Consider the following 72,089-nt stretch of genomic DNA (forward strand, 5'->3'; position numbering starts at 1 on the left):
GAGACGTTGAATCTCACTCCTACGTATCTCTAGGTGCGATGGAGAACTCAAAGTTACCTAATTCTTAGGTAGAAAAAACTATGTATTTGTTGGTTGCTTTTATTTATGAAAATGATCTTAGACACACTTGGGTGACAAGACTCATTGTTTGAAAGAGATTCACATTTGGGTGAATGAAATGTGTGCTTCGGGGATAGATGGAAAAAGACCCGCATTTGAGTGAAATTTGATGAATTGATTTTTTTTCAATTGTATGAAAAAATCCATGAAGTATTGCTGATTAATTTTTTAAAAGGCTTGGTATTGACCAAGAGTTTATTTGCATTTGAATTTTTATTGTGAAAATGATTTGAAGGGATTATGATTTATTTATGAAAATGATGAATGATCGGTGAAATGATTATCGAGAAAAGTCACTTGATGTTGACCAAGCATTTTTTATGTGAAATTGATTTTGGTTTGAAAAAGAGACTTAATGTTGATCAAGTATTATGGTTTTTTTAATTGAAAACGGTTTGATTTGATTTGAGTTTGAAAAGGGACTTGATGTTGATCAAGTGTTTGATTCACATTTATTTGAAATTGGTTTTATTGAGTGAAAAGACTCGTTGTTGCCCAAGTATTGAGTTATTGTGAACGATTGATTTTAAAGATGGTTGATTTGTTAGAAAATTATAAAAATAGAGGGGTGTACTATACAAAAAAACAAATAAATAAAACATAAAAAATAAAGGGAGGGGAGAATATTAATTAATTAATTATTTGAACTAAAATTAAAACAAAAATATTTTTGGGTGAGTAAATGAAATTTAATAGGTGCGTGAAAAAATAAAATCAAAATATAAAATAAAATGACAAAGCATTTAAGAAAAACAAGAAGAAAAAAAGTTGGGTCAAATAGGGTGCAAAAAGCACAAGAAAATGATGACATAAGCTCAAACGGACACTGGGCCCACCAGCCACCAAACAAAAAAAAGCTAGGAAAAAGACAAAAATAAAACATGATGAAACGGATGTCCAGGATTTAATATGAGTTTGTCTTCAAGAACAACAACAATATTCATCCTTATTTTGGTCATAACTTGCTCAATTTTTCATGAAATTAAGCAAATAAATAATGAAAATTCATCTACTCGATTTCACAAACATCATAGAATGCTTAGAATTAAAAATAAGTCACAAAAAAAATGAAATTTATTTCAAATTTAATCACTTTTTCTTAGGGTGGTTCATGAACACTTTAAAATAGGGATGACAAAACGGGTCCGACCCTTTGCGCATGCTGTTTTGCCCGCACTTTAGTGCGGAGAGTGCCAAGAATTTAGGCCCTCACCCTCTAATGTGACCGTCCCGCCCTGCTCTATTTTTTATGCAGGCTTTTGCGGACACATGCATTTACATGAATTTTTGTATTTTCGGGGCTAAAAAGAGCAATGTATGGGGCCCACCCCCCTCACTTTTAGCACAGGGAGGGTCAAGGTTTTGTGAGTGATTCTTGGTGTCATTAATGTATAAATTAATAAAAAGGAGGTGAGAAAGGTGTGAATGTATTTTAGAAGCTTATTTAATTAAATAGTGAGTATAATGGTTGATTTGGCAAGAGGAGAATAATGGTGAGTATAGTGTGAAATCGGGTTATAAGCTTTGGAAAGGGATACAAAGGTGCAACCAGTCTTATGGTGTGGAGGGTAATTGGAAAAGTATTTGGAGTATTTATGCCCCACCTAGAGCTAAACACCTTTTATGGAGGATTTGTAGGGGGTGCCTCCCGACGCGATCACAACTTCAACTACGACATGTCCAATGTCCGGCGGTTTGTCCTTGGTGTGAGTTAGAGGTCGAGGACGAGTGGCATGCTTTTTTCGGATGCGTTTCCATCATTCGTAGTTGGCGGGCAGCAGGTTTGTCATCTATTATAGACCCTCGATTGCATTCTTTCCACGATGCTAAGTCCCTTATTTTTGATGTTTGTAGTCACGAGGATCGTAGAGATGCGGGTCGTTTTGCAGTCTTGCTTGACACTCTTTGGAGAAGTAGGAATAATGTGGTATGGGAAGATACCCAGGATGATACTTTAAAGATCGGGTTACAAGCTTATCACAATTGGTATGACTGGTTTATAGCTAGAGAGGATCATAATCCGGTAGTAGTTAATAATCATTCAGTTCGCTGGTTTCCACCTTCGGGTAATCATCTGAAATGTAATGTTGACGCAGGTTTCAATAAGGTGTGTGGAACAACAAACAGAGGGTGGTGTTTTAGGGACCATTTGGGAGGTTTTATTTCAGCCGGTGTGTCTTGGGATGTGGGTCTTCTTTCGGTCATCGAAGCTGAAGCTACCGCCTTAAAGGAAGCAATTCAGAACGCGATTTCTCTCCAGTTATCCCACGTCATTTTTGAAAGTGATTGTCAATATGTTACTAAGGCTATCCATATGTTTCATGTTGGTAATTCATAATTTATTGTTATTATTAAAACTATTTAGAATATGTTACTTATGTTTCCGAACTTTGAGGTAAAGTTCATTAAGCGCCAAGCGATTTCGGTTGCCCATACGTTAGCTAAGGCGGCGAATTCTTTGTCCAGGCGTAGTCTCTTCAGTAATGTACCTCCTTGTATTGAATTTTGCTTGAGTAATGATATCAGTTAAGTTTGTTCTTGTCAAAAAAAATTAAATAGTGAATAATTATGCCATAAATCTATGAAATAATGATGTAATAAATGAAAAATATTTTGGGTCTTCTAGAAACTTGATTTTTGTTTTATGATGCATGAAAATGATTAATAAAATTCAAATGAATATAATGATGATAAATCAAATGATCATGAATTTATTTCCCAAAATGCATAATCAAATAATGCAGTTTTAGTCAATTTATTTCAACATGTAAAAATATTGACTTTTCTTTAACTTTTTATTATGATGTATAATATGATTAATAAATATTTCTAATGGAATAGTGTGCTAATTTAAATAATTTTTCAACAATGACCAACGATGCAATTCTTAGTCAAATTTTACAATGCATGAAATGTTGACTTTTGATTTTTAAATGAAATGAAATAAATATATGTGTGTATAATTATGATGACTTTATTTGATGATAAAAAATGCGCATGGCTAAAAAAAGAAAAACTTTGACAAATGAACATGTATCAAATAAACTTAGACACATGTTGGACAAAATTGGGGTATGACAGTGACCGCTCGTCCACAAGTTCTTGAGGGTGGGCTATTATTGGTCCACCCTGATAAAAGATAACATAGAATTAGTAAAAAATGTGAGAAGTGCCAGAGACAATTCATCCTACATAAAACGAAAGCTGAGACTCTTCACTCTGCCACATTACCATGTTCATTTTACGAGTGGGGCATGGACATCATGGGTCTTTTCCTGCTGGCGCTAGTGCAACTAAAGTTTTTAGTCGTCGAAGTTTACAAATTGGATTGAGGTGGAGGTCATCTCTAAAATTAACATATGGAGGATTCGACACTTTTATTGGAAACAAATGATATGTATGTTTGGCCTACCCAAAATCATCATCTGGGACAATAGTATAAAATTTTTCTAGTTTCGTTGTGGTGGATTTTTTCCATCACCTTAGATACAAACGAAGTTTATCTCAATCGTCCATCCGCAGACCAATGGACAAGACAAGTTAGTAAATAAGGTGATACAAAGTGAGACAAAGAAAAAAATTATACAACATCAAAAGCCTATTGACTGAACAACTTCAAGAGGTTGTGTGGTCATATCTTGCTACACCTCATTCCACCATTAAGGAAATGCTTTTTACAATGGTCTACGACGCTTACACCATGTTTCCAGTTGAAATTGACACGCCCACTTGGACGTGCGCCCAGTTTAATAAAGAGGAAAATGAGACAGAACTTTGGTGTGCAACTAACTTAATCGACAAAACTAGAGAAATCACTCATATCAGATAATTCACTGCCAAACAGAAGGCCCCTGAAAGATACATTTCAAAGGTGGTGTTGAGGAAAATGCAAGAATGTGACCTCGTGCATAGACAAGTGCTCAAACCTACTCAAATGGGAAAGTTTCTACCTGATTGGGATGGTCTATATCGAACGTATTATAAGCTACTGCATGACACCTTCAAGCTTGAGGAACTAGAGGAAAGACTTATCCCAAGAACCTGAAACTCACTTAATATCATATACTATTTTAGTTGATAAATTAATGTTTCATGTTTAATAAGGTGGAGGCCTTAGCCCTCTAATGTATGAATCATGTCAAAGATTGAATTTTTAAGCATCAAACGTAGGGCCACACTATTTTTTTCCTTACAAAGTTATGGTTTTTAATTAGGAGTCATGTATTTAACTATATGATGTTATAGTAAATTGTATAGTGCACCTCCAATGAAGGATTTGTACCGCATATAAAAATAATTGTATGTTGGACCTTTAATGAAGGGTCCTTTCCGCTGGTCCTTTCCGCTTATAAGGCAGTTGTTGGACCTTCATTGAAAGATTATTGCCTTCTATAAAGCAACTGTATATTGGACCTTAAATAAAGTATCCTTGTCATCTATAAGAAAATTGTATGTTGGACCTTCAATGAAGGATCCTTGCCGCCTATAAGACAAAAGTATGTTGGACCTTAAATGAAAGATCATTGTCGTCTATAAAGCAATTGTAAGATGGACCTTCAATGAAGAATCCATGTCACCTATGAGGTATCTTACTATTAGGGTCCTCAATGTTGATGGGCATACCCCCCGAGCAAACTAATTATGAAAAAAGAAATCCAAAATAAGATTAGTTGCCACAAGGCCCGAGCACTTTCATCAATAAACCCTGAAGGGCCTACAAAAGGTCTATAGAAAAGGATTCACATAGAGCCTCATCCAAGGAAAATTAACATAAATATTGCAATAACAAAAGCTTATGAGTTATATGGAAGGAATCGATTATCTAAGTTTCACTTAAAGGACTCAGTTGTCCAAGTCTCGCTTGAGAGAATCAATTGTCTAAGTCTCATCTGAGAGACTTAATTGTCTAATTCTTGTTTGGGATACTTTAATCTCTAATTATCATCTAAGAGACTTAACTGTCTAAGTCTTGTTTGGAGACTCAACTGTCTTGTAAGAAAAAAGACTTAGACAATTGTCCTAGTCAATTGTCTAGATTAAATCACTTCGTTCTTTACAAGGCCCCCGTGCTTGAGGGACAATTGACTAGGACAATTTTATTGAGCCTAAAATGGGACGGTCTATGATAAAAAAATATGAACTAAGTGCAATAATATTAGGTGAGCTCCCGAAGCATGATTGTTCGTCCAAAGCGCATTATGGGTCGCCCGATTAGGCTTGGTTCGTCCCATCCAAATTAAATTTCTTGACCAGTTTAGTTTATCACACATTGCCTATGAGGTGTTCAAAGAGTAAAGGTTAAGAGATATTAGCCAAATGGATAAAATCCTCTCCCTCTGTGATTTGAGAAAAATCTAGCCTTCCTTCATTCCCATATTTCTGATTAGGAAACTAAGCAAATCATTTATTTTGATTTCTATCCCGACCCAAGGGGTCTTCTATAAATATCTCAATATCAAAATTGGGAAGGAGATCATTCACTAATCCTACAAACTAAAATGCTAATTCTCTCACAATCCCTGAGCGGTCACATTCTCTCTCACTATTATACTTTTGGAAAGTGCATAACAATTGATAAATACAAAGCTCGCCTTATAGGAAAAGGTTTTAGGTAAAAATAAAATATATATTTATTCGATAATTTCCCTTCAATCACAAGAATCACATCTATTAAGGTACTTATTTCAATTGCTACTATTTATAACTTAATAGTACACCAAATGGATGTTAAAACAACTTTTTTTTTAATTGTGACTTAGAAGAAGAAATCTATATGGACCAACTAGAATGGTTTGTGATTCATGGGAAAGAAAACAAGTTTTATAAGTTAGATAAGTCTGTGTACGGTATAAAACAAACATCAAAGCAATGAGATGAAAAGTTTGATGACTTAATATCAAATGGGTACAAAGTGAATGAAAGAGACAAATACGTATATTACAAATCTAAAAATATCATTTGCAATATCATATGTCTCTATATAGACGACTTAATTATATTTGAATCAAACATTCATATTGTAAATGTTGTAAAATCACTATTGTGCATCAACTTTGATATGAAAGACCTCGGGGAAGGCAATGTGCTTTTCGGAATCAAGATCACTAGATCTAAGAAGGAAATATATTTTAATGAATCTCATTTTGGGAAGAATATCTTAAAGAAATATAATTACGTTTACTCTAAATCTGATTGTACATCATATGATCCAAGTGTAAAATTATTCAAGAGCATTAGTGGAAGTATTAGACAAACTGAATATGTGAATATCGTTGACAGTCTTAGGTATGCCACTAATTATGCTAGACCCAAAATTGCTTATGTCGTGAGATTTTTGTACTTGAAGGATACAATGATGGAGATTGGAACGCCTTATCAGATGATTCTAAAGCAACAGGTGGTTATATATTCAATATAGATTGAGAGGTTGTATCTTGAAAATCAAAGAAACACACTACTGTGCAACAACTTTGATATGAAAGACCTCAAAGAAGGCAGTGTGCTTTTTGGAATGAAGATCACTAGATCCAGGAAGGAAATATCTTTGTATCAATCTCATTTTGGGAAGAAGATCTTAAATAAAAATAATTACTTTAACTCTAAACTTGCTTGCACGTCATACGATCCAAGTTTAAAACTATTTAAGAGCATTAGTGACAATGTTAGGAAAACTGAATATGTGAATATCATTGACAGTCTTATGTATACCACTAGTTATGCTAGACCCTAAATTGCATATGTCGTGAGATTTTTGTACTTGAATGATATAATGATGCAGATTGGAACGCCTTATCAGATGATTCTAAAGTAACTAGTGGTTATATATTCAATATAGATTGAGAAGTTGTATATTAGAAATCAAGGAAATATATTATCTTGGCTCAGTCCATGATGGATTCTGAAATGATAGCATTAACAACGACTAGTGAGAAGCATGTTAGTTAAGATGTTTGCTAGTCGAGATCCCTCTGATGGAAAAACATATATCAATTATGTTAATCCATTGCAATTATATTATGATTATAACAAAAATTCAGAACAACTATTATAATGGTTAGAGAAGTCAAATAAGAAGAAATCACAACATTGTTAGAGAGTGTATCTCTAAAGACGTTATAAGACTAGATCATGTGTGTACTGATGAAATCTTGACAGACATAAGGACTAGTTATAAAGAAAGTTTATAATACACCCAATAGGACAGGACTAATGCTTATAGATAACTGAGTTTCTTGATGGTAATTAAACCTAAAATATAAGAGATACTAAGAATTAGATTCAATGGGTAATAACAAGTTGTGAGCAATATGAGATGGTCATGCTAGTATAAATAAGAGAAGCACGAATCCTAAAGAGATAAGAGGATGAGATAATAGAAACTTTTAATGAGATATATACTATGTATGAGTTGAGTACTAAGGTATGACATTACTCTTGATAGACTCGCCGTTGTGCTTTTGGAACTTAGATCAGTTCATATTGAATTTTGTAGTAGAATTCCAAGAGCTTTCAATAAATTAGAATAGACGTGCAAAGCCATTAAATAACGGACTTATATAATACACCCTAAGAAAATGTTGTATGCGGGTTTGGTGTTGGAGATAAAGTTCAAGACAATGAGTCACTCTTGTTGAATCATAATCTTACTTGTCATACAAACTTCAAGTTGTAGATAACTCTATTTATACACAATATTAGAAATGTTTGACGTTACTTCTAAAATACTTTTTTAAAATTCAAGTAGGGATTGTTTGAACATGTCAAAATTCTAATATAAGGATGAATTTGAAAAAATCTCTTAAGTACCACATTGTTAGAAAACTATGTGTATTTGTGTGTTCATTGAGAAAATTTTTATGTCTCACATTGCTAGCTTATACACGAAAGTTTGTTTTCAACATTATATAAGAGAAAGAAAAATTCCATGTTGTGATATATATATATATATATATATATATATATATATATATATATATATATATATATATATATATATATATATAAAGAATGTACATATTCCATTCCAAAATACACCAATTACTATGAGTTTTTCCTTCCTCAATCTCTTTACTCAACATTTCTGAATTGTTGAAGCGTCAATTTCTTCCATTTTCTTTATATTCGTTAAATCCTCGTATTTCTTGGTCTCTGTTTAGAAAATCATTTAAATTTTTCCTCGTTAGAAAAATTATTTGGGATGGTTAAACGACAATTATTGAATTCTCTTTAAAGATAATTTAAATTTCTCCTCTTTCGAGAAATTATTTAGGACGATCAAACGACCATCATTGAATTCCTGAGAAATTACTTATGATGGTCGATTGTCTGGCTTGCACAACCTTAGCATTATCGTGAAACTCTTTCAAGGCTCCATCTTCAATCAGTGCGGAACTTGGGATTTTCTCAATACACCCGCTCACGCCCAACACTTTTTTGAGCTTAATGTGTGGATTTAAATGGTGAAGTGATACTATATTAGAGTTTGACATAATTCATTTTTACAAAATTTGCTTAATAAGTGAGAAGTGTCATTTTATATAAACTATTTCAATATTTTATCTCCGGTTAATGTAAAACTTATGATTTTTTAATATATTTTATGCACCAGATAATTTTTTTATAAATAATTTTATGTCACAATTATAACAAAATCCTAAAAGCTCGTTAATTAGCATCAGGGCCGGCCCTGGGCCAGGGCAAGCAGGCCCACAACCCAGGGCCTCACAAAAATGAGGGCCTCAATTTTGGGGGGGTGTGGTTAAAATTTATAATACTGATATATTAGAATATATCTATGCCAGCGAAACAATTTGACAACTCAATTGCTGTAGCTTAGCGGGTGAGCCACATTTACACTAGCTTCAGTTAGCCAGTTCGATTCTTGGTGGTGATTTTTATTTTCAATTGTTATCATTTTTCAATAATATTTCCATCTTTCTCTAAATTTCAATTACTATTATTTTACAATAATAATAATTTTCAATTGTTATCATTTTACAATAATATTTCCATCTTTCTCTAAATTTCAATTACTATTATTTCAAATAATAATAATTTTCAATTGTTATCATTTTACAATAACATTTCCATCTTTTTCTAAATTTTAATAACATTTCAATCTTTCTCTAAATTTTAATTACTATTATTTTACAATAACACTTCAAATTTTAATTACTTTTATCTTTCTCTAAATTTTATTAAATTTTAATTATAAAATAATTTGTATGTAATCAATTAAAATTTATAATGACAATTAAAATCATATCTTATTCTCGATTATTTATTATGACTCTTATAATTTTATTTTAATTTATTTTGAATTTAATTGCTATGTATTTTTAGTGTAAATTTTTTTGCACTTTCAATACATCACAATCACTCAATTATATTACTTTAAAATAACTTAAAATAAAAGTCAAACATTTCTAACAAATTAACAGTTGTGATTAATTGACGGTGTAAAATTTCTGTACTGTCAGCGAGTAAAACTTATTTTTTTGTTAGGGGTCTTTTTTTATTTTTTGCCCTGGACCTCTAAAAAGTCGGGACCGGCCCTGATTAGCATGTATTACTATTGGAACTTTGGTTTTTTTTTTAAGCTGAAGAAGATTGTTTTTTTTAATAAAATATACTGTAATTAGTCTTGAATCAGATAAGATTATGCACAATACATGTCAACTCCATTAAATCAAACAAATACATGAAAAGTCATGGAAATATTCATTTTTGTATTTCTGCAAGTCCGTGATAAAATGAAAGATATGAAAGGATAATACATGTTCTCAAATTTTCCCCAATAATTCAAGTAGATTATAGGCGGTAATAATTGAAAAGACTTCTGGTTTAATGGATGATGAATTGATGATGTTGAAATGAGACATTAAAATATAATAATAAATAAAAACATGCAACAATTGAATTTGCAATGCATGACCCATGCAAAATATAGTACTACTAGTATATGATTGTTGCGACCATGTATACAAGATACGTATAACCATGCATATCCACACACTTTTTAATATTCTTTAATAATAACAATAATGTTATGAAATTCAACAAATCAATATAGAGATGAATGATACATGAAGGAGAGAAAGAGAAGAGAGAAAGCAATATTGTATTATCTTCATCCAAAAGTACCATTTACATTGTAATATGATCCATATTTATAGTACATGACCAATAACAACCATTAACTCAAGGAATACACAAAGGTTAGGAACTTAAATTATAGGAGTTAAGGAATATAGAAAGATTGGGGAAAATGAACATCCACATCTATTTACTATTATTCATAACACTCCCCCTTGGATGTTCATTGAGGATATGCCTCGTTAAAACCTTACTAGAGAAAACCCAGTGGGAAAAATTCTAGTGAAGGAAAAAGAGTACAATATCCTTTAAATGTGAATTGCCTCGTTAAAAACCTTACCAGGAAAACCCAGTGGGACAAAACCATGGTGAAGGGAAAAAGAGTGCAAAACATATGTATTTCTCCCCCTCATGCAGACATTTACATGTGAGACGATATTCTTTGTAGTCGTTGCTTAAAATGTCTTCTTCGAAGTGACTTCATGTAGTGTTAATAGTAATGCGGGATTTTATGAAGTTGTTGCCATGATTTATTTCATAGATCTCCATGAAATGGTTGTACCATCACATGTAAACAAATAACCTGTTTCTGATCTACCATTGTGAGAATCTGACAAGTAACCAGCATATCTAAGATAACAAAGTATATGTTTGACTCCGTTCAAATGTCTTCATGTAGGCTAACAATTGTATCTTGGTAATAGATTGACCACAAACGATATATCGAGACGTGTATAATTAGCAAGGTACATTAGTGCTCCAATTGCACTAAGATATGGTACTTCAGGACCAAAGAATTTTTGTAATCATTTTCTTGAGGCCTAAAAGGATCTTTCTCTACATCTAATGATCTAACAACCATTAGAGTAGACAATAGATGATATTTGTCCATATAGAATCATTTCAACACTTTCCTATATAGCCTTCTTGATGTACAAATATTCTTTTGTCCACATGCTCAATTTGCAAACTTAGACATATTTTATCTTTTCTAGGTCCTTCATCTCAAACTCTTTATTTAAGAAATTTATAGCTTTTGGAAGCTCTTCAGGAGTTCCAATAATATTTATGTCATCCACATAGACAACTATTATTGCAAATACTTGTCCACATCATTTTATGAAAATACAAGGACAAATTGAGTTATTTGTATATCCGTCCTTTAGTAAATATTCATTGTGGTGATTATACCACATGCGTCCAGATTGTTTTAACCCATATAGAAATTTGTTCAATTTGATGGATTAGTTTTCTCGAGATCCAAAATTACGTGTCTCTGGTATATTGAACCCTTCAGGAAGTTTCATGTAAATATCACTATTAAGTGAACAATATAAATAAGATGTCATTACATCCATCATGTTCAAATTAAGCCCTTCATGTGTTACAAGGCTAATTAATTATCAAAAATCAATTGAATCCACTACAGGTGAATATGTTTTATCAAAATCAATCTTAGGTCTTTGTGAAAATCATTGAGCAATAAATCAAACTTTATATCATTCTTATTTTTCTTTTTCACAAAAACTCATTTATATCCAATTAGTTTCACACCATGAGGTGTTCGGACTACAGGTCCAAAAGTGAGTCACGTGTAAAGTGAGTTTAATTCTTATTCAATTGAATATATTTATTTTGGCCAATTCTCACTTAGTCTCTAATCTTTAATAGACTTTGACTCATGATCCTCGTTATCATTGATCACTTTTAGCGCTATATTGTATACAAAGACATTGTCAATATTGACTTTATTTAGTTATCTCAATTTCGGTTCCATTCCATTTCATCCATGACATAATTGATCGAGATCTCTTTATTTCATATTTCAAGTACTTGATTTGTTCTTCTGGAACTGAAAAATAAATTAGATCAAAGTGCTCTTAGCATTTTCATATCCTCACTTGGGTCATCTTTAGTTTCTTTTCTTAGTAGAGGACTTTTAACATTGGAACCGACTTTCATACCACGCTTCAGGCGCAGCAACAACTCAGTTGCAATATTATATTATCCAATAGGAGAATCCGCTTTGAGTGGAGTATTATCAGCTGATAATTTATTTCATTTACTTTGCAAATGAATAATATTTTGAACTTCTAGTTCATATTGATTTGTACGAGGATCAAGACAACAATTTATTTTAAATTGTTCATTTGAACTTCTTGTTCATAATTTCAACTGCTTATTCTCTCCCCCCAATATTGAGAAAATTAATTTATCAAGTGATAATCAGCCTACTGGGCTGTAATCAAGTATTTGATTATTTTCTCAAATTATATCCTCAAATTGAGATTCATATTAATTATATTTTTCCAATATTCTTTCAAGACTCATCTTAATGTATTATATTGGAGCAATTGGAATATACACAACACATCCAAATATTCACTTAGATGAGAAGTATTATAATAAATTAGGGAGGAGTAAGATATAGTATCTTGTTGGCTTAATGCGAATAAATATCTTAATATCATATTTTGGGTGTTTCAAATATATAATTTAGAATTAATGATCTCATAAGTATCAACCATTTAATTAACTTTAGACGTCTAAAGAATGGATCTTCGGGTCCATTTTCTTTTTATGAACATATATTACATGATATTCAATATCAATTTTAATAATATATGTGATACTTATATAGGAATTTCTAAAAAAATCCAGAAAACAAGATCTTAGTCTAATTAGTTGAGAAAATAATTTCACAAACTTCTGGTTGTGAATAGAGACATATGCATGATATTTTAGTCGATGCAACAGTTAATGTCATAAAAACGCAATTTCTCAAATTTTTATTTTCTTTTAGAAACACACAAAAATTTAATGGATTGAAGAAACTTCTGGTTCTTCAATACAAATTATTCGCATCATATTATATCCGAGATGACCCAACCGGTTTTACCAACGACACATTTAAGTGTAATTTGTAAACTACTGGTTTACAATGACATGTGCTTAAATTGTACTAATATAAGTGTAGTACAAGCCCAAGGAAAAAAAGACGGTAGCTTTTCTATTATACATTTTATGTCCAAATTCATTTGTGTAATACAAAGATATTCAATACCTCCAGTATAATTTAAAACCAATATAATAATAGTATCTCATTATTAAACACTTTAATCAAACACATTCATATGAACATATTATCATATAATTATCAAACAATTACCCCTTATAAAATTAAACATATTTAATCAAACAATATTATATCACTAAAATTATATCGTCATATAATTAATTTGATTTACTATCCTTCAGGGATGGATAAGTTCTTCAAAAGCTATAAAAATAATTTATTTTTCTATCCTTCAGGGATGCTTGATAAGTTCTTCAGGAACTATAAAAATAATTTGTTATATACAATAATCTAAAAAATATATATAACCATCCTTCTGGGATGCGTTAAAATTATTTGTGTCATTTTTCTAGAATGACAATATTTTAATGAGCATATTACAAGTTATGAATTTTTAGATCGATACAAAAAAAAATTATGAAATCCTTCTGGGATTCAATAATATTATAGATGCGACCTTTTAAAGATTATCGAACTTTGAATTCTTCTGAAATTCATCAATTATTGATAAACACAATACTCGATTAAACTCAATCTTTGAATAATAATTTGGAGATAGTTTAATTATAATAATCTTTAGTTCTACAAATATCACATCACAAATTATTTCCATAAACAACAGTCAAAAAAAATTATTCTTTGGGCAATCCTTCAGGGATGCTTGAATATTAAATTAACACTTTTATGTGTTAAAATTCAATTTCGGACAAACATATAGAAATGCTTTAATGTTAAATTCTTCTGGAATTTAACAAGAATTATCAAAGAAATCTAATATTATTGTACAAGGTAAATAAATTTCTCTATAAAATATATAAAAAATAAACATATTTATATGAAGAAAAAAATAGTAACAAAATCATGAATTATATTAAGATTAGAAAAATAACGTAGAACCTGGCTATATCATCACTCGCGTTATAGAGTATCGTGTTGATAACGTGTTATGAAATTCAACAAATCAATATAGAGATGAATGATACATGAAGGAGAGAAAGAGAAGAGAGAAAGCAATATTGTATTATCTTCATCCAAAAGTACCATTTACATTGTAATATGATCCATATTTATAGTACATGACCAATAACAACCATTAACTCAAGGAATACACAAAGGTTAGGAACTTAAATTATAGGAGTTAAGGAATATAGAAAGATTGGGGAAAATGAACATCCACATCTATTTACTATTATTCATAACAAATAACAATAACAATAACAATAATAATAATAATAATAATAATAATAATAATAATAATAATAATAATAATAAGATTGATACCACTTTTTTACATCAAATACTTTAAAAAAAATTATTTTATAACATAAATGTTGCATCATTCGTATAATTATATTAACTATAAAAATTTACGTGATTAACCAACTATTTTTCTTATAATTTATTAATTACTTTCACTACTTTATTAACTAATAAAATACGTATTATCAACTATGTTTTGACACAAAATTATAAATGTATTAACTAACTTTTATACTCTATTAACCAACTTTATTTTACTATTTAATTTTTTTATGTTTGAGAACTCATTAAATAAATTATAAACTGTATTAACCAACTTTATGCATAATATTAACCAAAGTTTATATATATATATATATATATATATATATATATATATATATATATATATATATATATATATATATATATATATATATATATATATATATATATATATATATATAAAAACTTTTTTATATTAGAATATGTATTAACCAAAGCTTAAACTGTATTAACTAAATTTTAATATTTTATTAACTAAAATAATTTTAAAGAAAATATATTAAAAAATCAAAATAATATAAAAATATTGTTCGTGTATTTATAAACACTATATACGGTATAGTGTATTAATTTAGTGTATGAATAACATGTTTTTAATAAATAATAATAAGTATCCTTGCTGAAGTTATACAATATTAATACTAAATAAAATACATACAAGCAGATGAATTACGAGAATAAATTATTTTTAAAAAAATACTTTAGCATATAACTTAATGTTTTTAGAATATATATATATATATATATATATATATATATATATATATATATATATATATATATATATATATATATATATATATATATATAAGTCGGTCAAATGTCCAAATAATTAAGACTCAATTCATTTGAAGTCCACTCCACTTGACCCAACATGTAAAAATCATGTCACACGAGAAATAAGGTACATTATCAAATCTCCATTTTTCCCTACACTCATCTTGAATATTAAATTGACTTTAGCATTAGAGTGTTAGTCTTACAGGTTCATCCCGTGTCGCCGTACTAGAGATCATCATCACTTGTTCCAGATTCCTCTTTAATCGATTACATTCAATTATAGTTTCATAACAGAATAATGGTGTCGTCTGTAGGAACCAACTTTTGATTCCTACGATTTTCATAATTTCGAGTCCGCTCTTCAATTTGCCAATTCATAACCTTATCAGGTCACTGAATCAATATTGCTCGTGATTGATCACAAAGATCTGTTGCTTTCAATCCAATTAAGTTCTGGTTCAACTCTGACTCCCTGGATTTCATGATCTTTGAATCCTAATCCTACTATTTGTGGCACTTATTGACTTTATTCTTTTGGTTTTTATAGTAAAACTCCAACTTTTGTGTGAATAATAATATAATATGTTTTTGTGTCGATTGTGTATCGTTTGATAGTTTTTCAACTATTTTGTAGGTATTGCAGCATCTAACAATAAGTACTAGGGGCTAAGCTCCATGATGCAATTTTGATCAAATAAAAGAATAATGGCCAAAGGAATGAGGCATAGCAAAGAGTGCCAAAGAATAAAGAACTTTAGTCTTGGAAAATTCGTCGTGCAAAGTTGGGGCGAGCAAGGAGCGAAATCCTCGCTCAGAGGTTGCTAGGCGAGCGAGAAGCAAGCTATTTCGCTGGGCGAGCGTGAAGGCAGGGGCGAAGAGAAAATATCAAATTCCAGTGGCTACTGACTTGGTCTCGCACCAAGGTCGTCGGCGAGCAGGTGGCGAAAGCGAATTTTCCGGGCGAATCTTCTGTTTGCCGGGCGAAAGTAGATATTTTGGGAATAATTTTGGCATTTCGTCGGGTGAATTCTTTCTCGCCGGGCGAAATTGTCGATTCAAAACTTGTATATTATGTTGTAAAACAGATTGTTAGGGTTATGTTTTAGGGTATTTTTGTTCCTAATTCATCAACCAACATTCTCTGACAAGGTTAGCTTAGAAAACAACATTGGCTCTTGCATGTAGATGATTGAAGGTGGATTTCTCATCAATCAGAGCCGACAACCTGCGAGATGTTTGGTTTCCTATATTCCCCTATGTGTATTTCTCTTTTGTTGGGTTTGTTTATATATTTACTTTGAACCTATGTATATTTGTTGACTATGGTGTTGTATAATATATGCTTTACAAATTATTATTGTTGTCTTCCTTGATCTTTTTGCATTTATGTTTGGATTTGTGTTATTATAGACATATACCTCACAAATCTTGATTGAGGATGAATATTTGTTAGTTTCTATATTTTAGAGATAAATTTAGAGCTAACAATCACTTGTGTATTGAAGCTTAATGCTTTGGTGTTTGAGTTTTGCGCGAGACATTGCCGACGCGAGAATACGGTTGTTCTCGCAACTTTGCATTAGACATAACCTTGGATGTGATATATCTCTCGTAGGTGTTTCAGAAATTGACATTGATATGAGAGATACATGATGATTTTGACGAGTATTATAGGTTGAGTACAACTGATCGATATGTTTAAGTTTGTGACGGGTAGTGTATATTCATACATGATAAGTTATTCTCTCCAAAAACTGTATTTATTTTCCTATTTATACTTTTTACGTTTAAAACATTTTAACACAAGCTCAAAAACGAGGAAATTGTTTAATGTCGTTCTTTCCCTCACACTGTTCTCTGTGAACATGATAAATCCCGAAATACTTCCAATCGTTTGCTTGTCGCTTTACTACATAAAAAAATAGTGTCGTTGTCAGGGAATGGTGTTTTGATATTGAATTGTATCACAATAGTTTCTATGTTTTTTAGCTTTGTGTGTATATATATATATTGTATATTTTTATCTGTATATGTTTATATATTAGTATAGGTAGTGTGGTGAACGTTGGCTAAATAAGTTTAAATTGGACCAGTTCTGAAATTCAAATCTTTACTTTTCAATTTGTTTTTCCAAATTCATTTAACTTCAATTATTTTCTACTTTCTCCCCGAAGGATATTATCTTGATAAGGCTTCGCTCCCTTGGTTTATTATTCTCCAATAAGATTCACCTGAGCAACTTGATTCGCTCATGATTGGTTATACTTGCATGTACCTTAGTATTTGTTTTGGCAGCATATGCATCACATCATGCATAAATATCTTGGTTGTTCATACATTATGCATAGCCGATTTAACTTTTGCATCCATTCTCTGGTCTTGTCAATGTACATCTTTCCGTTAGAGAGTGTCTTTAAGCAGAGACAAACCCTTTCTTTTTCAACTCCCTACTGAGTACGTTCCTCGTGGAACAATCATATTTTAGTGTTCGTGTGGAGTACATTTATCTAAACGGGACAACTCTAGTGAGTTATTTCCTCACCAGATGGAGTCTTGATAGACTGTTTCTCTTTAATTCGTTCTTGAATTGAACTTTGGTCCCCAGCTGTGGCTACAAATTTATGTAAGATTATGCATTTATTTTGCACCCTTTTCCAAAGCAATTATTCTCCGGTAGAGGAGTTGACACCTCTTCAACCAATGATCTTGAGCCAAGTGTTTTAATCTGATTGGAATGACTTTTGTGGCCACGGTATGCGCGATTTGACTAATGTCCGCCATACATCTGTGTCTCTGAACCATCCAGATAGTCACATCAATTAATGAAGGGAGATCCAACGCCTCTAATATTTTTCATTTTTATTTCTTTTTCTATTTTTGGTTTTTAATTCATTTAACTTTAGAAATTAATATCTCCTTCATTTTAATTCCGAAAATTATGAAAAAAATATCAAAAATACTTTGAATTATTTCTAATTTTATGAATATTTTTTCATATTTTTATTTTGTAATTTGATTTTTTTAAATATTTTCTCTCATTTTCTTTATGTTTTAAATGCTTTAAAAATGTTATTAAGTGTCTACAAATTCTGAAAAAAATTGGAGATGATCCAATGATGGTCTTTGGTTTGAATTTATTTTATGTTTAGATGTGTGATTTGAATTTTGACTCTTGTTTTCATTTAAAACTCGTCTTAAATTTGTTTTAATCACTTTTTTTGGTTTATTGCTTTGTGATCCACTTTGGTGAAGGCCTTTTGATTTGTTTGTCCCTCTCTTCATCTCCTTTCTTTTGTCTCATGAGTGCAAGCTTTGATGAATTCATTGTGTGGAGGTTTTGATTTTACCATTCCTCTAATGAATCATCAAGGTGAAGTCTCATAATGATTAAGAGTAATTCCTCTTGATTTGTGGTTTTTATGGTTGAGTATTTTCCCTCCACCTTCGTCTCAATTCTCCTCTTCTTTTGCTTTTGATCAATTGGACTTAAGGATTCATCTTTGTTCAATTAAGGCTAGATTGGTATTGATGAACTTTCATCATTTCAAGTCTACTTTAAGGTGATAATGAGATCACTTTGAGTACTTTGAATTGATAATAAGTTTGTCCTAAGTACTATGAAGGCTTTGATTGATGTAATGATCTTATAAGCTCCTTGACTTTGTCTTGATCATCTTGTTTGTTCTTTTGCATGTGTTGCAAGTTTTAGGAGAATGATCTTCTATATCATTTATCTAACTTGTTCTTAAACACATAAATTGCTATTGACCGACCTCATATAGGTGCAAATTCTGCAAAAGTTCATTTACGGTTGCATAACATAGTGCTAAATCAGTCCCGAATTGAATTACTAACTTTAATACTAATATTTGACCATATAATTCTACTAAATTTTACTTTAATGCAATCTATTATCCCGCACTTTATTTTTCTGCTCTTTATTTTATTGCTATTTACTATTCATTGCATTTTTTATGCCTTTTTCCTTTTGCTCACTTGAGCACTTATATTCTCTTTGCTCATTTGAGTCTTTATTTTGTTTTGCTTGTGAAAAGACACTTAATAAAGAGAAAACCTTGAAAAACTTAATTGTGAACTCTGGTCATTTGTTTAATTGCTTTTCATTGCTATGATTTAAGGTTTAATCCAAAGGAAAATAATGCTTATGTTGACTTCATGTCAAGTGTTGGCTTCTTTGTTGGTTATATTGTTCTTGTCCTTAGCTTTTACTTTATGCTATAGGACAGTTCCTTCATCTCCTGCCCATCTTCTTAGATTTTCAAAATCTTCTCCCTCCTTTTAAAAATCTTACTTGTTTTCAAACTTAAACTCTCTTTGCAATAAACCTTGACTTCTGTCTAGTGATCACGCTTTTATTTAAAACCTTTGCAATTTGGCTTTTTCTTTCAAAATATTTTTCAAAAGATTAGGCATGAGTAATTATCATAGTTGAGGTGTAATTCTCCTATCCTCGTGATATTGATTGATATGATGTTAATTATTTTCCACTTGACAGAGCTAGTGACATACTTGTTGAATTCTATCCAAGTTGGAGCCTTTCTTTCACTTGTGATGAAAAGATCCATTTGTTATCATGTTCATGACTGATGGTTGAGTTTTCTCATAAGATGACAAAGTGTCTCTTAATTTTAAAACAAACCGTCATGTTTTCTTTGTGAGCAGAACTATAAATGCTCTAACTTCTCCATTGCACTGAGGAGGTATGTAGGCACAAGATGCGACGTCTAGCATAACTAAAAGACCAAAAACTTTTTCTCTCTTTTCATCTTTTGCACACAACTCTTTTGTTTAACACCAATTTTCAAAAAGGTTCATGTGGAGTACCACAAATGTCAAAGGTGCTAATACCTTCCACTTGTATAACCAACCCCCGTACCCTTTTCTCTTTGTTTTAAAAATTATGTGGGTTTTATTTGCTCTTTTCCCATTCCTTTGGAAACAATAGAGATTGGTGGCGACTCTTGCTTTTTTCTGAGTAAAGTTAATCAATAGCTTAATTTAAAATTTTCCCGCCGCAACTTGTAACACCCTAAATTCCCCAACGGTAATTTAATAAAATCAGAGTAAATTATTTTTCAAGATAAAATACAACAATTAGGATGCTACACTTCGCAACTGATAAAAACCTGTTCAAACATGCATACATAGATACATAACACATCATGTGGATGAACCGACAATAAATCAACATGTGTTCTCAACTTTAACTTCATTAACACAGCAGAAATAAACACATCATTCTTTTAAAAAATTCTCAACAATATAATAATAACATTTATTCAATAAAAAGGGAGTTCTTAATACTTCAACAAATCAACAAGATTAAAAATGTTAACATATAAAAAAACAGGCAAGTGTTCATCCCCCGGTGTTAAGTATCAGAGCTTAGATGCGGACTCATAAAATAAGAAGAGCGACCTCTTTTGGACTTCGCAACCTCGGACTACTCCTCGTTATTTACACGTTACACATGTAGAGGCAACATTCAAACAACAAGGGTGATATATCACAACAATATAAAAAGTTATATAATGGTAATTATGCAACATATATCTCATGCATGCTATCATAATTCAGACTTCACGATTCTATACCATCAGTAAAAATTCAAGTAAATAATAATCATACAGGCATACGTGATTCATCATTTATATTAGCATATAATTCATGCTTCGATCATACAACTCAACATCATACAAATCATTCATCTTCATGTTATGGGACTGAACCGACTCGATGCATGTGATACAAACAGAGCATAAGCTCTCTCCATAGTGTCAATTTGGGCAACAACAGAGCATAAACCCTCAACACTTTGCCAATTAAGGCCAACAACAAGGAATAACCCTTCAACAATGAATGCATGCAACGTTAATATGCGACAACATAATTATGCAATTCCAGAGTGTAAGCTCTTAACATTATGCCATTTTAGGACAACAACAACATCATTATGCATGATATTTTACAATTTATTCAATCATCATCTCTGCAATATAATCGTTAATCACAACAAAATTCATCGCATTTTGTAAGACACTGACACGCGAGGCATAAGTCTCCAACAGAAAAATGTAATTTTCAAATACCAAAATTATGATCATGTTAAAGAGGATATTCTCAACTTTCCAACGATCCAAACGGACACCCGAGTCAAAAGATATGAATTTTCAAAATTTAGAAAAATGGTTTTCGTCATAGAGTAACCGGTTACTTCATTTCAGTTAACCAGTTACTTCAACCTTGTTACGCCTCAGTTAGACAAATTTTGGCTCAGGTAACCAGTTACTTCATTTCAAGTAATCAATTACTTTAACTTACAATAGCCACTGTTTTTAAAATCTGAGACAGGTAACCGGTTATTTCATTTCAAGTATCCGGTTACTTCACTGTATCAGTGGAAAAATCTGCTATTTTTTCAGGTTTTGATTTTCAAACCCTTCGACCCAAAAACTCCCAAAATTTGCATCAAAACAAGTACTCATTGTTCAGAACTTATCACTATACATTACACATTCAAATTTAACCATACCATGACATCGATTATACATAAATTTCATTAACTAGAATCAACTATGGAAATCAAACTATGAACAACATACACCACAAACCTAACATTCAACAATCTCCACGTACCCACAATTATACCACCTATTATAGAGTTAGAACCCCACCCTTACCTTGGTAAAGATTCTTTAAGCCCTCTCAATGGAGGTTCTCTTAGCCTTAGCTCTGCTTCTCTCTTTCTCCTGACACGATCATTTCAACAATTCTTTCCCCTCTTTAACCCTTTGACCCTTAATGTGATAAATCCATATTACCCTCACTAACCTCCTCTTACTCCAATTTAAAACATTCTTAGGATAAGGTTCTAGTATCAATTGACCTCTAGTTTCAGTGATGAATGTTATAATTTTTGGAAAATTTGAATTCATGTGATACTTGAATCACAAGGTGTAAGAGTTTAGAAAGTTGCCAAATATGGTCCCTCATTCCTAATACAATTGTTTTGGATGATTATTCATTTTAAATCACATTCACCCAATCATCTGATCTAATCCACTTTTAAGTCAATTTGGCCGATTTATTGAGTTTATCCAACCCATATACACCATAATTTTCTTAATCCTCACATTATCCATTAAGTCAAGAAACACTTAAATTTTAAGCGTTATTTACCTTGTAGCCATCTTATAAAAAAATCTATCAAATTCATCTTCAATTTGAGAAAAGGAATTCTGATCTCTCATAAACTTTGTCTAAAAATAATATATTAAATATTATCTCATGTGAATATGTGGTGCATGTTTACTTTTTCGATTACAAAGACTCGTGTTAGTCAAAGCTATTAGAAAGCTTGAGCCTCAAAATCAAGCATGACCTTCGTAAAGGTCCAGTATAACTCGTATTCGTGATTTACTAATTTCGGCTCCCTATCTAAGGAGACACGACTTCAGACTTGAACAAAGGGGAATCAAACTCTCTAAAAATGATAAGATTATCTTCTATGAGAAATTACTTACAAGCGATCCTGCATCTCCGCCTAGTTACTTCGTTTCGCCTTGTGAATATGTGGTTTGTGTAGTTTCTATTTTAATTATTTTAAATATTATATATTTCAATAAATAAAAGCAAATTATTGGAACAAAATAGTAAATATTATCTAAATATTTTAATCTAATAAATAATAATTTGAAATAAATAAACAATATAAAAACACATGCTTATTTTTATAATAAAATAGAGAATGATACTCATGGGATCTCGTGTTAAACTTTATACTAATAAAGGAAAAAGTCTTAAGAAATGCCACTTTATAGTTTTAATGTAGTTTTAATTAATTCTAATTTTATTATCATATCAATAATATAGCATATACATCACTATCCAACTAATTATTAATTATACTTTATTAATTCATCACAATGATTAACCTTCAATAACTAAAAAAAATCAATAAAAAAACTAACAAAAACATTTACTAATAAATTTATATTATACTCCATGATTTATGCATTATATATAAATTTTTCAATTTCCAATTCATATTCATATGATAAAAAAATCAAAAATCATGAGATGGAAAGAGCAATATAATAGCATTATTACGAAACGTGGGATAGGCAGTGTTTGTGTGGCAATACCGGAGTATATCGTTTGTACTTTAGCATTATTCCGATTTAACAACTTAATTTAATAATTTACTTGCTTTTTCATTTTCGTTTTCAATTTCTCTCTCTGAATCGATCTTCACGGCCTCGCTTCTTTTCGATCTCTCCCTCCACGAAATTAGGGTTTACAGCAGCACCTCCTTCAGCTTGACCTAGATTTCCCAGATCCACCTACCTTCGTCTTCTTCTACCTCCCACATGTTTTGGAAACTCGCATCTCTTTCTGCTTCCTCTCCCGTGCGTTTTTCCTTCCTCTTTGCGCTTTTTTCACTTTAATTCCGCTACTTCAGTTACTTTCCCGTTTTGAATCTATCTCATTTATTTTTCCATTGCTTTCTATGTTTTATTCCTAATTACCAATTTATGCGGTGTTGTTTTTGATTAATTATGCTAATTATGCCTATTGCGTTATGTGATTATCATAATTTCTGTTGTTTGGATCGATTTTACGTGTTTTAGGTTTATTAAACTGTGTTATACAACTGATAGGCGAATTTGTGATGATAAGAGGGATCTCAATTAGGAAATATTGATCCATTTTAGTTAATTAATTGATTTTGTTTTTGCTTCTGCAATTTAGTTATTTTGTATTGGTTTTTCAGCTATGTAGCACCGACGAAAAAAAGGTGTGTCCGTGTGAGTGTTTGTCAGAAACGGTTAATTTATAATTTTTTAAAATTATTACCGATGTTGATGTGTCGGTGTCAGGGTTATGTTTCCGGTGTCTGAGCTTTATAGTTTTTTGGTAACGAATACTGTAACATGGCATATTTAATTGGGTATTACAATTGTAATGTGCATATTGAGCAATGAAAAGCCCTTGAGAATTAAGTGGTTTGGGCGGAAGCTGGTGTCGTGTAGTTCTTGGCCAAATTTGGATTTATGATAACAGATTGATTCAATTTTATGATTTCAGTATTTGTTTTTTACACTTCTCATTAAAGATGTAAGTTAGGAATGGAATTTTATGATTGAACGCGGTGAAACTAATGTCGGAAAATTTATGAGGGTAGCTTAATTGAGAATCAATGTCTTAACTCTGAATTACCTCAAAACTTGCATAGCTTATTTTCTTATTTCACTGTTTCCTCTTTTTGTTGCGGTTAAGTGTATTTTTTTTTACGTTGCTTGTGTTGTGCAGGTGGAGGCTATATTAGACAAGGATAATTTCACTTTAGAAGAGCTTCTAGATGAGGAGGAAGTAATCCAAGAATGCAAGGCCTTGAACAGTCGTCTTATCAATTTGTATGTTTCCATTTAATTTCAATGAATTGAGTTTTATTCATTTTCCTAGCAAGTCTCGTAGTTTTGTGCATTTTCTTGAGTAAATCAACATTTTAGTCCTAGAAATTGTATGTGTCGGTTTATATAGTTCCTCAAATTTCTGAAATAGCAGTTTTGTCTCATAAATTGAATGTCAGTCAATTTAGTCCCTGTTCCAAATTTAACATCATTGTTTTGAAGGTTCTATGTTTGTCTTGATGCACCAAGTGATGATTCAAGTCAATATGTTAAGTCTTTCCTTGATTTCAATGGATGTTTACTAAAGAAATATTTCGGGGAGAAGGACTAAATTGACTGGCTTTCTTTAATTTAAAGAATTAATTTACCATTTAGTAAATTTGAGGAACTAAATTGCTCTGCTCTTATAATTTCGAGGACCATATGTTTGGTGATAGCTGGAGTTAAATAAATACTCAAAGCACTAAATGGATAAGCAATCATAAAGACGATTCACCAAAAAGTAATTGATAATATGCTATTTTTTCCCTTTAAGTTTGAGAGATCCAGCTCAGGTTGAGCAATTGCTACGCTACATTATCGAAGAACCACCTCAGGATGCCGAAAGCAAACGGACCTTCAAGTATGCAGTTGTAACATTATTCATTTTTTTCCGTGATAGAACTTTAATTAATTATTTAATTTTTTGTTACCATCTGATTATTTGATTGTAATCTAGGTTTCCATTCATTGCCTGCGAGATTTTTACATGTGAAATTGATGTCATCTTGAAGACTTTGGTGGATGAAGAAGAGGTTTATACTTCAGTCTCCGACTCTTTTTTGTGATTGAGGATGTATACTTATGCCTTGCTTGTTTTGATTTCCTTTTTTATCCTTGTACTTTCAGCTGATGAACTTATTATTCTCCTTTTTGGAGCCGAATCGTTCCCATAGTGCCTTATTGGCTGGCTACTTTAGCAAGGTATATGTTGGATAAACTGGAGCTTTAGTTTGCATGTAATTTTTTTCTATGTTGCTTATCTGATTATATTAATACCATCTACTTGATGCTGTTTTCTATATCATTTACAGGTTGTTGTCTGCCTAATGATTCGAAAGACAGTGTCACTTATGAATTATGTTCAGGCAAGTAAATAATTGTCCTCATACAGTTCAGTTCTATATTGCTTATTCTATTACAGTTTTATGGAGAAAGAAAAACTCATCCATTAAAATGTGTGTTACTTTTTGCAGGCCCATCAGAATGTTTTTCGCCAATTGGTTGATTTGATTGGAATCACATCCATTATGGAGGTAAACTTTTACCTTTCCGTTCTTAATTATAACAGTACCTTGGATTGGTAATAATTGATTCTGAGATTTGTTCATTGCACAGGTTTTGGTTCGATTAGTAGGTGCCGATGACCATGTGTATCCCAATTTTATTGATGTGATGCAATGGTTGGCCGAGAGCAACCTGCTCGAAATGATTGTTGATAAATTAAGTCCATCTGTAAGTGAAGAATATATCCAGATATATGTTTTCTGAGCCAGCTTTTACATGTTAGCTATATGATAATAATGCATTTGCACTTAGCTTGATACCATACGGACATATTTTAGCTGCATGATGCATACACCCTTTGTTTAAATGTGTTATATAGGCTCTTTACTGCCTTGTTTTTTCTTCCCTGCAAATTATCTTACAACTTTCTTCTTCCCTATTTAAACCAGTGTCCCGCTGAAGTTAATGCCAATGCAGCTGAAACATTATGCACAATAACACGAAATGCTTCATCTACTCTGGCAATTAAATTATCAAGCCCAAGGTTTGCATCGGGAAACTTCATGGTTTTTCTTTTGATATGTATCTGTTAAATAATTGTTATATTTATACCTTTTCTAAACATGCAGTTTTGTCGCAAGAATTTTGGGTTATGCATTGGAAGATTCACAATCAAAGTCTACCCTTGTGAACTCACTTTCTGTGTGTATTTCTTTGTTGGACCCGAAAAGATCTAATGTACCATCTCCCCTTTTTCATTCATTCCGAAGTCAACACATGTATGAGCCACATATTCCTGTAAATCCAGAGACTATTAGTGCAATGCTCCCTAAACTCAGTAAGACGGAATTAATGTTTTTTTTTTTAAATTTTTGTTGTCAATAGTTTATATGCTCATCATCCAAGCTTTCAATTTAGTCATAAAACCAATTATTTCACATGTTATGGTACATAATCTTTCAATTTCGTTATCCATATCACATCTTCATGGCTTTACTTTCTACAGGTGACTTGCTAATGCTTTTGAATGTGTCGTCCGATGAGAAAGTATTGCCTACAACATATGGAGAATTGAGACCTCCACTTGGGAAGCATAGATTAAAGGTTAGTTTTAATGGTTTTCCCCTTCAATTGTAGGGTGGTTGCTATGACACCCACCTGGCGTAGTCCGTGGTTTCAAACATCTTTTTGTGATATATCATTTTTGTTTGCAAATTCAATAAAAATCGTTAGATGATAAGAATATCTTTTGTAACATCTTAATATTATGTAGAATTTTTTGGATTATTTCTTAGGATTAGTTTCTTTTCTTGGAGTAGATTAGTTTCTATATTTCTTAGTTATTACTTCGAATAGTTTGCCTCTTATTTCTGAGCTGTGCAATTTTTTTCTTCCAGATTGTCGAGTTCATTGCAGTCCTCTTAAAAACCGGAAATGAGGCTGCAGAAAAAGAAATGGTCAACTCAGGAACCATTCAACGAGTTATTGATCTTTTTTTCGAGTAAGCAAATATATATATTTTTATTTTATTTGACAGACTTGTGGATATTCCAAGAAAACCTTGATGGCTTCTGGATATTGCTTATTTTTACTGATAACATGCTACTTTTTTTAAAACTATTCTGTGTGTTCTGCTTCTGCAGGTATCCATATAATAATTCATTACACCATCATGTTGAAAGTATTGTATTATCATGTTTGGAGAGTAAAACTGATGCCATTGTTAATCATCTTCTGCGAGATTGTGATTTAATTGGAAGGGTTATCCAAGCAGATAAACATTCTGTTCTCTCTTCCGAAAGAAATCTGGTACATGGATGCTTCAAACTGATAAATTGGATGTTGTCATGGTCATTAGATTTTCCTATATTTTTATTAATGATATGTATAGTTCACAATGTTTCATTTATACTCTGCCATTAAGTATACTGGAACAAAATTCAATCAACTGGTGTTATTTTTCAGCCAACTGTACCTGCTACTGGAAAACAGGCACCACGGGCAGGAAACATTGGCCATATTACTCGAATTGTTAACAAACTTGTTCACTTGACACACAGCCGAAGCAACATACTGACATGTCTTCAGGTTAGCTGTGCATTAGCATATATGATTCAGTTATTTTGAACTATCGACATGAATTTATTAAAAAATATGTAAATTATACCTTGAATTGCTATCCTCGACCATTCTGCTTAGAAATTTTTAAATTTGCATAAATACTTGTTTGAAATAAGATGGCGGTGTCTCTTGTTATTGACATCCTTCCTGATATGCATAACCCACTATGGTAATTTTTTAATTAAAAATGACATTAACATCATAGTTCTCGCATTACACCTTCTCGTGTTAACTTTCTTCGCATGCTGTTTTTTATCTCTTAATTTTATTTCATATATTGAATTTTGGACAAGCAAACATCTAATAAAAAACAAATGAGTTAACCTTGTATTGCATTCAGGAAATTAAGACCATGAGGCCGAACTTACATGTTGAGTTTATTGGGACGGATTTTGCCTTATATATTTCAATTTGTTGTTCTTAACATCTGCAGGAGAATAGTGAATGGAATGAATGGCAAGCTACTGTGCTTCAGAACCGTAATGTGGTTGAGAATGTTAACCGTTGGGCTTGTGGGTAAGCTCTGATCTCATTTATCTTGATCTAAATCCTTAGCAACAGTCAACAAAGAGGATGGAGTTTTTATTTTCTCATGCGTGAAGTCTTTGTTTGAAGTGTTAAATTGGTTGCAGTACTATGATTGTAAAAGCTAGACTATACTTTACATGTTTGCTCTTGTGACCAGGTTATCTTGACCAGTAAGGGTTGGGGACTTGATATTCAGTAATTAATATTGGAGATATAGAGGAGTAGATTTAATTGTAATGTTATTTTTTGTTGATTAAATTGATGTGAGGCCATTAGGTATGAGTATGATAAAGATGTAATAACTATAAACATGGATCATAAACTTTTTCATTTTACAAGTGAAGCCACAATCTTCTGTTGAGCCATTTACATTTTTTGTTTTGTGATCTCTTTGTTGTGAGCTCTGTCTCATTTTATTCTCTTCATTTTTCCTGTTCCTGTGCAGACGCCCGACTGCTTTACAAGATAGGATGAGGGATAGTGATGACGACGACATTCATGACAGGGACTATGATGTTGCAGCTTTAGCTAATAATTTGAGTCAGGCCTTTAGATATAAACTTTATGGGAACGAAGATAATGAAGAGGTTTGTAGTTGGCCTCCTCTTCCCCTCTGTGCAATGCATGCATATTACTAATATTGTATGTGCATTTTTTAAAGTCTGTACTTTTTAAAGTTTTAGCTTCTGTGATTTTCCTTTTGGGCTGAGCACTGCAACTTATATGTTGATTAATTTTGTTGCAGGAACGTGGAAGCCATGATCGAGATGATGAGGTACTAGTTTTGGTTTATTCTTGGTAGCTGTTCTAAACTCATTTAGTTGATTTTAAGAATTTGCATCACCAAGTCATAGTCACAAGTTATCTCACAAAGAAATCACCTAGCAATCACTTGCTTTTTCTTAACTAATTTGATAGCAAATTTATCCGTTGTATGAAATCCAGGATGTCTACTTTGATGACGATTCTGCCCAAGTAGTCATATCGTCTCTGAGACTCGGTGACGAACAAGGGAGGTGAGTCTGTTTATTTTGTCACATAACTTGTAAATTTGTTAGAATGAGTACGTCATGTCATGCAGATTAATCAGTCAGTTCAATATTAATTAATTTTAAGAGAAATTGTAAACTGGTGCTTGGGTTTGATAAAAAAGTAAAATAATATAAGATTGCTACACACTGTAAGTAACATTCGTTTCAACACTTATCTTATTGGGTGAAATTGATGTGGGTCCCATCATATTGAAAACCACTAAGTGGGTCCATTAAGTGGGTCCATTAAGTGGTAAAACCCACACGATTTTCACCTGATAAGAGAGTGGGTGCTGGAAATAGTGTTGTTAACACTACTCATAATATAATCTTATTAGTATGCTGTACCGTGACAGTCAAATATTTTTCGGGTTTTCTATAATGCTCCGTCTTCCACATGATATCCATTGTTTCATTAATTTTTTAGGGAAACTTCAAGATGACTACATTGCAGTAGGTTCTGTAGATTAGTTACCAATTAGAGATAAATATCCTTCAAATACAGCCATATAAGAATGGGTTTTGTACTAGATATTGAATAGAAAAAGTAGTAATCTAGTAGATCATTCGTTTACTCACAAATTACTTATAGATCCTCTAATGGCCAAATCATATTACCACTTTTCCAGTATAGCTGTCAGGAAAGCAATAGTTTTTTTAAATGTTGACATCCGGTTATAGAACTAAAATTCGATCTTAAGTTTCTTTAAGCACTGAAGATATTCTGGCTTCTGTTTTCTACTTCATGTTGTCACTTTGCTAACTTTTTCCTTCCTGCTCTATTCTTATTCATCATATGCAAAAATTAATTTCATGGGTAGGCTATGCAATAAAAATGGATATGATAAGGGCATGATGAGTCTCTGTTTGGAAGATAGATTTAGTCACTGGAGTATAATTTTCAATTACCGCTTAGATATACATGTGAATTTGATAGGTGTACTTAGTTTAGAAATATAATTATTGTTGATGAAGTTTTAACAAGAAGCACATAAATGTTGCTTAAACCAATAATAATGATGTAGCTGTTTTCCGTGCTATCTCCATGTGGATATGTTTATTTGTTATTTGGATGTTACAAAAAATTCATGGAAATCTGTTGGTGTTTAGTATTTAACTGATCATTTGGTTCTCAATGTAAGAAAATAACACTTTTTTTCTTCAGTAGCCTGTTTACAAACTCCAACTGGTTTGCATTCCAAGACGACAGAATTGGTGATGCCAATGGAGGCACAACATCATCTGATATGATGGATGAGATAAACTTGAATGGTGCTGCTAATGGTGGTAACAACAGTGACGATGAGGTAGTTGTTGGAGAGGATGAAGAATTGGATGAAAGCAAAAATACTATGAATGACACATCTAGCTCTAGCACAAACTTCTTCGGTGGATTACCAGGTAGCAATTCCGGGAATGGAGGTGCTTCAAATGATACGGGTTTCTTCAGATTTGAGGCATCAGACAAGGAAGAGTGTTTTGGTGACAGGCCTTTGCCAGATTGGGTGGGATGGGGAGAACCTTCAGATATGCAAGTTACCGGCGCAAGCATGAATCCATTTGTGGACCATGATGAGTCTGGTAGCAATCCTTCTACTAAGCCTCAAATAGGTAGCCCTAATTCTAATTCTCCAAAGTCAGAATCTGTTTCTTCGAATGGTTCACCAAATAGTTCGCCAAATAGTAAAGATTTGATTGATGGGGTTGGCGACTCAACTCAAAGATCCGCAGCAGTGCCCTCACTATTTGAGGAGGATGTTGAATTTGTAGGTGTAGAATTAGAAGGTACTGAGAAGGCTATGGAACAGGCTCTTAAAGAGGGGATAGTTGGGGAAGCAGGACCGTTGAAAAGAAACATGTCCCCAAAAGCGGCAGAAAAGGAAAATTCCGAGGATGGTAATCCTGGAATGAAGGAATTCAACGATGCCAATTACTGGAGGGTTGATCAAGAGGTTGCTGTTCTGGAGTGATGACTGATAAGCATTACGGTAAATCATGCTTTTAGCTGTATGGAAAGTTGGGTGGGCGTCAACACCAATGGACCTGATTCTTGGTTTGCAGGGGCAGATGCAGCAAACTGATGTACAGTATAATTTTGTTTCAATTATGTCCTATTTCTTTTCACTCTTACTAGATATTCAGCTTGTTATTCTAAGTTTTGCTTTTATCCTGTGAGTGATTTAATTTTATGGGGGTCTCCCACATTTATCGAATTGGCTCTGCTCTACGTTCTGGGCTTATTTCCACGTTGATGCCAAATGTTCGATGGAACGTAGGGTTTATCTCTACCTGTTTTATATGACTTGTATGTTTTGTATGGTTAAACTGAATTCAGCATAACTTTGGTAACTATACAATGCGTCAGGGATAATTTACCAACATAATTTTAAGCTTTTCATTTCATGCCATGGTTGTACTTCCATTTTTATTTTATACTTTTGTAGTTTTGCATTGAATTTCTTACTTGTTAATGTGATTGTTAATAGTGGTAACCCTTTGGCTGAGAACATATTAGCACAAATTAACAAATAAGAAATTTGAAGGCATTTAAATTTATTTTAAGGATTTGTTTACTCGTGTTCTATTAGCACAAATTAAGAAATTTAAAAGAGAATTTATCATTTAATTATATTATATTTTGATTTTTTGAGAAATAATCACAACTTTAAAGATAAATTGTAGTAAAAACCGAGCAAGATTGCAACCTACTATTTGAAGATAAAAATCTTCATTTCACGATGGTACTCCCATTCTCGTGTTCTTGCTGTGCTACTACTGTGTTGTTGACTTTTGGTAGCTAGGAATTTTAATCTTCATTTAGCCACACACTGAACACAATCACAACACAAGAACATAAGATGAAAACTTTAAATTCGAAGAAAAATCCACAACCGTTGTCAAATGACAATTAGAGAATAACACTATGTAAAAATTGTTACAACACATAATATATCCTCAACACTCCCCAAAGACAAGTACTTAACTACATCTCACAACACTTTAACACAAAAGCATAAGAAAAAAGAAAATTCAAATATAAATTTAAAGTGTTTTTGACTGGTGTACCTTGTAATGAAGAACTTGAATATTTTATATAACCTTGGATTTCTGTTCCTTTACAAAACTAAGCGATGTGAGACTTTTTGAACATGTATATTTTAAACCAACCTCAACAATCTCCACCTTGATTGAAAATAATATACTTATTTCATTGTCTTCACCAACAATCATACCCCCCATGAAAAATATAGTCATTTCAAGCTACCACCCTCCTAGAATTTTCACATTGACTTCATCGTCAATCATAGTTTAAAAAACTATCATACTACACCTAAAAAAATAATATTCCACTTGAAGCTAAACCATTTCAAGAATTTTCACATGTCGAAAGCAAGTTGAAAACTTATGGTGCAACTTCCCTGTTGGTAGGAAGCTCTTCAACCATCGACATAATCTCATAGTACACATTGCTTCAATATCATTCTATGGTCATGTACTGACCATGAACCAACACCTTGTGCAATTCTGATTATATAAACGTATATTTGGCTTGAAATTTACACATGTCAAAAACAATTCTTCAATCAATTTTCTCTAGTCCAAACTACACATCAGAATTTGTGACGGAAACTCAACAACTATTTCACAACATCACCCTTCTTTTTTGATGTGCAAGATCAGACAAATCTGCAACCATAGAGCATACTAAGAATTTTTATTTCCGAATCGAATCAAAAACTCTGATACCAGTTGTTGGGAAAAACAATTCAAAGAGAAAAATTTAAAAATAATCACAACACAAGAACATAACATGGAAACTCCAAAATCGAAAAAAAAAAATCACAACCGTTGTCAAATGACAATCAACACTATGTGAAAATTGTTACAACACATAATATATCCTTAACTACCCCACAACCCCAGTACACCCACACTCTCCAAAACAAATATTTAACTACATTTCACAACATTGTAACACAAGAGCATAAGAGAAAATAAAAAGTAAAATACAAATTTATGGTGCATTTTGTAATGAAAAACTTGAATCTTTAGACTCCCTCTACCTTTACAAAATTAAGCGATGTGAGATTTTTTTAACATGTATATTTTCAACCAACTTTAATAAACATTGTTGTGAATTCAATTTGAAATCACTAACAAATACAATACTCACAAGTTTTAAATTGCTCATTTTAATCTATGTAACACCTTTCAGTATAATTGTGTTAAGACAACCAGACTTTATCCTTTTTTTCTACGAGAAATTCTGATGCCAATGATTTATTGTAGAAACCCATGTCCGTTTTCACAAAAGATTTGCTTAACATTTATTTTTTGTTTTGAATATTTTAAGTGTCATGACAAACAACATGTCATCATCACTATATCACAAGAGAATAATAAAATCATTTTTTACACACACACATATAATGGTCAACAATACTTTTACCATAACCAATAATTTTTCTTTTCAATACTTTTACCATAACCAATAAGTTGCGAGCGAATAACCTGGACGCCTGGGCGAAGCGCCTCCAGTTGGTCGCCCACTAGCTTGAAAGAACCACACACAATTTAAGGGTTTGGTCAATTGTCTCATTAAACTTCTTCTTCAAGTTGGCCAGTTGTCACTCGTAGATCTCCTGCTCATTTTCTTGAGACTCCTCCTTTTTAAGAGCCTACACATCCTTATTGGTGAAAGATGTCAGCGCCACAGCAACAGCAGTTGCCTCTTCGCGAGACTTGTTCTAAGCCTCTAAGGAAGATTGAAGCTCAACGTTTCTGGCAGCAAGGAAAGTAAGGGTCCCATGACCTTTCACTTTTTTTTTTTTGAAGAGAATTCAACTTGTCTACTTCTACTTGAAGAGCCATAAATTTCTTCTAGAGTTAGGATCTATCGTCATTAACCACCTCACATTTACCCTTCCAGGTATCCCTCTCCTTGGAAGGGTTGCCCATGGCTAGAACATCGTCTGACTAACAACAACCAAGAAAAATAGAGAAGTCTTTCGGTAGGCATAAAAAGTCACCTAAAAAAGAGTTATATCCTCTCCGCTTCAAGAAGATTATGGAGATATGCAAGATCTTCCTTAAAGATGGAAGCAAGTTCGTCTTGAGAGGTGCGAGGAATCCTGGACGGTAGAATGACCGACAATTAAAGCATAGGACAAAATGATGCGATGTAGGCTAGCGCAAGCCCGAGAACATCTGGACAGTCGAGCCCAATTGTCCAAAGTTTCCTCTTGAGAAGGGTTGTGATCTTGATCCCAGTCCCTTTTATTATCAACATGAGGATACATAAGCAGGTCTTTAACTCTTACGACATCAGTCCCAACAGAAGACCCGACTCAATTTAAAAAGACTTCCTGGCTAATAAAACACCCGACAAATCTTAGGGGCAACTATTCTGGATCGACCAAAGACCCAATACAGACAGAATCTAAGAGTTAAATCCAATGATGCAAAGCCCATTAAAATTATCCATCATTTATAATTGACACGCATGTTCCATAAGGTATATTTTCGGATCTGTGAACTTTCACCTCACTCGTTTTGGATTCTTTAATTGACCTAGGCATTAAAATGTTAATCTTACAGATCTACACATGCGTTGGCGTATCTATTAGAGTTTGATCTACCTCATCCTTACAAAACCGACTTGTAAGGTGAGGGGTGCCACTCTGTATAAACTATTTTGAATCTCCATCTCTAACCAATGTAGAACATAAAATCTTTTGAATACAACCCCTTACGCCCAACACTCTTTTGAGCATGGTGCGTGAATTTAAATGGTGGGCGGTCCATGGTCTGATTAATAGACTCACATACCATATTAGAGTTTGACCTGACTCATCCTTACAAAATTTACTTTTAAGGTGAGAATTACCTCCACTTATAAAATGATGTTCAAATTATATATTGTCTAATGTGACACTTTAACAATATCGAAAATCTGTACCGCCGCATCATGAGTTCATCATCACTTATTCATTACAGTTTTGAGTTGAGAATTGAGCTTATCTAAAAATCACTAACACTAGTACTTAAATAATTTTAACTTATAATTTTTTTGAATCAAGTAAATATTATTAATTCAAAAAACCCTTTAAAACAATGGTGATCTAAAAGATCCAACCAGCCAAAAGACAAAAAAAACTATAACATCAACTTTGCAAGGTGACTTCTATATTTCCTATGTTGCCACCCCCTATATACAATGATGTTTTTAATACTATCTTCTATCCCATGTGTAATAGCTATATTCTCAAAACATACTCTATTTCTTAAGGACCAAATGCTATAAATTGTCTCTGCAATAGCAATTTTAAGGAGGCCAATACGCCATCCTTTCTTACGCATAGTCTCTGTAATCCAAACAATTTCAGTCTCCCATTTCTGGGGCACATGCTTTATTTCCAGCCACTCTAAAATATTTCTCCAAATAGGCAAAGTTACTGGGCATTGAAAGAAGACATGGTCAATATCTTCCTCTCGACTCTTGCACAGGCAGCACTTCAAATCCTGAGTTTGCAACAAGTTAAGTCTTTCTAATCGAACCTTAGTTGCCAGCCGTTTATGGCACGCCAGCCCAAGGCAACAGACTGCACGGGGACGGGCTTTGTTACCCCTAATAAGGTTGTTCCACGGAACTCGATTACCATCATCAATCAAAGCCTGGTAAAACACATTCAGTGGAAATTTCTGTTGTTGGAATGTTTTATCCCACTGTTGCTGCAGTGTGGGAATAATCAATCTTTGATTAAGAATGCTCTTAGCAATCCAACTGTTTTGATTCTTCACCACATAGCTCATAACATCTATTTTATGGAAGTAATAACTATGCATCCATTTTATCCATAAATTTTCAGCCTTTCTACACAGATTCCACAAACACTTAAGCATGAGAACTTGGTTCCAAACCTGGATATTGAGGATCTGCAGACCTCCTTGGGCATAAGGTTTACACACAGTGCTCCAAGCCACTGGACTTTTTTTTACTATTATCAGTACCTGTCCATATGAAACTTCGACATATCCGATCAATCTTTGCAAGGACCATTTTGGGGATAGGGAAACAACTCATCCAGTATTGAGCAATAGCAGAAATTATACTTTTTACCAGTTGAATCCTGCCAGCATAAGACAATAGCTTTGCCGACCAATGATGAACTCTAGCTAGGATCTTATCAATCAGAGGAAGATAATGGTGTATAGTCAGTCTCTTGCACGTGAGGGGAACTCCAAGGTACTTCACAGGGAACACACCTTCTTTATAACCAATTATATCATATAGTCTTGTACGCATGTCATCATCAATACCTCCACAAAACATTGTGCTTTTTGAAGGGTTGGCAATAAGGCCTGTAGACTTGGTAAAATTGCTGAAAGCCTACTGCATAAGCTCAACAGAATGCTGATCACCTCTGCAAAAAAGTAATACATCGTCAGCAAATATTAGATTAGTCAGATTTAGCTTGGCACATTTGGGGTGGTGACTGAACTTAGGATTAAGTTGCATTTTCTGTATAACCCTATGCATATACTCCATAATGATAACAAATAAGAGGGGAGAGATAGGGTCCCCCTGTCTAATCCCCCTCTTGGCTTGCATAAACTCAGTCAGTCTACCATTCACATTGAACCTATAGGATACAGTTGTCATGCTTGCCATAATCCACTCTATGAACCTCTTAGGTATACCAATCTCTTTCAAAATGGCTTCCATTGCTCTCCAATTAACCATATCATATGCTTTTTGAAGATCAATTTGCATCATAACCCTAGGAGGTCCTCCTTTCCTGCTATAACCTTTCAAAATCTCATATTCCAGCAAGATGTGGTTGTGAATATTCTGCCCTGGGACAAAAGCAGCCTGGCATTTACTAACTATACTAGGCAGCACCCTTCCTAGTCTCTGAGTTAGTATCCTTGAAAGAATTTTGTAAAAAGTCGTGCATCCAGCTATGGGCCTATAATCCTTTATGCCTTTTGGACTATCCCCTTTAGGGATAAGAGTAACAGTAGTGCTATTGAAAGGTTTGTAAATCTGCCCTGTAGAGAAGTACACTTGTACAACATCTATGATATCCTGTTTTATTAAATGCCAGCAGACCTTAAAAAACTTGGAACCATACCCATCCATTCCAGGGGATTTCAAGTCACCTATGCCAAGCAAAGCTTTGTGAATCTCCTCCTCAGTGATAGGCCTCACTAGTGTCTCTCTCTGCATCATGTCCCGTTGAGGTCCCATTCTCATAGCCTCTATATCTATGTGCTGCAAAACAGTGTCATCCTTGCCCATAAGATTCCCATAGAAAGCCAGGATCTCCTGCTCAAGAGCTTCCTGAGAATGAATCAGTGTACCATCAGTAGTTTCCAGCCCTGCCATATTTTTTGCCTTATGCTTAGCTTTGATAGAAGCATGAAAAAAGGAGTTATTCCCATCACCTAATCTGATCCAATCGATTTTTGATCTCTGCTGCAGAATACTCTCCTCGAGCTCATTAAGCCTAATCACCTCCTCTGTATACTTTTTAACCTTCTCAATTAAATTTGTATCCATTCTGTTATGATTAAGATCAGTTTAGGCTAAAGTCAGGTTCTCTCTTGCTTTACATAAATCCTGCTTGAGGTGAGATAGGGGGTGGCTGAACTTCCTCAGACTAACTTGTAATCTTTTAAGCTTGATCCAAAGTCTCTTCATGGGACTGCCAAGCACATTCTGATTCCAACTACCAGCAACAACATCTTCAAAACCAGGCATATCAGTCATACAATTTGTAAATCTGAATTGCCTTACAGGTTTTCTCTTCCCCACATTGTTCTCCACATACAACATTGCATGATTGGATACACTAGGAGACATAATATTGAGGTGTGCATCACTGTACTTTTGAAACCAATCCACATTTCCCAGCAGCCTGTCAATTCTGGAGTAAATTGGTCCAATGGTGTGTTTATTGAACCAAGTGAAGTAGTCCCCAGAGCTATCCATCTCACTCAAACCTGTACTCATCATCATATTCTGCAGATCCTCATATTCCCTCTCAGTAACAATATTACCCCCAATACGATATTGAGCTTTAGCAACATTATTAAAGTCCTCTATCACACCAAGGTCCCACAGTGTGTCTATGTATTTGTTCAATATCCTTCCATAAAGTCTTCCTCTTATCCAACTCATTATGGGCATAGATTGCTGTAATCCAATATTGAAACACACCATTGCAGTCTGCCACCCTGCAGTGTACAAACTGACTGGAACTGCTCATCTTGTGCACTATCACTCCACTAGTATTCCACCCAACCCATATCCTACCATTATCATGGTCACCATAATTGTCAATATAACTATCAGTTATATGCATTTTATCCCTGATCCTAGCTACCTTATTATTCTTCACTCTAGTTTCAAGTAAAATCATAATAGTAGGTTTTATAGCAAGGAGACGGGAGCTAATCTCCTTGATTTTGCCTACTTTATTTAGCCCCCTGATGTTCCAGGCTACAATCATCCCCCTGAGCTTGTGGCTACTAGGAGATCATTCAAAATCCCTAGTGCCCCAAAGCCATTCACACTTTCAATACCAGACGGAGACTCTATCTGAATAACAACCTTACCTTTGTTATTCTTCGCAACTGTCCATGGTTCTGCAGGTGCTCCAATTACTCCCTGTTCAGGTGCCTCATCACTCTTTGTTGGAATCTGTTCCTTATGCTCTTCTTGGGGCTTCTTCTTAGGCTGCCATTGCTGTACCTGGCGAGGTTGGCAATGGTGTCCCAATTTTTGACATTTTTCACAGAAAGCAGGCTTCCATTCATACACAACTTCCTGAGTTAGCGTTCTCCCCTCAACATCTTTGATAGAAATCTCTGAAATAAGAGGTTGTGTAATATCTACTTCTACCAAAATTCGGGCATATGACACACGCAATTTACTTGCTGTGCACTCATCCGTTACCAGTGGAGTTCCCAGGGCACTGCCAATCTTATTCAGACTTCTCACACCCCACAAATGCAGTGGTAACTGCGGTAGTTTGATCCAGATAGGGATTGCGCGCATCAAATCTCGCTTCAAGTTGAAATCCTGGTGCCATTCCTTCAACATCATAGGCATGTTTTTGATAGTATATGGCCCCTTCATCATCACAGCTTCCCGTTCATCAGAGGTCTTGAATCGAGCCAAGAAATAACCCTCCACATTGTAGTACAAATCCGGAGTCTGCACAAAATTCCACATCTTGGTCATGTAGTTCTTAATCGCATTCATGCTCAGATTCTCACCCATCACATAGAGGATCAATGCATTCTCCCAGAATTGGATTTCAGTCACGATGTCATCTCTCTCAATCTCAATTTCGACTTTTCCATTCACAACTTTGGGTGCAACATACTCCATGGTTATCCCCTTAGCAGGATTCCGATTGTCACTAATCACATCCACCCACAATTTGCGACCAATAATTGCTTCGTTTCCATCATCTTTCACAATTAGGGTTTCTGCAGCAGATTTTCCACCCGCATCTTTCTCTTGTTCCGTCACATTTGATTCCGTTTGTTCTTTCGTTAGTATCTCTTCCGTCTGTATTACAGTCACCACCTTCGGTTGAGTCTCCGGTAAGGGGTGGTTCGGCGGTGACGGTGGCACCGTAGCTCTCGGTCGCCCTCGTCCCCGTTTCGTCATCAGAGGAGGTGATTTTTTTTTCAATTTTAACTTATAATTGAAAACAAATAAGGTATGAGACGGTTTAAATTCACATAAAGTTATTTATAAAACTTAGGAAAATAGTTTATTATATTATTTATAAGTGGTTATTAAATTAATTTCATAAAATTTTAAAGATACGCTTTGGAAACAACTTATGTCTTATATAAAAATAATTTTAATTTAGTATTTTATAATATCAATTTTATACTAATAGACATGTCATCTTTCTTTAGATGAAAGTACTTAGTTGTAGAGTAAATGAAAAATATGGTAAAATGGGAAGATGCCTCCCTATTCCAATGCAAGGAAGATAAATCTCCATAAACTATGGATTTATAACTGAAAACAAGAAAATTCAACTTCTTGGAACAAGTACTCTTTGTCTTTATACATTGTGAATTGGGCATGCCTCCATAATTTGGACACACTTCCAATGCTTTGCCTCTTTGACCCATTGACTCCTATCTAATTTTTCATGCTTATCTAATTTTTCATGCATAAATTTCCACAATGGTACTTTGATTATGGTCAAACTTGCAATTAATTAATAATAAAAAAATGATCCCAATGCCTTAGAAAAACATAGTGATCCTCATTTGAGGTACATGTATGTTGAAACAAGCAAACTCACAATACTTCTACTAGTAGTAAAAGATTGTTTTAAATGAGTATTTTCAATCTCATTTATTTTAAGAAAAAACCACAACTCAATTTTGAAAATGAAAAACTAGTACTAGTAGTACGTAATTTTGAAGGGTTGGACATCGAAATAGGAAGATGTCACGTGAAAGTGTTTGTCCGGTCGGTACGAGTCGCACGTGTGGATTGACATATCATCAGTGTCACTTTTTTGGGATTGGGAGATCAACAACCTGTCTGTCTCTTTACTCATCACGTGCAAACACCTTTCATTTCATCATGCTCACGTAATACTTAATTACATTCCACTCATTTTTTTAAACCATATCCACTTTTTCTTACCCACTTAAATTCTCTTGGGTGAAATTTGACAAATTAATACTTCCTCCGTCCTAAAATAAGTGTCACATTTACTTTTTAGGTTCATTGAATATTTAATGTATCTAGTCTGTATATACAGACTAGATACATTAAATATTCAATTAACCTAAAAAGTAAATGTGACACTTATTTTGAGATAGAGAAAGTATTACCAAAACCTTTATATCTGTTCATAGGTATACTACGGCTCTCTTAGATTAAAAGCTAGTTAATAATTTACAGTTTATTTTATGGTTGATGATTCATACTTTATACTACTCCTTCCGTCTCATAATAAGAGTGCATTTTTTCTTTGTCTCAAATTAATTGTTCATTTACAATTTCAATGCATCAATCATTATTATTTTTCCACTATTATACCCTTATTTATTAACTTTCACGTTATTCAACTACTATTAATAGGGGTATTCTAGTAAATGACATTAACTTTTTTACTAAAACCAACACATTCAATCATTTTCTTAAAAACCGCGCATTGCTCAAATAAGACATTTATTATGCGACGGAGGGAGTAGTTTATTGTTGATGATTGAGACTGATAAGTTAATTGAAGTGTTTGGTAAAATTAACAGTTCAAATAACTTATAAATGTAAATCGACATAAAAGATAGTTAATTGTGTCTTACCAAACAGAGTCAGACTGTCCAAACAGAGTCAGACTGTGTTTGGTAAGACACAATTTTGAGCTTATAACTTATAACTAATAGGACAATTTAGACCTGTTTGATAACAGTTTTTTCATTTCGAACTTATAACTTATTTTTCAGACGCTATTTCAAATAGCATTTTAGCTTATAACTTATAGCTTATCATTTTTTCTTCCTTTTTATTCTTATTATTTTCATCCTTTATAATTTATTTTAATTTAAAATAAAATAATTATGTATTAAATATCTTTTATGTCATTTTATATTTATAAGTTATTTGAACTACTAATTTTACCAAACACTTCAATTAACTTATCAACTATCAGTCTCAACCATCAACCATAAGTTATAAGTTATAAGTCACCAACATTCAACTACTCCCTCCATCTCATAATAAGTGTCTCATTTGCACTTTTTTCATGTCTCAAAATAAATGTCACTTTAGAAAATCAATGCAACATTTATTAATTTTTTCCACTACTATACCTCTATTTATTAGCTTTCACGTTTTTCAACTACTCTACTACCTATAAGAAATAAGGGTACTTTAGTAAATGATATTAACTTTATCATTAAAACCAACACATCCAATCATTTTCTTAAGAACCGCGCAAAACTCAAATAGAACACTTATTATGAGACGGAGGGAGTATCAGCTAACTTATCAACCAACCACTATTTTTACCAAACAGACCCTATATATTTTAAGGGTAATGCTAACTTGGGGCCCAAGGGCACAAGTTAAGAAACCTACTTTCAGAAATTTTGTTTTGAAGAATACAATAAAAAAAATTAATTTTATACTTTCATTAAAATCAATGCAAAAGTTCCAAAATATTCTTTCTCCAATTAATTTTTAACTTGTGCCCTTAGGGCACAAGTTAGCATTACCCATATTTTAAAATAAATTATTTTTTTATTTTAAATACTACCATTACAATTATTTAATTTTTAATCATACCTTTTAATTATTGTCAATTCATACTTCAAATAAAAGATATTTTCTAAACATAAATTTTATATATTTTTAAGAATAATTAATGAAGTTAAATATAGTACAATTTACACTATTATTTAATGAGGATTCATCATTCAACTATGTCACACAACTAACTTAAAAAATATCAGAATTATTTTTCATGATACATGAGGATGATTGATTGATAATGTAAAATTATTTTACACAATTAATACTTTTTTTTTCTTATAATTAATTACAATATTAAAATACTAAAAAAGAGTCTATTTGAATTGTTCATAGTTATTAAAAAATAATAGCCTCTATAGATATCAAATACTTTCTTAAGTTGCTAAGATTTCTCTTAGCACAATTTGGTATGATATACTTCCCATTCAACTCAAGTTACATCCAGGCAACACTAGATCAACGTCGGTCTGAAACAGATCGGTGGTGGATTTTCAACCGCGGATCTAGCATACAGCGGCGATATGAAGCAGTGAAGAGGTACTGCATGTCTCTCTCGTTCCGACTTTTGCTGGAATCGGGTTTGTAATTTGGGGGAAAACTGTATTTATGGCGGCTTAGGTATGTTTGAGGAAGTTGAATCAGCTCCGACGGTGAAATAGTCTAAGGGGTTTGTGGTGGTGTTTGACGACATCCTTTCCAACGGTGTTGTTTGACGGCACCCTTCTGCAACAGATTCGACAGTGAACAGTTCTGTAACAGCTCCGATGACATCCGACGGTGTTTTCAACCAGCTGTGTTCAAAGGTTTGCTTCTGTTTTTCTACTTTGCTTCTGTTGTTCTGTATTTTAATTTGGGTTGGACTAGAGTTTTTCATGGAAGAACAAGAATATTTTGTCTCTCTTCTAAATGAGAATGAACTTGCTGGGTCGTTTTTATATGTGCCTTTGAGTAATTTAACAAATGTTGTTCGTCCCGTTGAAAAGTCTACATTTTCAAATGTTGTGAATTCTGTTGAAAAATCGGTGTCTGCTTTAGATATATCTTCGGATGTCACAGGTGAAGCCGTGGTTCCTAAAGCGAAGGGTACAAGCACAAAATCTTTTGCTCAAGTGTTGAGTAAGACATATGCTATTAGCCCTCATGGTCAATTTCCTAGTTTGAAAGGAGAAGACATAGCTATCAAAATTCCGGAGGAAGAGTACAAGATTAGTCTTGAATCATGTAAAAATCATCTTCATGGAAGGTTGATTTTGTCTAAAGGAGATCCTCCCTTGAAACTTCAAGACTTGCGTGGTAAATTAGACACTCTTTGGAAATCTTTAAGTAAATGGGGAATTGTTTCTTTAGGAAGAGGTTTCTATGAATTTGTTTTTTCTTCTGCTGAGGATGTACATCGTGTTCGTGCGGTGCTTTCTTGGAACCTTAAGCCAGGTTTTCTCAAAGTTTTTGCTTGGACTCCTGATTTTAATCCTCATAACCACAAACAAACAACAGTTCAATGCTGGATTCGTTTTCTTGATTTGCCACAAGAATATTGGAGTCCCAATATTATCTTTGTTATTGCTAGTTGTCTCGGAACGCCAATGTGTTTGGATGCTGCAACAAGTAAGTGCCCTTTAGAGAGATCTTTTGGACATTTTGCTAGAGTTTTAGTTGATATTGATTTATTTGCTAAAATTAGACATAAATTATGGGTCGAAAGAGAAAATTTTGCGTTTCTTGTTAACGTTGAATATGAAAATTTACCTCATTTCTCTTCGCATTGTCATAATATTGATCATAGTTTTTCGTCTTGTAAACTTGTTAAAGTGGATCAAGAGAAAAAAGTATCTAAGGAGAAGCATAAACACACGGGGAATAAGTCTCAGAATGAAGATTTAAGAAAGGAATAAGTTGAATGTGAAAATGCTACATGTGTTGATAATAATCCTCTTTTAGGATTTGTTGATTGTTTGAAAACCACTGTTGATGGGAATGCTGTGAGTATTGATGTGTTGCATCAAGATGACTTGGATGCGCAAGGTAATGAAAATTTGCATGGTTTAGTTGATATAGATACCATTGATCAAGGTAAAATTTACAAGAATCATGATGGAGATTCAAATTCAGATGCTAAACAAGCTATGAAGTTTCTTAGTGAATCTTGGGCTAACATGGATAAGAGAGATGAGATTGTTGATTTGGATGAAAACACTAGTCAACCATTTCAATTGATGGTTTCAAGAAATAGGAAGCACAAGAAGAAACCGCCTGAGGCGTGCAAAGGTTTCAAGGTAGGTTCCTCCAACCGTACGCCTCACTAGTTTCTTTGATATGAGTTATCTCATGTCTTTTTGTTGTCTATCTTTTATTTTTTTCTCGCTTTGCTCTTCTTGAGGGTTTTGGTTTTGTCCCCCCTCCTATCAGTACTATTTTATTTTGTTTAATATATTTTGGCCTTTATTTAAAAAAAAAAGTTACATCCAACCCTAACTTATTTTTCTTTGTCATTTTTAATGAACTTTAGACTCCTACTATATTGAATATCATAGGTGCATATTGCTCCCTTAAAATCACATTTGATACTGAAATATGTTCCTAACTCTCACTTATAATTAGTGATGTCTTTCTCAACTTGAAAATTGGAAACTTCTTATTATTTCACTATTCTCATTACCTTCATCACTTTCACATCCACTTTCTATCTTTTCACTCATATTACCTTCTTCCTTTTGTTGTTTTCACTTTTGTTTCTTTTTTATTAGTACCCTCTTGAGTATTGTCAAATTCAATTAAATTATCCATTTCATCAAGGCGTTATTTGGAATTCGATGGATAAAATGAATCTGGTGAACTAGTGTACATTACTTTGCTTGAGTTATAAAAGCTGTAAAGCTCCCCTTACATTAAACACTTAATGCGCGTGAATATTGACAATATATCGACACCTATGAAAAATATCAAAAAAAAAAGAAAAGGAGAAATAACACACAATCAACTGAGTACAAGATAGAATAAAAACCAAAGATAGAATGTCATATCTAGTGAACTAAACAAGTTTTGGGTAAGAATATGTTATAGAAAACAATCTAGAGGGGGGGGGGGGGGGGGGGGAATAGACTTAAAAACAAAAAGTCAATCGATTCTTTTTTTTGAAGGGTAAGTCAATCGATTCTTTAAATAACAATAAAATGAGTTTTTTCAGTGTTTGCGTTCGAAATATTTTAGAGCGAAAATATAAAATTATACTCAATAGACAATTATTAGGTATTAACGCAAATCACTTTACAAATATCTTAATGATTAGATGAGGAAACACAATGTATGCAATTGAATCAATTGAATAAGTCACGAGATGTGGTTACACAATATATCAATAAGTCAAATTCTAAAAGCATGATGTTTCGTAGATTTTAATCACCACTAAAGCTCTTAATGACTTTCCAATTCCAACAAAACCTAAGCTTTTCAAAATAAATCGCTATTACCAAAATGTAAACCTAAGCACATATGTTCTATGAAATGCAAATTAAAGAGTGAAAGAGAGGGATGGCACGATGATTTAAAATGCTTCGACTCTTTTGTCTTCGCTTTAGTCTACGTGCACTGTTAAAAGTACCAGCATAATTCCATTAGATTTTGACAAATATGCAAAGAGTTCATACAATCACTTCTACATAATAATGTTGAAGATAATAAAAATTCAATTCCGGATCTTGACTTGTATAAATGGCCAACTGTCAAACCCTTATGTGCAATCTTTCACTTGATTAAGGCTTTCAATCTTCCAATAACACCAATGCTGCTCCAAGACTTCGTATGTATCAATCGACCCCTTGATCCTACCGATTCCTTGTGCGGTGAAATTATCCAAAGATGTAAAAAGAATTTCGCCTTATCGGTAGCCTTCCACATAATTACTACTAAGGAATTCTAAAGAGAAAACCTTCTTTTTTTACAGGAATTTTTTCAGCACCAGTGACAACAACCCCAATCTTTCAAGAACTTGAAAATCTTTGAACAAATCTTCAAGAACGATTATTTTCAAGACAATGTCTCCCATAATCAATTAACATCCGCTCATGAAACATTCTTGATTGCAAGAGTTTCCAAAAGGTGGTTGATTTTCACAGAAAATTCCCAAAACAGTTATGAAAACTTTCACAAATGCTTGTGAATTCTTGCTTGAAAATGTTCACTAAATGCTTATATATGTGCTTGAGATGAGCACACAAAAGACTAAAAAAATTAGTTAGATTCGAATCAAAGTCAAAACATGTAATGTGAGCAAGTGAGTGAAATAAACCGATTTGTAGTTGATTCGAATCAAGTGCAGTTTGTGATTTGGATCTTAGGCCACGTGATTCGAATCATGTGCACTCTGTGATTCGAAGCAATTTCTCCAAGAATCAAATGAAAAACCAGAAAATTTGCATGATTCGAATCATGTGAAAGGACTGATTTGAATCAATTTGGATAGAGGTGACAGAAAGAGGCCTGGTTTGAATCATGTGAAGACCCTGATTCAAATCAAATGGTTTTGGAAAGAGTTTAGTCACTTATGTGTGATTTGATTTGAATCAAATTATATGTGTAAATGATTGATTCAAATCAAATACCTCAAAATTGCTCAAAAAAAAAAATCAAATACCTCAAAAATGGTTTTTCATGATTTTAACACTTTTCTTTACACGTGATTTGAAAATAACGTGCAATGCTTTTATTTTACAAACTCATAGAATTGACTAATAACATTTTGATCAATTTCATCATAACCAAAAAGGTTTATGCATGCTAAAAATATATGAAACATGTGTGAGCAAACTATGAGAGAGACTCCACAACAATAAAATACGAAAGCGATAAGACAAACAATCAAAATATAACCATATTGAGATTTGTGCCCCTGCATAAGATGAGGATGTGCAGCAACTCCCCTAGGGATATGCAGCTACATCAAGCACCGTATAAATCATATACGAAATTAATCTTTTGTAAATACGCAATTTAATAAGGATACCAAGAAACATATAGTATATAGAGAATCACAAAGATAAAATACATAACTGACTAAAAACACTTGTCACTGAAGGTGAGAAAAACACAAGAAGTGGGGGGTGGTGAATTGTGTTAACTTTTTCTTCTTTTACTCTTAAAAATCTCTTATCAGATTCTGAACATAAGGTTAGAATCCGAGTCAGAGTTTCAAGTTTGCGGCGGAATAAAAGTTCAGAGGTAAAGAAGAAATACACAATCAATTATCATGATTCCTCTCACAAAACAGGAGTAGTCCAGTTCCCTTGCACTTCCAAAGAATTTTCACTATAACCAAATCTAATTACTAATACTCAAGCACACAAGCAGGAGACTTCCAAATGCTCAAACATAAAAGTAAGAGACTTTAATGCTCAAACACACAAGCAAGAAACTTCATATGCTCAAACACACAAGCAAAAGACTTCTAATAGCCTATTTTCTCTGAGTTTTCAGCTCCTTTTATAGAGGAACACAAAAGAGTCGTTGGAGAAGACTTCATGCACAAGGAGTCTTTGAGAGAAGTATCATCAGAGACGTTAGAAAGATTATTGATATGGTAAATGTCGTTGAGAGGCCATTTGACATCCTTTGCTACAAGAGGAATTATCAATTGCATTCCTTCCGTCTTCTGCATATTTCTGCTAAGTCTTCACGTGATCAGAAGAGGATAATATACTTCAACCAGAATCATAAAATAACTTATGTATTTGATATAAATATAAACTAATATCAATATAAACTAAATACATTAAGATTAAACTAATAAATTGAGGTTGAATCCATGATTGGGTCAGGGTCAGGAGTAGATAATGTCTTATTGGTTAAACCAAACCTATTTTATAATTATTATTTTTTGTTATCATTTAATTTTGGAGCATTGTTATATTTATTATTATTATTTGCTTTAAGATAGTGATATAACACTGTGGACACCTATGAAGAGGACCTACACACTAACTATTCCAAGTATATAATTGCATAACAACTTTAAAACAAAAAAAAGATGCTTTCATTTTCTTGCTTTGGTTTGAATGTGAAATCATTTAGGAGTCAATAGTCAAAGAGTACAATGTCTGGTTTATTTTGATGGAACACATAATTTCAAATACCAAAAAGTAATTACGTGACACACTATTTACTATAATTTCATAAGAGACAAAATACTCCTTTTACCCTTTTACTATGTGCCTTTATTTATCAAATGTATATGTCATTATCTTGATATGGTAAAGCTATAAAATAGACATAATGTACTATAATAAATTTAGTAACTAGAAATAGGGAACCATGAAATGTAGCAATGCCTCAAATTAATCACTAGAAATTAAATAAGCTAGAAAAGAAAGCTAGTCCAAGTGCTAATAAAAGTCTTAATCTAAAACTAAGAGCCAAATTTATTAACCAAATTTCTTAAACATCACAATTTGAACATGGATCCCATTAATAATTTTTCTAACATTTTTAGTAAATCACATTGCTTATATCTTCATTCAATGAATCTTATCTTTGAGAAGGGAAACAATAAGGGGAAATATAGCGCCATAGAAAATTTCAACAAGGAACTTTGAAAACACAAAAAAGTTGATTATAATTAAATTGGAAATTTTACAAATAGATTAATTTGTGTTCCATATCGGCTAGACGTCCAATGACGAAAAGACCTAATCATCGATTCAATATCAATATCACCCAACGTTAATATCACATCCAATAATAAAAAAAGACCTAATCATCGATCAAACATCAATATCATCCAACGTCAATATCACATCAAATAACAAAAAGACCTAATCATCGATCCAACATCAATATCACCCAATGTCAATATCATTGCACCCACAACTTTCATGCCTATATTCGAACCACATCACAGATCATGTTTCATCGTTGTATGTCATTCAACAATTTCCTGCATATCACTCCATAAAACAAAGGATTTATAATTGCTTATAATGTATAGGGATCTCACACAACACCTGTTTTTATTTTCTAACCATAATTTACTCTTACTACTTTTCAGTTAAGAAAAAATTTAAGAATTTGAGTGTTAATCTTTCATGTCAGACCCTCTTCGCGTGACAAAAACTTACTCAGCGTTAATCTTTCATGTTAGACCCTCTTCGCATGACAGGAACTTACTCAGCACTGACACCATTACTCCATAAAGATGATTTATTGCATATTTATATATTTTTGTGAGACCAAATAATTCTATAATTTTGAACATTGTAGTTAATGTGACAGCAATTCAATGAACCAAGATTAACAAATACACATGGCATACCCTAAACTTGATTAATAGTTTCAATTTAAAACAAGTCATTAATGGAAACCACGTGTTGGTTAACATTAGAATAGTACTAATCATGCATGACACAATACATGATTAAACAAAAAATAATACTAAGGTCTCCTTAACATTCAACTTCATGAAATCTTATAACAATAATAATATCTCAGATGAATTGCAACATAATAATATTAAGCAAATATGCTCATAGGTCCTGTCTTATTTGATGCATCTAATCCACATTCACCATTCCTAGCTCCTGTGATACAAACCCTGCAAAATATTCCAAAAAAAATGTTCAAAATCCTCATACTCAACTAAAAAACTATAATTAACAATAATAATAATTGAAAATCACACCTTCTAGTTTCCTTGCTAGCTGAATCCATCAGAATTGTTAATCTTTTTGCTGTTTTCATGAAATCACTACAAAGATTTATATAAATTTTCCGTGTAAGATTCCTTAATCGACAAGCAATCGTAAAAAACTATTTGATTTTAATCGTAACTAGTTCTCAAATTAAACATACCTGAAGGGTTCTTCACCGATTTGTTTGACAGTACCTGTTGCGTCACGATAGACCACACGACTCAACATCTCGGATCTTTCTAAACCAAACATCTTAGTCAGTGTCCTGTATAGTTCTTCATAAGAACCAACACATGACAAATCTAAGGTTCTTCCAACATCTTCTGACTCCAAGAAAACCTTACAATGACCGGTATCTAATCCAAGTTGTTGCCAACAAAACTCAGTAGTACTAGTCGTAGTAGTAGAAGATTTTCCCGGTGAAAACTGTTCGGAAATCGAAGATTGAGAAGTATCGCTTAAAAACCATTTCTCTTTGTCTTTATCACTAGAAGCTTTTCTAGAGATTTGTTGCTCGGTGAGAATCGGTTGACCGAAAAGCAAAAATTGGTGTCTCTTAACATTACTATCAGAATTTATCTCCAAACTTCTCTTATGAGAGTTTCCTATTGTCAACAAACACGATAAGCTTTCTTTGCTCTTATCATTAGAAATCGTCTCGGGGTTATTCGGAAACACACCTAACTGAATTCTATTATTGTTGATGTTGTTAACTCGAAGATCTGATAAAGATATTCCAATTTGAGCATGCCTGGCTCCCTGAATGCCTGCGGCAGGAGCGTTATAATGATCGGAAGAAGACGATAGACAACACAACGGGTTGAGGGGGTTGCCTGTAAACGTCGGTATCGGAAACTGAACAACATCAAGAGGGAAATCGGGATGTTGTGGAAAACGAAGTTTCTTTCTCGGTGGCGAAAAGGGCGAGAGATGAATCACCGACATGCTTGATACTAATTCAACCAACCACGGACTAACTCGCTTCACATTGTGTAGCAAATCCGGTTCGTCCCAAGTTACCTACAGTTATGTTATTGCCAAAAGTTCAATCAGGTTTTCGTGTAACTATATCGAATTCAGCTCAACTACGCGACGAATACAATCAAATCATCTAATCTAATCAACTACGGTACGCAAAGATCAAGCGTTTCAAACACTAGAACAAAGAGATTGGTTAGTAGTAGTACCTGAAGAAGTCTCCAAGGCGAATTAGGCCAACGAATCGGATCGACGACATGAACAGACGAAATTGTCCCCATGAACCAACTAATCCTCGAAGAATCCTCGGTTTCAAATGGCATCTTAAACCTCATACCAGAACACCATTGAGTTCTCATAGCAGCTTTAACCGATGAAACCTTAACACAAAACTCAGGAGTACTCGCTCTCGGATAATAAACAACCTCGAATGTTTGATTACTAGCCGCAAATCTCATCGCTTCTTTCACCGATTCACCACTCACTTTCGCTCTTCCACCTCCCAAATTACCACCAACACCTCCATCACCAACCCCATTTCTCAACAACTTGTTATTCTCTTCCCTCAAAAAAACCGAAAAAGCACCACCATAAGGTCCAATTCCAAGACCAGAACTTCCATTACCAGAACTCCACCCAGAAGGTGATTCCAATCCATTCACTATCCCTCTCTTCGCGCGACGAATCCCAACGTAAAGTTCACCATTTTCACCTCTCAGAAACACAATAGAATCACCTGCAACAAGCTTTTTCTGATTCACAAAACTACTCCAACCAGTTGTCAACAAATGCCTCCTCGGTGTTCCTCTATAGATATGTCTAAACTTCCAAACCTCACCATGAACATCCTTCGCAATCACCGTCTGAACCGGAGGCTCAGCCGAGTAATCGAGCCGAGGAAAAATCGTCTCAGCGCAGTATCTCGGAACCGAAAACCCTCCACCATTGTTTGCATCAGATTGAGTCAAAGTCTTTGCAAAAGAAGCAGGCTTTTCAGAACTCTCAGAACCATCACCATTAAAACCATCACAATCTTCATTCTCAATCTCAGAATTTCTCAAAGGAATCAACTTTATCTTCGAAAACACTTCATCTGTTTCAGGGTCAGCCAAGAATTTCACAGAAGCTACACGACATAGAACAAGCGGTGGAATTCTGAAAGAATCTCCAAAATCAACATTGGATTGAGCATGTTCTGCATGCCCTTGAGGAAAGTAGAAAACTTTACTGTTCACTGATGGCATTTGAACCATTCCTCCAGCACACGCGTGCCATAGTTGCGGATCTAAGCTTTTCTCACCTTCCTTCATCAGTTTCAAATTTTGCCTACTCTGTTCTTGAAGAGAGAGAAAGAGAAAGAGAGAGAAAAAAAGTGATCAAACAGTGGCACAAACTTTGAGTGAATGAAAATTGTGATAAGAACAAACAAGATCCAAAATGGGTTGAAGCATAATTAGAAACAAATAAGCCACTTATTGTAAAAAATCACTTTTGAATTCAAAGAAAAACAGAGTACTCTGTTTTACTCTGTTTTTCACTTTTTTTTACCTTAAAGTGAAAAATCTTCGGCAAAAAATTGAATTTCTAGCTTCTTTGGTACCACAGAGTTGAATCTTGAAACCCCACAAAAGAAAGACAGAAACTTCAATCACCCAGAGAGAATAATTTGATTGCAAGTTTTGTTTTTTAACTGGTTTTCTTGGCCTGAAAAATAGAGAAAATGAGTTTTTTTTCTTCTTCAAATTGATGAAACCCTAATAGAGAATATGAAACATACCTTGTTTTTGAGTTGATGAAGAAGGTTCATGATGAAAAAGATTTGAACTTTTTGTTGTGGTTTGGTTTGGGTGAGATCTGAGAGAAAAAGAAGAAAGGGACAAGTTTTTGTGTTTCACAAGTCACACGGTTAGTAGAGACACTCTCTTGAGGCTATTAAACTAATCAGACCAATCCTATTCCTTAGCCAGCCAAACCAAACATTTTCTTTTCATTTATTTTGATGATTTATTTACTTGTACTATGTACTCTAGTGTTATTGAATAGTATTTACTTAAAAGCATTTATATGTAATTGTTTCATTCTCTTTCAACTTGGTTAAAGGGGTTGAGTTCAAATTTGGTTTTAAAATGTAACATTAATTGATTTTTTTGAGAATGAGTTTTGCCATCTATTGAAATACTTTGACTCAAAAGATAAATTTTATTTTTTAAGGTGTGAGAAGATGAATTGTGAAATTCAAATTTCATAGTCATAAAAATAAAATCGGATTAAAGTTAATAAGGACAAATTTATTTTACATTAGACTTATTTTTATAAAATGAGATATATTTGTATAAATTTCGATGGAATTGATTTGCTAAAGAAAATAAGAATTAGAGATAATTTTAGTTATATTTTTGTTTGATTTATAAATTGATCACGAGACTGAACAATACGTATAATTAGATATTAGATAAAGAAAATGTTTATTGTCTCAACAATAAATTATCAAAAATACTAAAATATTGTTTTTTCTACTTAAAAGATATTCTCTATATTCTTCCGCGTCCCTATTTTCACTCTCTCACGCCTCTTTCTGTATTTCTCTCTGATCTCTCTCATTCACTCTCTTTCCCTCTCTCTCTCTCTCATGTATATCTCGATCTCTATACTATCCCATACCTCTCTTCCTTTCTCCTGATATCGCTCTTCATATTATCTATTCTCTCCTCTTTCTCCTCTCTATATCTTCTCTATCTAATCTCTCTCATATTCTCTCCATACAACCCTTTATTATTCCCTCTCTCACACACACCTCTCTTCCATTCTCCGTTTTTCATATTATCTATTCTATCTTTTTCTCCTATCTATATCTTATCTATCCAATCTCTCTCGCACTCTCTATCTTTCCTTATATTGTCTTCTCTCTTTCTCTCTCTCTCTCTCTCTCTCTCTCTTCATCTTTTATTTATATTCACTTTTCATTATTAAAGTCTGAATCTACTTAAAATATTAATTTTTACAGTTTTTTAGTGGATATCTGACACTTTAGTCATACAAATTTCACAATCAATATGAAAACAAATTAACCCAAAAAAATATGAAAACAAATTAATGTTGCAATAGTAAAAAATAGTCCTCATAATAGAAAAATAATCCTTCTTATTACGGTGAATACGAAATCCATATTCGTCTTATCCATTATCCTACAATATTGTCTGACTCAATGTGTTCCTACTTTCTTTATTCTTCAATGTATTTGTTTTATAACCTTCAATTTTCCTTTTTTAAGTTTGGGGATTTAACGTATATATACTTTCTCCATTTTTTATTATATAAATAATGTATTTGGACTATTGCATCAACTATTCAATAAAATTTAAAATGAAAGGAGTAATTAAAATTACTATTAATGTATAAATATGTGATTCAACGTCTCTAATGAGATTATCACCATTTCCTCTTCATGTGATTTAAGATTCAACCTCTTTAATGAGATTATTACTATTTTCATCCTTTTCATTTTAGTTTCTCTCTTATTGTTCCTTGGCTAATTCCATACTTTGTTAGGGTTACAATACAAACTTATTTTATTTGACTTTTAAACTACCATAAAGATGCATCTTCTTCATGCTACCAAAATTGTTATAAGAGGATACTATTGTGAGAGTGACAACATTTGAAGAATGAAAAGTTAAAATATTCCTCTTTTTAAAAATAAATACAAATTTCTTGGATTAATTTATTATGTAAAGAAAAAGAAAAATAAAGTAATTATGATGAGATGACATGATATGAAAAAGATAGTGGGTAATTTCCAAAAAAGAAAGAGATTGAAAGAGAAAAGAAAATTACCATAAAGTGATGGTGGTTTGTCAGAAAATGTCTCAAGTGAGATGAATAATTGTTGAATTTTGATGATGTTAGTAAAATTTTTGCAGCAGTAAATTGATGAATTATGTGACAGTGTCTCAGTGTTTAACTCAACATCCCTATCACTACCGACGAATGTGACAGTGGCGCGTGTGAGACAGTGGCGCGTGAGGAGTGGTGGTGAGTGAAGTGAGGGCCCACGAGTTTTTGGTCGGATGATGAAATGAGGTTAATGTCTTTCTGGAAATGGTTGGCTTTAGGTGGACACTCACTCTAGACTAGAGAGTGTAGACCACAACTCTTTCCATATTAAAAATATTTATGGCGATTCAAATTAAATATAAATTGAAAAAGAATAATAATTTTTATTTTTATATTAATTAATAATATTTATGGATTTGTCATGACAGTATTCCAAGTTGAACACCTCAACTAAGAGTTTCATTGAGCCTAGTTTCTTTGCTTGAATTACTTTTATATCATGTCTTAACAATGACTATATTTTGCTTTGAAAAGTTTTAACACAAACGTTTGTATTTAAATTAGAAATGTGAATTTGCACTATGTGAGGATTATTCCGCTTGGAGCTTCAATGACCAAAGAATTTTATCTTTTGTGGAACAAAGTTTTTCAAAGGTTACATAGATAAAATGGAGAGAGCAAAGTTCCTCTAAAACAGTTTAACGGCTGATAATATATCTCGCCTTTAGTAGATTTTTCAATTATCATAATATTATTAGTTAATATTTTTTTCTTTTTATATATTTTTTATTAAAAAAATTAAAATTATATTTGTAATTTTAATAAAAGAGATAAAATGTTAAAATGAACATTTTAAAATTTTGAAGTTTGAATATTTTAGTATCAGTGACTCTCGTTAATATGAATTAAGTATTGTCAATAAATTTCATAGAATCTGGTCAAAGGCCTAACAAAGAAGGCCCGCAAACAATTTCAAAGAAAGTTCAATAATTACTTAAGCAAGATGTATATATACCTCTAACTGTTTACACATGTTTTATAATTCACTCTACCTTTTTTTTTTTGCACTTATTTACTAACTTAGACGTTGGATTGATAATCTTGCAGGTCCACCCTCCATATTTTACCCCATCATAGATTTGCAACAGCGTATCAGGAGTCCATCCTTATAATTCACTAATTTTGGTTACAATCTACAACAATGGCGCCGTATGTAGGGATCGACTTTCGATTCTTGCAAATTTCCTTGATCATATATTGTTTGATGCGAAGGCAAGTTTGTTATAACAAAATAGTGGGATAGAAGACGACAACCTCTATCAAAAATTCTATAGAACCTTCTGATCTAATAGCACTCCCAATCTATAGTGTTGGTGAAGTAATAGGAAATCACTGTGTAAGGATGAGGGCCTGTAACCGAACAACCTTCAACTTACCTAAACTAAAACATGAAATAGAGAGGACACAAAACAAAATCAAGGATTCCTAAATCACGAAAGGATCCACGCGATCCTTAACTCAATGTTTCAAAGCCATAACCTCCAAGGTAACGTAAACTCCTGACGGGAACATAAATCTTGGTGGTTCGAAACACCTTATTTCAATCGGAGACGCAAGACATCAAGTGGATATTTTAGGAAGATGAGAAAGGATAATACCGTGCACACGCCATTTTTGCCACTTATCACAGTTAAATTATAGGTCTGATGAAATCAGTCGCAAATAAAATGGATGAAAAGAGCGGCAAGCGTGCCCGTTCTTGTTATCCACTAGAAAGAGATAATCATTACGACATGCGAATTGGGAAGAACGAGGCGCCTTTCATAAAGGACAATGCAACGAAGGTTCTCATACTCAAAGCGGACAACACCACGTAGCCACAGTGGCGCGGACTTTAGGTCGACTAGAATATAGACTTCCTCGTCGTTCATCTGAGCGTAATCGATCATTCGTAGGTATCAATCATTAGCCATTACACATTTTCTTGCAAATAGGATGGTAACTTATGAAGGAGTCACAACAACCATAAATCTTGGCGCGGACTTTAGGTCGACTAGAATCCACCTTAAACCGAGGAGTCCAAACAGTATTCAGGCTAAGTACTTTCGAAAAGATATTTAGATTTCGAATCATATTATTATCTTTTGATATCAATAACATTATAATATGTGTCAAAATTCCCAGTAGGAGTTAGCCACTACAAGGGTGTAAGTGGCGAAGCCTGGAGACATCAACCTTAAACCAAGCATAAATTTGGGTGTAGAAAAGGGGACCCAACTCTTGACCAAGCCTGGTCTCTAACGACATTAAAGAATCAAACCACTTTCTAATGAATGGGACGTGTAAGACTTACGCCAGTACCCAACAAATAGGATGAGTATGAATCACACAAATTCCAAATAAATAGGACGGGTAATGACAAAACGCCAAACACCATGCATGTTCCTAACAAATAGGACGATTGAACCAAAATGTAGCAATCTACCCCTATTCCATACAAGGAGGAAGCACAAAGAAAAATCAATTTATAAGATGTTAAATAAAAGTGAAAGCAAATTAATAAAAAAACAACCCAAAAAGATAAAACCATTAAAGCTACCCGGTAGTGGGAAAAAAGTTTAATGAACAAAATGAAGAGATGTTGTTACAAAAGCTCAAAAAAGCAACAAAGGCACACATGCATTAGGAAAATAAAATAAAATTATTCTTCAGGACCTCCTTCATTGGCCTCATTATTCTCGATTATGGAGTCATTCTCGACCACTTTCTCTGGGTCCAACTCTGACCGAGGAATTTAAGTGCCCGAACACAAGAGCTCCATTTAATGACCACATCTTTAAAACCACTAAAGAATATCTTAAGGCCCTAATCAATAACTTTGTTGACTCTCATTTACATTGTAGTCAATTTTTCACTATGAATCTCTCGTTCTTTGGCATGAGATTCCTTTTCCTTTAGCACGACATCTTCACCCACAAACAATTGGGAGATCAGCATTGGTAGAGAAGTTTTCTCCTATTTGAAGCCTTCTATTTAGCCTCCAAAGACACTTGTAATTCATACACTATGGAATCTAGAGAAAAAAGGGATATGTGAGTATCCATTTCCTTACTAAGGTCAGATAGCCTAGCCATCTCTTTCTAAAGATTAAATAGCTTCTCTTGGAGTTGAAACCAATTATGGACGAACACATCATACTTACGCTTTAAGGTATCTCTCTACTTCGAGGGGTGGTATATCAAGTTGCTTTACCATCACCACATGCTAATCTTCATGATGTGTTTCATGTGTCTCGGTTGAGGAGATACATTTCAGATCCGTCGCATGTGATTTAAGTGGATGATGTACAGGTGAGACATAACCTGAATGTTGAGGCATTGCCTATGCGGATTAAGGATCGGAAGGTGAAGCAATTACATGGTAAAGAGATTACCTAAGTGAAGGTAGCTTGGGGAGGACCAACTGATGGAAATATGACTTATGAACTTGAGAGCTAGATAAGGGAATCGTATTCGACTCTCTTTGCTTAAGGTAATTTTCGAGGGCAATTTTTTTTAAGTGAGGGAGATTTCTAACACCCCAGTTTGATTTAATTATATTATCTGAATTATTGGTGAATTTATATATATTATTTAATTATTGTGTGTTGTAATTAAATAATTACGGGTTATGGGTGTGTGACCTTGAGATGGGGGTGTTGAGAGAGAGTATAAGTTGTATAGATTAATTGGGAATTATTTAGAATTATTTAGAATTATTTTAATAATTAAATAATAGTAGATTAATTGATTTATTTAATTAAAATGATAAAATAGGGATATTTGGTAGAATATTTGATTATTAGATTAAATAATTAAAATAAAATAGAAATTTAAGGAAAAGGGTAAAGTAGAAATTTTAGGAGTAAGTAAGGATAGAATAGAGAAAACCAAATTAGGGAGTTTTGTTATTATAAAAAGAGGATTTGGGAGAATTAGAAGGTTTTGTCAATACGTGAAGAAAAGGAGAATACAAAGCAAGAACATTGGAAAGGAGAGCTAGAGCTTTGAGAAGGAGATCGCATATAAGGTTGCTTTTGCTGGATTTACGCGGTAAGGTTGGAGGGAAGATTATTCATCTAAGGGTGCCTAAATCATGTAAGGTCATAGTGGAACTATATTTGTTGTTGTATTGTTGCCATTATTTGCATCATATGTTGTCGTTGTTGTAAAAGAGGCGTGTTTGCTAGTTCCTAGTGGGGACTAGAGACTTGTCCCAAGCTCAAATGTGGGGGTTGGTGCTCAGATATGGGGGGTTGGAGCTCAGATGTGGGGGTTCAAGGTTCATATGTGGTGACCCGGTTCCTATGAAGGACCAAATGTTGAGTCGGTACCACATGCATATAGAATTGAGTTATGAGTCTGGTTCAAAGTGGGAACTTTAAGAAGCACGGGTCGAGTCGATCGTTGCATTGTATTATATAAGAATAATGCAATTGAGATATTTGTGTATTGATGAATACTCTTGTGTGATTGATTGAGTTTGACTGTGATGTGGGTGAGACGTGAATACATGATATTTGAGGTGCATACCTGATACATGTGTGATTGTGTAGTGTGTGAATCTATCCTGATTGTTTATGCAACAGTGATTGTTTGAATGTATTCTCACACCCCCTTGGTTGTTTGTGTGGTTTTGTGCTCTTTTGGGGAACAAACGAGCAAGTAAATAAGTATCTGCTTATAGCCGAAGGATGGCGTTGAGGTTGTTCTTCCATTACATGTTCTTATGCGTTTATACTTTTGATGTTTTAAACTTATGTTGATTGTGGAGGATTTTTTTCATATTTGTTTTAATTTCAAATGAAGTATTTTTATGAGACTTAATACTTGTGTATGCTTAGTTGATGAATTATGCTTCGATGATATACCCTAAGTGAAGGTGAGCACACGATGACAAGTGTACTTGAATCTTTTATTTTAATTGATAAGTGTTACAGAATAGGTGTTGTTGATGATGAGTGACATCCTAAATGTGTGTATGTGTTCCATACTTGTTTTATTTCAAAATTTGATGCATGGGGAATTTAGGGTGCTACGTAGTGGTATATGAGAAGGTTGGTCAGTCCGGCCAAGTTTTTGTAATGTTGTATCTCCTCTGGTGGTTAACTAGTATGTGGAAATTGTTGGTGTTTATTTTTTCTAATGTTGTTTGCCTATATGCAGAGATATGACGGGTGGAAGAAATGATACGATGATTTCTAAGGCTTTGCAAGCGGTGGCTCAAACGCTACAGGCTCAGCATAATCTGCTAGTTGATAAGTTCCTAAGATTAATGGAGTTTCAACAAAATAATCCGCCAACCTTCAAAGGAAGACATGATCCAGATGGTGCACAAACATGGCTCAGAGAGATTGGGATGGTTTTTTGAGTGATGGCTTGCACTAAAGCTCAGAAGGTGCAGTTCGATGCTGATATGCTGGCAGAAGAAGCCAAAGACTGGTTGGATAATGTGCGCCTGAGATTAGAAGTTGGTGGTTCTAAGGTTACTTGGGCTGTGTTCTTGACTAACTTCTTGGAGAAATACTTTCCGGAGGACGTGCACAGTAAGATGGAGATTGAGTTCCTCAAGCTAAAGCACATAAATATGACAATTGTTGAGTATGTTGCTAAGTTTGAAGAACTGGTGAAATTTTGTCCACACTATAATAGTGCGGCAACTAAGGGATCAATGTGTATCAAGTTCGAAAGTGGCTTAGGACCTGAGACCAAGCAGTATTGGGTATCAGGAGATTCTCCAATTTACTATGCTAGTAAATAAGAGTAGGATATATGATGAAGATAGCAGGGCTTGATCTGCTTAGTAGAACAGTATTAGTGAGAAGAAAGAGAGAGATCAGAATCATGGAAAACCGTATAGTGCTCCAGCTGAAAGAGGGAAGCAGAAGTCTTTTAGTGAGAAAAATCCAAGTGGAGGAGGGACTCTGGTTTCTAAGAGATGTTTCAAATGTTGTGTAGCATGCTTAGTTGATGAATTCCGCTGCGATGATACCCTAAATGAAGGTGAGCACGCGTTGGCATGTGTACTTGAATCTTTTATTTTAATTGATAAGTGTTACGGAACAGGTGTTATTGATGATGCATAACATCCTAAATGTGTATATGTGATACATACTTGATTTATTTCCTAATTTGACGTGTGGGGAATTTAGAGTGTTACATCATACACATAGATTTGGGCTATCATGAGTTTTCCTTCTTCATTCTTAAAAATAGAGTTTTTTCAATTCCATTTATAACGTAACCATTGCTAGTGAGAAACTATGTGAGTCTTTCATACCTAGTTCTAGGAGATTGTTTCAAGTATATAGCACCTTTTTACGCTTGTAGACATGATTTGATGAACAAGAGTTAATGAATATTGGGTTATTCAACATAAACTTCTTCATTCAAATATCCATTCAGGAAGGCACTTTTCACATCAATTTGGTAAAAGTATCTGTACCCGCGGATATCCGCAAATAAAATCCGTCACGCGTACGAAACGGATAATTAAATAGATATCCGCGGATAAAATAAATGGATATTTAAATACCCGTTTATTAAAGGATATGAATACAGTTTAATATTATCCATACCCGCGGATATTCGTATCCGTTAATAAATTATAAAACTTACTTAAATATTAGTGTATTAGTTTATCATACTCTATATTTTCATCATCTATAAAAACTAAAAAAAGTAGAATATATATATATATATATATATATATATATATATATATATATATATATATATATATATATATATATATATATATATATATATATATATATATATATATAAAGTCTTTTAAAATAAACCTTAATATTCCATATAAATTTTATTAGTCATTTTATATTTAAGTTTCTACTATATGCTATATCTCATTTTAACAATTCCACCATCCAACCAATCAATACCGCTATTTTTCTGTCTAATTAGTGTCGTCCTTTCTACTTTTTTGTCGTTCACTCTTCCACCATAACTATCAATCATAATAACATTCTTTTTTTGTTTAAAATGAAATGTATAGATATTATGCTTTAGTAAAAATGAAAGAAATTAATGTGATGAAATTTTGTTTTTAAAATAAGAGAGATTTGTATGAATGTTATTTGATAATAACATCTTGTGTCTGTAAAAGAAGCTAAAAGTATTTTTTTCAAAATATAATTTTCGAAAATAGTTTTATCTGTGGATATCTGTAAATATCTGCAGATACCTTAAAACTTGCGAATTACCCGTTTAACGGATATCTACATGGATATGTGGCGGATATGAATATCATATTCATCAAACGGGACAGACACGAATATCATACTATCCAACCCCATGGATATCCATTTACATCCCTAATGATATCCCAAGCAACAACCTTATAGCCTTGCGACAGGAGCAAAAGTTTCATCAAAATCAACATCCTTTATTTGAGTGTAGCCTGAAGGTTCAAGAAACACAAGAAAAGGGATTTGAATTGGGTTTCTAATGCGTAAGCAAAGACAAACTCAACAATGATAAAAATACTCAAGGATTTTTATATTGGTTCACTATTAACTAAGTTAATCCAGTCCATTCGTTAGAGTGAGTTTGCCTTCTCAATAAGGACTTAATCCACTAATCAATTAGATTACAACTCAAAGACTAACTATTAATGGCTTCTCGAGGCTACTGAGTAAACCTAGTCCCCCAAGGAATACAATCTCAAATACAAAAAGTCAATGACTTCTCGAATCTACAGACTAAACCTAGTTCCTCAAGAAATTCAATCAGAGTTACAATACAAAGATTATGTGTTTACAATAATGCTTGTCAACAAGCATATACACAATGTGAAATTGAGACTTTACACTTAAAAGGAATATACAATGAAAAAATTCAAGTGTAGTGATTGTTGTATGATATCTCTCTTTCTTTTTCTCTGTGTTTCTTATTGTTTTACACATAAATTTTCTCAACTATTCTATTCTCACAACTGTACACAATAAATTTTCACCAAAAATTTCCTTGTCCTCTTTAAATAGATGATAAATACTACCGTTGGAGGATAAAATTGGAAGATGATGAATAGTTACGTTGGTGACATGTTGCTAAGGAAGGAACAGTGGACTCATCCTCTTCTTGATTGGATGTTTCGTATTGGAACTCATTAACAATAATATTTATGGATTTTATCATGGATCTTGTACGATTATTGAATACTCGGCATTCCCTACTATTTATAAAGCATTCAAAAAAAATTCTTTCATCACTTTTGGAATCTAATTTACGTTTTTTTTTTCAATCAACAAAGATATAACATTCATACGAAAATATCACTTTTCGAATTGTTTTCGATCAACAAAGATAAAACATTCATACGAAAATATCTTACACTTGACTTTCTTCCACTAGATTATGTTCTAAAATATCTAATAGAGAGCATTCAAATCCAAATAATTCTTTAATTTATTTGGATCGATCATTAAAATATGAACAACTATGAAACTCAAAAAAGGAAGTTGTACAACTACTACTAAAATTTATAGGACTAAGTAAGTATTAATATTTAGCCTTTTATTCTTATGGTTCAAATTTTTAAGGATGAATATATGATAACTACAAGAGTGTTTTATCGCCTTCATCCCAATTTTTTTGTTTATGAATCTTTTCGTGCTCAAATTAATGCTCTAATTTTAATAAATAGAAAAGAATGAAATTTAGAATAAAATAATATGTTGGTAAAGTAGTTTGTTGTGTCCTTTTTTTCAAAGAGAAAAAATGGTGAAAAAAGGATCATGTAATGTAAGTTTGTGAAAAGGACAGTGATGGAGATGTCGTTCATGCCAAACTGCATTAACTTTATATTGTTCTCTTCTTGCCGACTGCAGTAACTTTTCTTTTGTAAACTTAGTTCTTTAGTATTGACTTTATTAAAAAAAACTTGAATTTTGCTTAATTTTCAAAATAAAAATTAAATATATTTATTATAATATTAAAACAAAAATTTATCAACTTTTAACTCAATGAATTGTTAGTTAAATAAAAAATAAAAAATAAAAAATAATAGTAAAAAAATAATAAATAAATTTTACATTGATATTGTGAAAATTTAAATAATTTAAAACAATAATATATTGTAAAGAAGAACTTATGTGTTATTCTTTTTTTAGTCCTTGAGTGTTATTATTTTAAATCTGGAAATTGTATTTTAAAGTAAAGTTTGGACAATTCATTTTTCTTGCATCATCTTATACTTTCTATTTTCTATCAAAACATTTGATATTTTCTTTTATTTTTCTCTTTTTATTTCTCTCACTTAATTATACAACATCATTTTCCTTTCAAGTATGTTTCTTACTCCAAAATGAAATATACTTTTAATGATTATTGCAACCACTATTTGATCTTGATAACATACCAAATCAATGAACCCAGCTTCATTTGAAATCACAATCAAACAACAATAAATAACAATCGAATATATAAGAACAAGAAACCCTAGCTAGCTAGGTATCAAAAAGAATAATAATTGAAAATTGAAAAATAAAAAATCAATAGGTACACCCCAAATGGAAAACCACCAACATATAAGATACATGTAAATAGTAAACACAATTGATACATCATATAAAATATACAAACATATAGATTTATATATGGGTGGCAAAACGGATCTGGACATACCCGTTTTATCCACAATTTTGTGTGGGGCGGACCAAGATTTTAGGCCCTCACCTTTAATGTGACCGCTCCGCCCCGTTTTTTATGCGGGTTTTTGCTGGCATGTGCATTAACATAAATTTTATATTTTTAGCCTTAAAAAAGTGTAGTGTCCGCAGACTTAGCACGCCCTCACTTTTTTGCGGGACAGACCAAAGTTTTAGGCTCACACTGTCAACCGTGATCACCCCACTATTTTTTTACAGGCTTTTGCGAGACGGACCTAAATGAGACATATGTCTCTTTGCCACCCCTCCATAGGAGCATTTTGCTAAGAGTTAAAAGGAATAACTTTTTTATGTGTTGAAGCAAAAGCTTAGGAATCAAATCAATCAAACTTATGAAGCTGCTAACATCAATCTATTATATTGAAATGAAAGGAAACAATATTAATGTCGTTTAAATAAGTTTAATGTACATGTCTTATATACTCATATTGAGAAAGAAAAGACAATAACAAAAAAAGTCAAAAAATGTGGTTTGGTTGGAAAAGAATTAGATTGGTTGGTTAAGAATCAACATTGATACCGACACAATATGTCAAGACAATTAAGACATAAAGATGAAGTGAAAGACACATGGAGAAAAGTTATATCAATGTTGAAAAATTGTTTGGATAATAAATAATATTTATGAATTGAATTGTTATAGTAGAATACAATGAACCCCCCTGGCCCTAACAGTCTCATTCTTATCTTGTACTCAAAGGTCATCAAAATATTGACTCTTTTTGCCGTCCATTTTTACAGTCTATTTTGTACATTTGTTATGAAGAGATTTGTTTGTTTGTTCCTTTATTGTGTTAAAGTTGTATTAATAGAGCCAAGTTGTGGACCTAGTTTAACTTTTCTGATGGCTTTGTAATTATAGGTGAAATGTTTTCTTTTCATTGAAAAGGTTAGTTATTTCCTATAATAGTTAAGCACAACAAACCAAAGCAATTACTTTAAAGTAAAAAATTATGTGGGCCTGAACAATTTCATGTTAATATATTATTATTGTTGTATTGATTTATAACCTCTTGAAGACTCTTATCTTTATAGGGATTGTTTCAGATTAATCTTTTAATTGACCTAAATTCTAAAATCAATAACATCACATTAAAATTATAGAAGTTTATCATCTTCACCTTTTAAGATGTATTATTTTAAATTTCACAGTCACGTCTCCTATTAATTTAATCGTCGAAATATTTTTAATTACAACTCTTTATTAGAGTTTAAGACGAGAGTTCCAACCAAACACTATCGTCGGGCCATCATTCATTAATTTGTCGTCACTGTTGTGAGTACGAGTTTTAGATCAAAATATTGTTTATGTTTATAGAAATTATCAATCGTTTTTGTTTTTCTTTTCATGATCATGGTGGATCGGAGATGGAGCATTCACATTTCGTACTTATGTTTATCTCATAAACAAATCAAAATTGTTTTCTTCAGCCATCCTCATCTCGATGGCCTCACTTGACTCACCTTGCATAGAACTCGCTAAACTCGTTGAAAAAACAATGCTTCTACAAACAAAAAGATGAAGCTCTTGAACGAGATCTTGACCCTAATTTCACAAGTCAAACTTAGAGAGTTTATATGCACTAAACCAGAAGAGGAATACCTGAAGATGGTGAAAATCCTCCACGAAAATCTTAGCTATAAAGAACGGGTTATAGCATCCGAGGTATGTAATTGAAGATTTTGGGGAACTTGTGGGTCTGCCCTCTGATGGGTCTATCTACTTCTCTGGTTCTTCGAGTGATTTAAATAATTGTAATCACCACATTACTACTCACTCTCTTCTTACTAATCCAACGACATGTCATAGGGCCTCTCTCATTATTCGATACATGACAATGACTTAACATATCGTTTTTTTATGTGATTATCCATGTGCTTATCCCAAGAAGTTCAACCACATGCAAATGTTGAGAACTGGTGTTATGGTTAGTTGACTCCTTTCCAACAACATCAAGACCAACTCTTTTAGTAGGCTAATTCAAAATAAGTTTGATTGTAGAAAGAGTGATACTTGGCTTCCATATGAAGATTTTGTCACAAAAATTCTAATTCAAGTTGGATTCAATTTAGAAGAGAAACATATGACAAAAGTTCTTCAAAGATCACCAAATTCACTCTAAAGTAAATGAAGGTATAATGGATCAATGTGCTTGTAGGTGTAATTAAGAAGTGATCTAATATGGTGAAGGTTATGGATAGCAAGATACATGTCAATGAACAACTGTTTAATTTTGATGATGCATGGTTTGATGATGTTTGCTTAGTTTTGTTGATGCATAGTTTTGATGATGAAAACACTTGAATTCAAGCAATTTCTAAAGTTAGTTCAAGAAGTAAAAGATGAACAAGGTGATTGGTCAAGGTATTCTTCTGAATCAAGCTAAAGATATTTGTTTTAAAGTTAACAGAGTAGTCCAACGACTCTCTAGTGAAAACTTAGAGTTTATGATCATTGTCGCTTTAAACTTTTAACATCTCAGATGATGGTAACTATTAAGGAAATATCTCAAGCCTCATCAAGAATACTCAAGGATCTCATGTGGTGCAAAATCAAAGATAATTAAATTAAGACTTGAAGCTTCGGAGTGTAAAAGAGAGGTAAAAGCTTGAATGATCGTGTCAGATTCAATGATCAGTTTCTTGTAAAGAGACAAGGACATTTCAAGAATTATAATGGTTAAATCACACACACACACACACACACAAACACACACACACACACACACACACACACACACTTAAAACACTTAGAAGCCTCCATGTTTTTAATAAGAATAACCAAAAAAATATTTTTGGAGCCTAACCAATTGATTAGGGAATTGTTAGCTTGATTAGGAAAACATTTTTCAAATTGTATAATCGATTAAATTTATAGCCTAATTGATTAGATGATGCCTAATCAAGGCCATAATTGATTATGGAAGTCTCTCAATGATTCGTAATGGATCTTTATCTAAACCTTCTGTTTTGAGCGGCAACAATAGATTATTTGTATTGAATAATCGATTAAGACAATTAATTAGTTTATGGATTGTTTTCAAATTTACACTATTTCTTAGCATATGAATAGAAAGTTTCTCTATCATTTCAAAACATCCAGAAAATGTGAAAACCTCACTTTTACGTTTCTCTCATCACCTCTCTAAATCCTTCTTGTTTTTCTCTCATATGTTTAGCCATAGTACTTTGAGAGCATTATTGATTCTTAGTGAAGATATTGTTTTGGGTAAGGGTATAATTGTAAATTTATCAAGAATAAAATTTTCTCTTGAGTAAATTATTCTTCCTTATGAAGTGATTATTTTGGTTGAAAGCTAAACCATTGAAAAAACTCTTGGTTGTATTTGGGAGGATTTGTCGAAGTCTTTGTTTGGTTTGTGAGCTCTATCATTTAAGAAAAGCTCTCTTTTGGGTTTGTGAAGATCAACTAGTGAAAATTATTCCTAACAATTCTTGAGCTCAACCCATTTAAAAGCTATATTGGTTCAAGATCAGCCAGATGTAAAATCTCACTCGGTTTTTTAGTTTAGTCTGGTTAAAAGCTCAGAAGGTTCGAGATCAAATCGATAAAAATGTAGGTCCGATTCGTGTTTAACACGTATAAAACCTAGTGTGAAAACTAACTGCTTCAAGCATATTTGTTGTTTAGCTTGGAGACTAACCGCTTCAAACTCTATTCGTTGTTAGGATAAAAGTTATCCTAAAAACTTTATTTTCATGTATGAGGGAGTTTGTGGCTTTAACCTTCTAAAAGCTTTTAAGCAATAGTGAATACTCTCAAGATCAATTCTTGGGAAAAAGAGTATGTCACTTCTTTAGACTGAACCTCTACAAATATCCAGGAGTATTTTCCATTTAATTTGTTTAGTTTGAATTTTCACTTCAAACTTATTCCTACGTTTTTGATAAAATGTTTTCAAACTCTGATTTTGAAAATGATTTTTTTACTATTCAACGATTTTTCAAACCTTTACAATTCACCTTTTTCTTGTGTATGGAGTCACATGTTCAACAAATATCAAATAGGGATAGAATATGGTTGTACAATGCACCTTCTAAACAAGCTCCCCTGACTCCCTAGAAACCCTAGGCAAATACAGGGGTAATAGTTCCTCTCGGGTTTGTGGACATTGGTGATGAAGTTAATGCTAATTAGCAGCCTTCTATTTTAATTGCTTACTTTCTCTCTTCTCTTCTTATTTTGTTGGTAATTTATATTTTATAATCCCATTTTCTCATGCGTGAAGTTTATTTTTGCTTATAATGTGTTGTTCCATGTGATGTTTATATATTTATATACCCCCTTTTTTAATAATGCCAAATATGGAGAAATATGTTCTCTGAGGAAGTAGAGTATACTCTTTTATATGTAAAGGGGAGATAACCACTCAAAAAATTTAATCTTAATCATTTTGTTTAGCTTCCTAAGAGATAACTTGTCATCATCAAAAGGTGGGAGAACATGATTGTATGAGTTGTGCAGTTGATTATGGTTTTGATGATGACAAAGAGAATAAAGCAAAATTTTCATAAGCATCATCAAAATTGAAGTAAAACAAAAAGCGAAACAATAAGGTTCTAGTGTTTGAAGCAAAGAAAATTAATTGTTAAGAACAAAATCAAAGAAAATAAATTCTATGCAAGTTTGCTTGTGATCCTACACGTTAGATATTTTTATCTATTTAGGATCATTAATTGGTAATAATTGTGATCCTACACGATGCTTCAACAATAGGTTCAACAAGATATACAAGAACCAACACAAATATAATAATATGAGTTGTGCAAGTTGACGAAGTTGAAAAATGAAAAATAACACAGGGAATTGGTAACCCAGTTCGGTAAAACCAAACCTACATTTTAGTAGCTTAGTACATTTAGACTTACGAGAAACAACAAACTCATATTGTTCAATGCCTCTTCCTAACACTGCCCAATGAATTTCTATTTATATTCTCCCCCTAAATCTGAAAATCCACCCACTTTCTTTCTCTATCATATAACCTGTGATAGGAGATTACAACAACTAAACCCTATTGATCAGTTTCAATCAACAAGATGAATGTTTTGATTTTGCCAGATGCGAAGGAATCCTTTATTGTGTATTATGATGCATCTAAGATGGACTTAGGTTGTGTGATTATACAGAATAGTCAGCTTTTAGCTTATGCTTCGAGACAACTTAAGATTCATGAAATGAGTTATCCTACCCATGACCTTGAGTTGGTAGCTTTTGTGTTTGTGCTTAAAATGTGGAGGCATTATCTATATGGTTTGAGGTTTGAATTCTTCAGTGATCATAAGATTTTGAAGTATTTGTTTGATAAAAAAATAACTGAATATGAGGCAGAGGAGGTGGCTTGAGTTTTTGAAGGACTATGATTTTGGGTTGAGTTACCATTCGGGTATAGTGAATGTGAGGGAAGATGCTTTGAGTAAGAATTCCTTAAATATGTCAGCGTTTATGGTTCAAGAATTGGATTTGATTGAAAAATTTAGACATTTTAGCTTGGTGTGTGAGGTGACATCTAATAGTGTGAAACTGGGTGTGCTGAAGTTGACTAATGGTGTGTTGTAAAAAATAAAAGAAGGTCATAAGTTGGATTTGGGATTGATTGATCGTCTACTTTTAATCAAGCAAGGTAAGGAAATGGACTTTAGAGTACATGAGAATGTAATTATGAAGTTCCGAGACATATTTTGTGTGCCAAATTTTCCAAAGCTTAAGAATAAGATTCTTGAAGTATGTCACATGAGCAGTTTAAGTATTCATCCCGGAGCTGCAAAAATATATCAAGACCTTAAGAAGATGTTTTGGTGGCCAGGTATGAAGAAAGATATTGCAAAGTTTGTGCATTCTTGTGTAACTTGTCAAAAGTAAAAGATTGAGCATCATAAGTTGTCTGGGTTGATGCAGTCGTTGAGTATTCCTGAGTGGAATTGAGATAGCATCTCTATGGATTTTGTGACAATTTTATTGAAGACCTCAAAGCGAAAGGACTCGATTTGGGTTGTGGTGGATAGTCACACTAAGTTGACTCATTTTGTCCTAATAAAGATCAATTATCCTTTGCAGAAGGTAGCAAAGATCTAAATCAACGAGACTGTGAAGTTGCATGGCATTCCTTCAAGTATTGTATCAGATAGAGACCCGAGGTTCACATCAAGGTTCTGTGAGAGTTTGCAGGAAGCCTTGGGAACCAAATTGAGGTTAAGTTCTACCAACCATCTGCAGAAGGATGGTCATGCAGAAAGAACTGTCAAATCTTTAGAAGACTTGTTGAGAGCTTGCGTGTTGGAGCAGGGAGGTGATTGGGATAATTACTTATCGTTTATAGAGTTTACTTATAATAACAATTTTCATTCTAGTATTGAAATGTCTCCTTTTGAAGCATTGTATGGTAGAAGATGTAGAACACCTTTGTGTTGTTTTGAATCTAGTGAAAGTGTTGTGCTTGAACCAGAGACTGTTCAACGGAGTACTGAGAAGATTAAGATGATTCAGGAGAAGATGAAATCATTGCAGAGAAGGAAGAAGATTTATCATGATAAGCGCTTGATAACCTTAGTGTTGGTCATGGATTGAAGTCTCGAAAGCTCACACTTAGTTTTATTGGTCCCTACTAGATCCTTAAGAGAGTAGAAGAAGTGGCCTACAAATTTGCCTTATTGTCGTCTATTTTAAATCTTCATAGTGTCATTCATGTGTCTCAGTTGCAGAAATATATTATTGATCTATCTCATGTGAACCAATTGGATGATGTGCAAGTGAGAGAGAACATGATTGTTGAGGCATCACCCTTGCGGATTGA

General features: G+C 33.0%; 2 protein-coding genes across 5 annotated transcripts; one reads left to right on the forward strand and one right to left on the reverse strand.

Annotated features, from left to right (window-relative positions):
• Positions 1-23,517: 23,517 nt before the first annotated feature.
• LOC131653841 (uncharacterized) lies at positions 23,518-32,191 on the forward strand. 2 transcript variants are annotated; one of them, XM_058924141.1, is made up of 19 exons: positions 23,518-23,805; positions 24,710-24,813; positions 25,346-25,432; positions 25,529-25,604; positions 25,699-25,773; positions 25,884-25,937; positions 26,046-26,105; positions 26,188-26,304; positions 26,526-26,620; positions 26,706-26,914; positions 27,083-27,180; positions 27,474-27,577; positions 27,720-27,885; positions 28,042-28,164; positions 28,631-28,713; positions 29,171-29,312; positions 29,471-29,500; positions 29,671-29,741; positions 30,922-32,191. In XM_058924141.1, the coding sequence occupies exons 1-19, from the start codon at positions 23,767-23,769 to the stop codon at positions 31,724-31,726; spliced, it is 2,538 nt and encodes an 845-aa protein (XP_058780124.1). In that variant the 5' UTR covers positions 23,518-23,766; the 3' UTR covers positions 31,727-32,191. The 2 variants fall into 2 exon arrangements, with proteins under 2 accessions (XP_058780124.1, XP_058780125.1); XM_058924142.1 differs by having other exon boundaries at positions 30,925-32,191.
• Positions 32,192-50,356: 18,165 nt separating this feature from the next.
• On the reverse strand, positions 50,357-53,644 carry LOC131653842 (auxin response factor 10-like). Of its 3 annotated transcripts, none has more exons than XM_058924144.1 (6): positions 53,491-53,644; positions 53,262-53,417; positions 51,923-53,044; positions 50,896-51,755; positions 50,726-50,791; positions 50,357-50,638 (listed from the first exon to the last, which is right to left on the reverse strand). In XM_058924144.1, exons 3-6 carry the CDS (start codon positions 53,021-53,023, stop codon positions 50,557-50,559), a joined length of 2,109 nt encoding a protein of 702 aa, XP_058780127.1. In that variant the 5' UTR covers positions 53,024-53,044; positions 53,262-53,417; positions 53,491-53,644; the 3' UTR covers positions 50,357-50,556. The 3 variants fall into 3 exon arrangements, with proteins under 3 accessions (XP_058780127.1, XP_058780126.1, XP_058780128.1); XM_058924143.1 differs by having other exon boundaries at positions 51,923-53,049; XM_058924145.1 differs by lacking the exons at positions 53,262-53,417; positions 53,491-53,644 and having other exon boundaries at positions 51,923-53,060.
• Positions 53,645-72,089: the final 18,445 nt, after the last annotated feature.

Source organism: Vicia villosa, linkage group LG2 (assembly GCF_029867415.1).
Source record: "Vicia villosa cultivar HV-30 ecotype Madison, WI linkage group LG2, Vvil1.0, whole genome shotgun sequence".
Classification (NCBI taxonomy): domain Eukaryota; kingdom Viridiplantae; phylum Streptophyta; class Magnoliopsida; order Fabales; family Fabaceae; genus Vicia; species Vicia villosa.

What these genes read in the sequence shown, in the direction of transcription:
- LOC131653841 (XM_058924141.1), top strand. Translation starts at nt 23,767, where the DNA reads ATGTTTTGGAAACTCGCATCTCTTTCTGCTTCCTCTCCC. An exon ending in CACTTATGAATTATGTTCAG is followed by an intron (nt 25,938 to 26,045) that starts GCAAGTAAATAA and finishes TACTTTTTGCAG; the next exon opens with GCCCATCAGAATGTTTTTCG. An exon ending in CTCGGTGACGAACAAGGGAG is followed by an intron (nt 29,742 to 30,921) that starts GTGAGTCTGTTT and finishes TTTTTTCTTCAG; the next exon opens with TAGCCTGTTTACAAACTCCA.
- LOC131653842 (XM_058924144.1), bottom strand. Translation starts at nt 53,023, where the DNA reads ATGAAGGAAGGTGAGAAAAGCTTAGATCCGCAACTATGGCACGCGTGT. An exon ending in ATCGGTGAAGAACCCTTCAG is followed by an intron (nt 50,792 to 50,895) that starts GTATGTTTAATT and finishes AAATCTTTGTAG; the next exon opens with TGATTTCATGAAAACAGCAA. An exon ending in GCTAGCAAGGAAACTAGAAG is followed by an intron (nt 50,639 to 50,725) that starts GTGTGATTTTCA and finishes AATATTTTGCAG; the next exon opens with GGTTTGTATCACAGGAGCTA.